A 72089-nucleotide genomic window follows, 5' to 3' on the forward strand; every position below is an offset into this window, starting at 1 on the left:
GTTTATCAAATAACGACCCAACAAGGATCTTGTTGCAAATATACACAATAGTTTATGAGAGCTAAACCCTAACTTTGCCCTATAAATATAGCTTCACTGTTGAGTCAATACTCGTCTTCCTGCTTTTCCGTCATCGCCGGCGGGTGAGTGCTGCTGCCATCGATCCGTGAGTCCTCTTCATCTCTTTACTTTTGTTTCTTGTCTAAATCCGATCTGTTAGTTTGAATCGATGTGTGAAGAAGCAAAGGCGATGATGCGGATGATTGTTAAGGGATTTCCTGAAGGGATAATCCAAAATCCCTCTATGATCGAAATGTATCTGATCTTGTCCGAACGTTGAATTGATGGACGCTGGGCACGTGGCGCTCTCCGAATCGGTGACGTGGATCTTTGACTGGCCGTATGCAGCTCCGGCGAACCTGCAAAAAAGTCGGGCCGAGAAGGGGTTCCCGACGATGACCCTCCGACGCTCAAGTCAGGCAAGAGGAAACTATGAAGTGGCTTCCGATATTAGAGATCGCGTGATTGCGTACCTCCGGCGAAGTCTGGGAGCTCTTATATAGAGCTGCGAAGAGGCTTATGCATACATACTGAGGCGAACACGTGTCCTTTTACCATACGGGCTTGTCAGAGGGGCTTGCCTGACACCATACTGCTACAGTCCGAGCACGTCTCTGATGGGACAGTAGAACCTTCCATCGTCGGATTCTGCGTATGGCCTGGTCGTCGAACATGCCTGTTGTCAGAAGATGTTCCCCAATGTCCCCTTGTCCTTGTCCTTGTCTCTTTTTCCCCGAGTCGAGCGTCCATCCACTCGGCAGACATCGGTCCGACCGGGCGTGGATATCGGTCCGACCGGCAAGCTTCCACTCCCTCGCGTGCTCAGCTGAGACTGTTCCTTCACATCATTGCTGCTTTACGCCTTGGCCGAGCGGGCTTCCCGCTCGGCTCGGCGACCCTGTTTACTATGAGCGTCGGAAACCCGACTCCCCGTCGGGTTGTCTTTGATTCTGTACTGACCCGTTCGACCAGTCGACCCACCCCTTTTCCGATCGGCCGGGCCTCGTGCTGACCCTTTTGACTTTTGACCTCCACGTGGCGTTGACTCCCCTCCAGAGGGGGTCCCCCGACCTTACCACCGGATCACTTGCCTCCCCTTCAAGTCTAGTCGAAGGAGGCGATTAGTCCGACTAACTGGACCGCCAGTCACGCCGAACAGCGTCTTTGTGAAACTATCTTTCGCTCGACCCCCACGGGGGTAGCTATGGCGTCAGTCAACGCCAACATTCCTCGGATCTCTTCGAAGTTTGCGCCAATCTCCATCATTAAGGCCGAGCACGCGCTCATTAAATGCGCTCCAGTAGCCGAATGCCACGTGGCGCGCTGTCGTCATCGTACGGCGGCGACGTCGCGGGCGACGAAACCGAGGCAATTTAAAATGGACGGCCCGATGCGTACTTCGGTTCCCGAGACCTGCATCGGACGGTTGAGGCCGCTCAGGCTCAACCCTATAAAGCCTTCTCCTTCTCCCCCTTCGCCGCATTCTTGCTCTCGCATGCCCAGAAGCTTTCTTCGTTGTTCTTGCTCCGGTGATCTTGTTGTTGCTTCTTCCGACGATCCCGTTTTCCTCGTCAATCTCTATTCTTCTCTTTAAGGTTCTTCTTCTTTTCTATCTTGGGTTCTTATGTTTTTTGCCGTGTTCTCGCTTTCTGGTCGCTATATTGCTTGTCATCTTCCTCCTTCTGTCATTTGCTTTTCCTCGCCTTTTGTGATTTCGTCCGTTCAGACAATGGCTAGTTCTTCTCAGCCACAAGACCCAGCCCTCGGCTCTTGGTATACTACCCTAGAGTCGCGCTTCGATCGGCGCGACGCCGATATTCTGATGGAAAATTTTGATATCCCCTCTGATTTTGACATTATCTTACCCTCCCCCTCCGCTCGGCCACACAAACCGCCGCGCGGAGCTTTCTGTGTTTTCCACGACCAGTTCGTAGCCGGTCTGCGATTTCCAATCCATCCCTTCATCGTAGAAGTTTATAATATTTTCGGCATTCCGCTCGGAAGCTTAGTCCCTAACACCTTCCGCCTTCTATGCGGCATTGTCGTCTTATTCAAAATCCACAACATTCCCCTCCGACCGGAGGTCTTCTACTATTTCTACTACCCTAAACAGTCCGAGCTGGGCACTTACATGTTCCAGGCTCGGCCCGGTTTAGCTTTCTTTAATAAACTGTCTTCTTCCAATAAGCATTGGAAAGAATATTATTTCTACCTCCGTCTGCCCGAATGGGCCTCCTTCCGAACCCAATGGCAGGTCGGACCGTCAATCTCCCCTGAGTTAAAAAGGTTCAAGACTCGACCGGAATATCTTCACGCTGCCAACATGCTAGCCGGTCTGAAGCTCAATATCAACAAGTTCTTACCAGAAGGGGTGATGTACATATTTGGCCTCAGTCCGATCAGGACTCCCCTCCCGAGCGGCTTCGGTAAGAATTTTACTTGTACATTCACCTTGATTGCTAACTGATTTCCTCCTTTTTCCTTTGCAGCAGACATTGTCATGGAGTCCGTGATGGCCGGTATTCTGAAGAGGAAGGCGGCGGCGCTTGAGGCCGCAACTGCCAAGGAAATGGAGGTTTTGGCATTGAGCCGGTCGGCTCACGTGAAGGAGAGAGTGATACGAATGCGGGGGAGTCGGCCGCTCAGGCTTCTCTCCCGGAGCTGGCTAGCGCAACTGCTAGTCGAGAGCCTTCCGTCCGGGAGGAAGGCTCTGCTCAGGAGGAAGAGCGCCCTCTCCGACAAAAGAGGCTCCGCACGGAGACACCACTCCGCTCGGCTACTTCCGCAGTCCATCCGTCCGAGCGAACCACCGCCGATTCTCGTGGCAAAGCCCCAAAGGTGGAGGCGATCTTGTCCGATCGGACCCCATCCCAACTGGACGCGTCCGCGGACCCCCTCGAGGCTGTTCTGATCAGCGCCCTTCCGCCCGCTCCCCGCTGAGTCGAACGTTCGGCCATTTTGTCCCAGTTTTCTGCGCCGGCCTCCGACCCTTCTCCAGCTTCCGCTCAGACTACTCCCGGTCAGCGTCGTACCATCAAGGTCTCTTTGCATCTCCCCACCGAAGAATTGATGCCAGAGTCCGATAGGCCAACCGCGCCCGAGCACATGATCACAATGAAGGGGCCCCTAGCCGAGATGTGGGCCGATGCTCGGGCACGTGTCGCGCTGATTCCGCTCAGTAATCTGGCCAATAGCCACATGCAGCAGGCCACTGGGGTATGTGTGTTTTCTTCCGAAGTTTTTTATGCATTCTTTCCAATCGGCCATTAACAATTCTTGCTTATGTCAGAGATGGGTGGAGGAGATCGCCGTATGCAACCATCTGGCCATGGTGGACGAAGAATTAAAGAGGCTGAAGGCTCCGGGCGGCCCGTCCGGCTCCCAAGGTCCATCATATGTCGAGCTGCGAAAAAAGCTCAAGAAGACCCAAGACCTGTTGGCGGCTGAGCAAAGGAAGACGACCGATCAGGCCCATACTTTGGCCGAGCTCAATCGACAGGTCAAGACACTCGATCAAAAAATAAGCCTAGCCACCACTCGGAAAAACACGGCTATCGCCGATCTGGAGAAGAAGAATGTCGAGGCGCGGGGCTTGGAGCAACGGGTCAAAGAGCTGATGGATCAGCTGGACGGCGAGAAGGTGAGCCGCTCGGCCGAGGCGACTAAACATAAGGACGAGCTGAAGAAATTACATGAAGCTCTTGAAGCTTCACAAGCTACCTTCAAAGAATACCAGGAAGCAAAGCCCGGCCGAGTCGCAGCCCTAAGGCAGAAGCACATCCGCTCGACCGAGTTTTTAGAAAAAGTGTGCGAGCAGATGTATACCGCCTTTAAGCTTGCCATCACCGCCACAACAGGCTATCTAAAGTCCAAGGGTCAGCTGCCCGACTCCTCCAGCATCCCGGCCCAAGACCATGCGGCGCTCCTTAGCACCATCCCTAAGGACCTTTACGATTTTCTGGAGTAAAGATTTTATGTAATTCGATCATTCGGCCAAAAACTATCCTTTTTGTAATTCGGCCGCTTGGCTTTGCTTCCTCCAATTTCAATGAAATATTTATCTCTGTGCAAATTCATTTTTACTTTGCATGCTTGTGGGTGATTGGTCGGGGCCTATGACACACAACTCGGCCAACTAGGCCTCCCGAGCGGGCGTAGGTGGCATACGACTTGTCACTACTTTCCCTTGCCGCTTATCTTCAAGCGTCTTTCGTTCCGGCCGGAAGGTTTATAGTCGTCGGTACGACTCTCGATTTTTAACGTCGGAGCTCGACGGTCTTCCGGACGGAGGGTTTATAGTCGCCGGTACGACTCTCGATTTTTAATGTCGGAGCTCGACGGTCTTCCGGCCGGAGGGTTTATAGTCGCCGGTTCGATTCTCGATTTTTAACGTCGGAGCTCAACGGTCTTCCGGCCGGAGGGTTTATAGTCGCCGGTACGACTCGATTTTTAACGTTGGAGCTCGACGGTCTTCCGGCCGGAGGGTTTATAGTCGCCGGTTCAACTCTCGATTTTTAACGTCGGAGCTCGACGGTCTTCCGGCCGGAGGGTTTATAGTCGCCGGTACAACTCTCAATTTTTAACATCGGAGCTCGACGGTCTTCCGGCCGAAGGGTTTATAGTCGCCGGTTCGACTCTCGATATTTAACGTCGAAGCTCGACGGTCTTCCGGCCGGAGGGTTTATAGTCACCGGTACGACTCTCGATATTTAACGTCGGAGCTCGACGGTCTTCCGGCCGGAGTGTTTATAGTCGCCGGTACGACTCTCGATTTTTAACGTCGGAACTCGACGGTCTTCCGGTCGGAGGGTTTATAGTCGCCGGTACGATTCTCGATATTTAACGTAGGAGCTCGACGGTCTTCCGGCCGGAGTGTTTATAGTCGCCGGTACGACTCTCGATTTCTAACGTCGGAGCTCGACGGTCTTCCGGCCGGAGAGTTTATAGTCGCCGGTACGACTCTCGATATTTAACGTCGGAGCTCGACGGTCTTCCGGCTGGAGGGTTTATAGTCGCCAGTACGACTCTCGATTTTTAACGTCGGAGCTCGACAGTCTTCCGCCCGGAGGGTTTATAGTCCCCGGTACGACTCTCGATTTTTAACGTCGGAGCTCGATGGTCCTCTGGCCGGAGGGTTTATATTCGCCGGTACGACTCTCGAGATTTAACGTCGGAGCTCGATGGTCTTCCGGCCGGAGGGTTTATAGTCGCCGGTACAACTCTCGATATTTAACGTCGGAGCTCGACGATCTTCCGGTTCGGCTGACGATGCCTTATACTTGCACTAATTTTTCGATTTTTTACTCCTGCATTTCAAGTACACAGCCGAACGGAAAGCATACAGAATACATTACATCGGCGCACCTGTCAACCCGCCCGATAAGGTTGGAGGTGGTTCGCGCTCCATGGTCGATCCAGTTGTCGTCCGTCTTCATCCTCCAGATAATAGGCACCCGAGCGGAGCTTTTCGATGACTTTGAAGGGGCTTGCCCAAGGAGCCTCCAGCTTGCCAACGTCCCCGACCGGCTTTACTTTCTTCCACACTAGGTCGCCGACCTGGAACGCTCTAGGGATCACGCACCGGTTGTAGTTCTGCTTCATTCTCTGCCGGTACGCCATCAGCCGGACGGACACCTTGGCTCGCTCTTCGTCAATCAAGTCCAATTCCAGCTGCCTCCGCTCGGCGTTGTCATCATCATAGTTCTGGATCCGGACAGACTCTATACCGACTTCAACTGGGATAACTGCTTCGCCACCGTACACCAAATGGAATGGCGTGACGCCCGCTCCCTCCTTTGGGGTCGTGCGGATAGCCCATAGGACGCCCGGCAGCTCGTCCACCCAGCTTCCTCCCATATGGTCGAGCCGAGTCCGAAGAATGCGAAGAATCTCCCGGTTGGCTACTTTGGCTTGACCATTGCTCTGGGGATACGCCACGGAAGTAAAATGCTGTTCGATGCCGTAACTTTTGCACCATTCTTCGAGCTGCTTCCCGGCGAACTGTCGTCCGTTATCAGATACGAGCCGGCGAGGAATGCCGAACCGACAGATTATATGCTGCCAGATAAACCTTTTGACCATCTGCTCGGTGATCTTGGCAGTGGCTTGGCCTCCACCCATTTGGAAAAGTAGTCGACCGCCACTAGAAGAAACTTCCGCTGACCGGTCGCCATAGGGAACGGACCCACGATATCCATTCCCCACTGATCGAACGGACAGGAGACTATAGATGCCTTCATCTCCTCCGTCGGTCGGTGGGAGACGTTGTGGTACTTCTGGCAGGAGAGGCACGTCGCGATGGTCCGAGCGACGTCTGCTTGCAGGGTTGGCCAGAAATATCCGGCCAGCAGGATCTTCCTGGCCAGCGATCGTCCGCCCGGATGTCCTCCGCACGATCCTTGGTGCACTTCCTGGAGGATGTACTCCGCGTCTTCCGAGCTCACACACTTCAAAAGTGGACGGGAGAAAGCCTTCTTGTAGAGTTGGTCTCCCACGAGTGTGAACCGACCGGCTCTTCTTCTCAATAGCTGGGCTTCCTCTTGATCGGAAGGTGTAGCACCCGAGCGGAGAAACTCCATGATGGCTGTCCTCCAATCGTTCGAGAATGCGAGGCCTTCCATCTGGTCGATGTGCGCCACCAAGGATACTTGCTCAATTGGCTGTTGGATGACGACCGGTGATATTGAACTTGCGAGCTTGGCTAACTCATCTGCCGCCTGGTTCTCCGCTCGGGGTATCTTCTGGATAATAACTTCTCTGAAGTGGGTCTTGAGCTTTTTGAAGGCCTCAGCGTAGAGCTTGAGCCGAGCGTTGTTAATCTCAAAAGTGCCCGAGAGCTATTGGGCGGTCAGCTGAGAATCTGAATGGATTGTTACCCGACCGACTCCTACATGCCGGGTTGCCTGCAAGCCAACTATGAGGGCCTCATATTCTGCTTCATTATTGGTGGCTTTGTAGTCCAGTCGAACGGACAAGTGCATCCGTTCTTCTTGGGGAGAAAGTAATAGCACACCAATCCCGCTCCCGAGCCGAGTAGACGATCCATCCACGAATATTTTTCACATAGCTTCGGGTTCGGGATTTTGCACTTCGGTAACAAAATCTGCTAAGGACTGCGCCTTTATCGCCGAACGGGTTGATACTGAATGTCAAATTCACTTAACTCCGTTGTTCATTTGATGAGCCGTCCGGACGCTTCTGGGTTCAGCAGCACTCTTCCCAATGGGCTATTTGTCCGGACGATGATTGTATGTGCTAAGAAATAAGGACGAAGTCTCCGAGCGGCGAGGACCAAAGCAAAAGCCAGCTTCTCGAGTCCAGTGTAGCGAGATTCAGCGTCTTTTAGAATATGGCTCAAGAAGTACACGGGTTGTTCTTCACTGCCCGTCCTCACTAATGCCGAGCCTACTGCCCGCTCGGCTGAAGATAAATAAATACACAGCGGCTCACCTACAGCTGGCTTGGCTAGCACGGGCAAGGAATTCAGGTATGCCTTCAGCTCCTCAAACGCCCGATCGCATTCCTCGTCCCAAAGAAATTTAGTAGCTTTCCGCAGGATCTTGAAAAAAGGGAGGCTCCGGTCGGGAGTCTTGAAGATGAATCTTGACAACGTAGTTATCCGGTCGGTCAGGCGCTGTACTTCCCTCAGATTTCTTGGGGGCGGCATATCTTGCAACGCTTTTACCTTGCTGGGATTTGCCTCTATGCCCCGCTCGGTCACTATATAGCCCAAGAAACGCCCGCCTTTTGCTCCAAACAGACATTTCTGAGGGTTTAGCTTGACTCCATACTTCCTTAGCGTTCAGAAGGTCTCCTCCATGTCTGTAAAAAGATCAGTCGCTCGGACGGACTTGATGAGAATATCATCCACGTACACTTCTAAATTGCGTCTGATCTGCTCTTTGAATACTTTATTCATCAAGCGCTGGTAAGTTGCTCCTGCGTTCTTCAATCCGAACAGCATTACATTGTAGCAGTAAGTGCCATCGACTGTGACGAAACTAACCTTTTCTTGATCTTCTCGGGCGAGCGGCACCTGATGATAGCCCTGATAGACGTCTAACATGCATATTAACTCGCACCCGGCTGTGGAGTCCACCAGTTGATCAATCCGGGGTAGAGGGTAGAAATCCTTTGGGCATGCTTTGTTGAGATCCCGGAAATCGATGCAAACCCTCCACTTGTTGCCCGGCTTTGAGACTAGCACCACGTTCGCCAGCCAGATCGGAAACTGCACTTCGCATATGTGGCCGGCCTCCAGGAGCTTCTTGACCTCCGCTCGGATGATGGTATTTTGTTCGGTGCTAAAGTCCCTCTTCCTTTGCTTCACCGGCCAAGCGTCCAGTCGGACGTGAAGCTCATGCTGTGCTATACTTGGCGAAATTCCAAGTAGCTCATGCGTCGACCAAACGAAGACGTCGTAGTTTCTCTGGAGACATTTGATCACCTCCTTTTTCTGGCCTGCCTCCAGATCGGCCGCAATGAATGTGGTGGCCTCCGATCGGGTCGGGTGGATCTGCACCTCCTCTTTTTCTTCATAAACCAAAGAGGATGGTTTTTTGGTTATGGCGTTCACCTCGATCCGTGGCGTCTTCCGAGCGGAATTAGATTCCGCTCGGACCATTTCGACGTAGCATCGCCGAGCCGCTAGCTGGTCTCCTCGTACTTCTCCAACTTTTTCTTCAACCGGGAACTTAATTTTCTGATAGAAGGTGGAGACGGCCGCTCGGAACTCACTGAGCGCCGGTCGCCCCAGGATAACATTGTATGTTGAGGGAGAGTCGACCACGACGAAATTGGCAGTCCGCGTCCTTCTGAGCGGCTCTTCTCCCAATGAAATAGCCAGTCAGACTTGTCCGACCGGTAGAATTTCATTGCCCGTAAACCCGTAGAGGGGGGTTGTCATGGGCAGCAACTCGGCTCGATCAATTTGCAGTTGGTCGAAGGCCTTTTTAAATATAATGTTGACCGAGCTACCTGTATCAATGAAAATGCGGTGAATAATATAATTAGCTATTACCGCTTTGATAATGAGGGCGGCGTCATGTGGCACTTCGACTCCCTCAAGGTCCCTGGGCCCGAAGCTGATTTCGGGCCCGCTCGCCCGTTCTTGACTGCAGCCGACCGCATGGATCTGGAGCTACCTTACACTCGCCTTCCTTGCTCTGTTGGAGTCTCCTCCGGTCGGTCCACCAGCGATGATATTGATTTCGCCTCGGGACGTGTTGCTCCTATTTTCTTCCTCCCGTGCGGACAGCCTAGGCCGCTCCTTAGACATCCGGGGATTGTCCTCGTGCCTCTGAGGATGATGCCGCTCGGGAGATTGTCGTTGTCGCCTGTCACCGATCGGCTTCAAAGTGTCGCTGTCGCCTATCGGATGATGGCGATCGACGATGGCTACTCCGAGGAGCGGGGTGGGCGATCAGGGGAAGGCTTCGGCAATCTCGTGTGTTATGCGTGTCGGTTCGGTGGAACGAACAAAACATAGGGGTCCATACCTTCTTCTTTGGTTTGGGTCGCTCGGCAGCTACCTCTTGGACGGCATGGGACCTCCCGTGGTGAGAGCGGATTGCCTCGGCACGCGGTCCTCTAGGCGGTTCCTGGCAAGTGACAGGCTTCCCTCGGCAGGGGCTAGCCGCTCAGAAGAAACTTCTTTTCTTCGGGCCGCCTGGGCTTCCTCCACATTAATGTACTCATTGGCCCGGTGCAACATATGATCATAGTCTCGGGGCGGCTTTCGAATAAGTGAACGGAAGAAATCACCATCCACGAGGCCTTGCGTGAATGCATTCATCATTGTTTCTGATGTGGCTGTTGGAATATCCATGGCCACCTGGTTGAATCGCTGGATGTAAGCTCGGAGCGACTCCCTGGGCTCTTGTTTGATGGCGAATAGACTGACACTAGTCTTCTGGTAACGCCGACTGCTTGCGAAATGGTGGAGAAAGGCCGTGCGGAACTCCTTGAAGCTGGTAATGGATCCGTCCGGCAGCCTCCAAAACCACCGTTGCGCCGATCCCGAGAGGGTGGTAAGGGATACCCGACACTTTACTCCATATGTGTATTGATGTAAGATAGCTGTGTTGTCGAACTTACCCAGATGGTCGTCCGGGTCAGTGGTTCCGTTGTATTCCCCGATCGCCGGGGGCACATAATGCTTTGGCAGAGGGTCCCGCAGGATGTCCTCTGAAAACTACCGGTTGATCCGCTCGGGGGAGGCGTCCGTTCGGGGAGCCTTGCCTTTTCTGTTGTCTCACCTGGGCGCCTCGTCGGATGAAGATCCTCGATCACGGTTAACTGTTGTAACTTCAGGAGACGTACAGAATAAGGCCCGATGAAATGGAACCGTGGCAGGCGGTGCTTCCGCTCGGCCACCTGACGCTGACGTCGCTTGTTGCTCCATCCGCTCGGCTTGCGTCTTCTGTTTCTGTTGCTCCACGAGCTTAGCTGCTCTTGCCTCAATGAGAGCGTCGAGCTCCTCCTGGGAGAGCATCACGGTGTGCGGTCGTCCAACTTCGTCCATCTCTTCCGCTCAGATGCAGGTGCGTTCCCACAGACGGCGTCAATTTGATCCTGTACGAACATTGAATCGATGGACCCTGGGCACGTGGCGCTCTCCGAATCGGTGACGTGGATCTCTGACTGGCCGTATGGAGCTCCGGCGAACCTGCAAAGAAGTTAGGCCGGGAAGGGGTTCCCGGCGACGACCCTCCGACGCTCAAGTCAGGCAAGAGGAAACTATGAAGTGGCTTCCGATATTAGAGATCGCGTGGTTGCGTACCTCCGGCGAAGTCTGGGAGCTCTTATATAGAGCTGCGAAGAGGCTTATGCATACATACCGAGACGAACACGTGTCCTTTTACCATACCTCAGTATAGGCTTGTCAGAAGGGCTTGCCTAACACCATACTGCTACAGTCCGAGCACGTCTCTGATGGGACAGCAGAACCTTCCATTGTCGGATTCTGCGTATGGCCCGGTCGTCGAACATGCCTGTTGTCAGAAGATGTTCCCCAATGCCCCCTTGTCCTTGTCCTTGTCTCTTTTTCCCCGAGCCAAGCGTCCATCGGCTCGGCAGACATCGGTCCGACCGGGCGTGGATATCGGTCCGACCGGCAAGCTTCCACTCCCTCACGTGCTCAGCTGAGACTGTTCTTTCACATCATTGCTGCTTTACGCCTTGGCCGAGCGGGCTTCCCGCTTGGCTCGGCGACCCTGTTTACTATGAGCGTCGGAAACCCGACTCCCCGTCGGATTGTCTTTGATTCTGTACTGACCCGTTCGGCCAGTCGACCCACCCCTTTTCCGATCGGCCGGGCCTCGTGCTGATCCTTTTGACTTTTGACCTTCACGTGACGTTGACTCCCCTCCAGAGGGGGTCCCCCGACCTTACCACCGGATCAGTATCAATGGATTCTTCTGAGCCTTCTCTGCTTCTCGCAATCTCATACATAAATCCTTCAGGCTTTTTTTTTGTGCCGATTTAGTCCGTTTTTATCTGAATTTAGTTGAATAAACTGTGATCTGGTGTGATTGTTACTCTTGATCTGGAATCCCCTTCTCGATTTCTACTTCAAATGGGAGGATTTGTATTATTTGATTGTGTTTATTGAACAATATAAATATCATTTCTCCTCAAATTTCAACAAGATGTTTTCTCTCTGTCTTTTCTACTTTACTTTAAGTCAACATAAGTTGATGATAAATAAGTTTTTATTTTCTTCCAAATAATAGAGGAAATGGATTGATAGGAGCTCCAAATGCACAAGAGCATCAAGTTATCATTCCTTTTAGAAGTTTTACACTATTTTTCAGTTCAAACATTTCTCTGCATGCTAGCAAATGAAAACATTACATGTTGATTTGATTACATTTACAAATTATAATATTAATCTACCAAATGATGAGATTTAATATTGTTATACATTATACTTTTGAATTTTCCAAACTATTCTAAAAGGTATGTACCTAACTAAGGCTATATATATATATATATATATATATATACACACACACACAGAAGGTGTATGTTGCGGTGCTATTTGTGCGGTTCTATGCGGCACAAACAATATATTGCATCCGAGCTGGCAAAAAAACCTGTTGATTTTACACATCAACAACAAAATCTTCCTCTCCACAAACCCTAACTTAAGCAGCGCCGACTCCTCTCCTCTCCTCATCGCGACCCTCTCCTCCCTCTCCAAATCCCCTCCTCTCCTCGTTGCGAAGCAGATCCGCCTCCCTCTCGCCCACTTTCTCTCGCAGCGAGACCCCTCCTCTCCTCGTCGCGAAGCAGAGTTGCTACCTTCTCGCCCACAAACAATCTCACAGCGAGACCCCTCCTCTACTCGTCGCGAAGCAGAGCCGCCTCCCTCTCCCATAAACACCCACTTTCTCTCCTCTCCTCGTCGTGTTCCTCTCCTCCTGTGAAGGAACGCGATCCTCTCCGTAGCGAGACCTCTCTATCGCCGAAGCTCGGGCGCGAGGGATTCTCTCGCAACTGATCTCCCTCGGCAACTAGTTTATCAGACGAAGCTAAGTTTCACGAAGATTTAAAAAAACTTAATTTGCATCACATGGTTGATCCAAATAACAATTGGCATGCCAACTTTGTATGCACATGTATAAACATCATGTTAGACTAACCATGTTCCTCTAACAGACATCAAAGGTAAAGTTCATATTCAAATTTGATAAATGCTTCATAACAAGCAAAAACACAAACAGTACAGTGTGTCATTTAGCATAACTCGGAGAAGGATTTTACAAGAGAGAAGGATGAAAAATACAACGAAAAACCTAACTCGGAAGATTTTACAAGAGGAACACGGATTTTACCCTGGTTCAGCGGAGAGGAATGGCCTAATGTCGAGGGAGATCAGCTGCGAGAGAATCCCTCGCGCCCGAGCTTCGGCGATAGAGGGGTCTCGCTGCGGAGAGGATTGCGTTCCTTCACAGGAGGAGAGGAACGCGACGAGGAGAGGAGAGAAAGTGGGTGTCCACGGGAGAGGGAGGAGGCTCTGCTTCGCGACGAGGAGAGGAGGGGTCTCACTGCGAGATTGTTTGTGGGCGAGAGGGCAGTGGCTCTGCTTTGCGACGAGGAGAGGAGGGGATTCGGAGAGGGAGGAGAGGGTCGCGATGAGGAGAGGAGAGGAGTCGGCGCTACTTAAATTAGAGCATCCATAATGGGGGATATTTGGAGAGATATTTCTCCAAATATCCCCCACTCCCAAATATCCCCTATTGTGGGGGATATTTGATGGGGTAATGGAAATCACCGAGCACTCATCAGTGCCCGGTGATTTCCCCTTGTGGGGCCCACAAAAAGTGGGCTGCCACTATTTTTTTTTGTTTTTTTAATTGTTGGTGGACCCACCTTAAATGTGGATCCGTGACTTCATTTTTTTTTTAAATTTAATTAAATTCAGACGATTAAAACATTAAAAACGAAGCGTACGTTGGAAAAATTAAACGTTCGAGGAATCAACGTTCGGAAAATTAAACGTTCGAAAAATTAAACATTGGGTAACGTTCAAAAAATTAAACGTTGGGTAACGTTCAATTTCTCCCTATATATACATCCTTTCTTTCATCTATTTTCATCATTTCCATACCCATTGCCTACCAAAAATTTAGAAAGATGGATAAAAATTCTGGTCATTATTTTAGGGATTTGTTCAGCTCTCCAAATATCGACGAAAATTCTAGTGAGGAAAGTTCTCGAGTCCGTCCTAATTTCTTCAATCCTCAATTTCCATTTCTCACTCAACATCCACCAAATTTCCAACCTTTTCCATACCCACCACCATATTACCATAATTTCCAAAGTTATCTAAATTCTTTGAGTGGCGACCCTCGAGCTCCGTTTTATACATATCCTCCAGAATATTGGCAGAGTAGTCAGTATTTCATGCAAGCCCCATCTCATGGAAATACTCAGCTTCAATCACCAGAGATTCAATCAAATGAATCGAGAAGAGCTAGTGTTGATGCAGTTGACAGTGATAAAGGTACACCTTATGCAGTTCCCGATTCACAATTTCCTCCATTCTCATCTGAAATAGGGTCCGACGATATTATTCTAAATCAAGCACCAGAGATGGGCAACGAATCAGATGAAGATCATAGCAAGCGAACAGTATGGACAGTAGCAGATGATAAGCTCCTTGCAGCGGCCTACACAATTATGAGTGAAGATTCAGTAGTTGGTAATGCCTAGAAGAGTGAGGTATTTTGGAAATGAGTTGTAGCATACTTCAATACCAATCGAGCTAAGGGAGCTAAAAAGAGAACTGCGGAGAAAGCAAAATCACATTGGGCTTCATTGAAAAAGATCGTAAATAGATACAATGAAATCTACAATAAATGATATAATGATCGACCAAGCGGATGGAGTGACGAGGATTTGATGGTGTGAGCTCATGAAGAATACAAGAGTACTTTTAAAACTACTTTTCAATATAAGCATGTGTGGAGAATCATGAAAGATAGTCTTATGTATGCTCCTCAATCCTCAGATTGACGGACTACAAAAAAACAAGAACATCATAATCATCAGGTGCACATACTGACTCTTCTAATCCTAACACAACTGCTGATATAGATGATAGAAAAATCCGATCTCATCCAATGGGACAGAAGGCAGCAAAGAGGAAAGGCAAAGAAAGAGTAGGTCTACTTGATGAATTGAATCAGACTATGCAACAATCAATGGCACATTTGGAAGAGTATAATAACAATAAAAAAGTTAATCAACTCATCCAAGCACATCAACTCCTCGTAATGGACACACAAGGCATGACTGATGAACAACTTCAAAATCATCTAGCGATATGTGAACAACTGAAGAAAAAAATGAATATGTAGTGAATTTCTATGGTTTATTTTATCTGCTTAATGTTTAGTTTATTAATTGTAGTTTATCGTTATGTATTTTATTAATTAAATATGGTGTGTATCTTTGTATTTTAATTTTAAATTTATAAAATGTTTATATTTGTATGAACTTAAATTTATATTTCTATTATATTTTTATTAAAATTAAATGTAAGTTAATTAAATGGTCGTGGGTCCTATAAATATTTGGTTGATGGTGAGATATTTAATTGTAGAATTAAGGATATTTGAGAGTGAATATTTGATGAGCGGGACCCATAAATATTTGGATGGTGGGATATTTCATTGTAAAAGTTGATATATTTGAATAGTGAGATATTTGAAAGTTAATGTGGAAGTGGGGTCCATAAATACTTGGGAGAAATATCCCAAGCTATTGTGGATGCTCTTAGGGTTTGTGGAGAGGAAGATTTTGCTGCTGATGTGTAAAATCAGCAGGTTTTTTTGCCAGCTCGAATGCAGCGAATTGTTTGTACCGCACAAAACCGTACAAATAGCATCACAGCATACACCTTCTGTGTGTATATATATATATATATATATATATATATATATAGTTGAATTTTGAAATATATTTTACACATGATTTTTCCAGTTTTTACACATTGATTCTGTTTGTTTTTTTTTTTTGTTTGAATTTAGTTTAATAAACTCTGATCCAGTGAATAAAATTTGATACTGTTATTTAAATGTGTGTGTTGAACACGATTTGCATTGGGCTTAGTATGCTCTCGTGCTGGGCAACTGAGCACTACCATTGGCATGTTGGGCCTGGCCCCAATACTTAAAATAAAATATTTTAAAAATATTTTTTGGAAAAAAATATCTAAAACTTCATATACAAAATTGTAAATATATAACATTGTTTTATAAAAATACTTTTATTAATTTTTATTTTGTTTTTAGATTTTTTTTTATTAGATTGAGGGTTGCTTGATTGGTAATTTCTAACTGCAACAGCGGTTTCATTCTATCAAATGCTATGCATGATAGTTAACAACATCAGGATTGTAATTTTTTTCCCATGAAATCTTTGTGATTGCTTTAGAAAAACTGCATTGCAAATTGTAAGCTTTTCTGTTCTGGTGTTGGAGAACAATACGACCCCACTTGATAGCTATCACAGAGTAAAAAATTGTAGTTTTGAGTGTAATTAAGAATACCTCATTTTATAAACATGAGTTAAAATAGTTTACTATCATTATACACAAATGCAAAGTCACTTGCAAAGTATGGTGGAAATGTTTTATCATCTTATACAAAATAAAGGAATATGACCCATATAGTGGTCCTCGAGATAGGTACATTGCTACTATATGATAAAATAATACAATTGTAGCACCACCATGAATCCATGATAATTTTGTTTTCTGCAATTAATTGTTCTCTTGATTTTATTGTGATTTTCAGTGCTCAATTATTACACTTCCTTTTCAGTTTGGCTCGTGCAAGGAACATTAACACAAGAAAACAAAATGATTGAAAAACTATCTTAAAAACAGTAGACATTTTTTAAATTTTCTTAACCATTTTTTTTTTTTTTTGTTGACAAGTATAAAATGATCTAATTCATTTTAATTATAAACGAGAGTAATATCATAAGGGACTATAGTTAAAGGAATCATGCTGGTAGGGCCGGTCTTGGAGGAGGGCGACACTAGGTGATGGCCCTGGGCCCATGATTTGAGAGGGTCTAATTTATTTTTTTTTAGTATTATGTATTATAGGCATGTAATTGGGACCTTGAATAGTTGGATCCAAATTCATATTTCAGAATCTTTTGATATTGTCTTTTACTTTTATCTTTTTAGGTATATAATTGGGGTCTTGAGTAATTGGACCTCAAATTTATTTTGGATTTTTTTTTTCCTCCCGGGCCTCCTATGTAGAAGGACCGGAGCTACTTGTAACATGACTAATAGAGTGATGCTCAGGGGATAGACACTATTAATAAAATCTAAATAGTTATATAAAAAATACAAATACATTTTGTCTGTCTCTCTATACATTTTAGATGATTGAAGTGGGTAAAAAAGCAAAAGAAGCCAATTAGCTTCATGTTCATGGCGCTTTGAGTGTTAAGTTCATTCCGGGCGGTTTAAAATAAGGATAACCCCTTATGGAACTATTTTCATTTCAAATTAAAATGCATTTTGTCCATATAATATGAATTAGGCCATTTTATATTTGTCAAAAAAAAAATGGTTAAGAAAACTAATGGAAAAATTATTTTAAAAATCATCATTTTGTGTGTGTGTTACCTTGAAAAGGAAGGATAATAATTGAGCACTGAAATAACATCAAAATGGATTGAATGGGAATTTTTGTAGAATATTAATAGCACAAAACAAAATCTAGATTGATGGGCCTAATGTCTCAATTAGATGAGCTCATGACCAAAGACGGGGCCTTGAGTAGGTGACAAAGGGTCATGATTGGAAGGAGGCTGCATGTTAACGAAGAAAATTTTAATGATCCAGAGGAGGAAAAGAATGTCTAATTTAAGATGAAAAAAAAATGTGTGGATCATGAAAAAGTCATCCTTTAATACTTCTTATCCTGTTTTAAGGTATAACATAGACGATGAACGTATAATATTTTTGACGTAATATTCAGGAGATGATTCTCAGGAATTGATGACTGGAGATAATATATATTTATATTTATCTCCCTTCATATTTATGAGATCGGTACTAGAGGAAAGTAACTGATTTTTTTAAATACTTTTATCCTATTTTTAACTAAGTAAACTCACCCACTTATTCCACATGCCAAGAAAAAACCTCAACGATTTCCTTAGCCTCTTCATTCCTAAACAAACTAAATAGGTCGTTTCCGGACCATCAAAAAATCAATTAATTACTCAAATTATCCACGTATTCCTCCTATTAATAATGGTTCCACTCGATTCATATGTCTCATTCCCAACCAAACAATGAAGGAAAGTTTCATCTATTCCTTCTTCGTCTTCCTCTTCCTCTGTCTCTTACACTGCATAACTTGTTACACGGTAAGGCAGGGAGATGCCGTGAACAAGTTCTACTTAAGCAACCGAGAAAGGAAGTTTCCTTCTTCATTAGCAAGTAGTCATGTTTCGAAATCCGATTTGAAGTCGATAGTCTACGACAATTATGGCTTGAAAGACGGAGACAAGGTCATTCGGCTACCCGGCCAGCCAAATAAGGTGAATTTCAATCAGTATGCAGGCTATGTCACGGTCCACAGAGCAACCGGTCGGGCTCTCTTTTACTACTTTGTTGAGGCTGACGAGAATAGCATGTCCAAGCCTCTTGTACTTTGGCTCAACGGAGGTAATAAATCGATCGACTCGTTTTCCAATTGAACAGGGATTGTTGTGATATGATGTGGTATGACATAGGGCCTGGGTGTTCGTCGTTGGGCTACGGGGCGATGGAGGAGCTCGGGCCATTTCGAGTCATGTCCGACGGAAAGACTCTGTACAGAAATCCTTATGCTTGGAACACAGGTATTCTCTTTGCACCTCGTAGTTGTAAAAATTATTGAGTTGTTCTTAACTCTCAAATATGAAGATCTTGAAGGGTGTTTATTTTATTATTAAAGGTATTTCAAGAAAAAATATATATATAGACTTTGTAGAGGGTGAAGAAAAAATTGCTCTATAATTTCCTATAATTTCGTGCATAGATGTTTCCGAACCGACAGGGCACTGGGGCGTCGAGCAAGTGATGTGCGTTGTGTGTTGCAGTGGCGAACGTTTTGTTCCTGGAGAGCCCCGCAGGCGTCGGCTTCTCCTACTCCAATACCACGTCGGACTACGCCAAGAGCGGCGACCAGCGGACGGCGATCGACTCGCTGGCCTTCCTCCTCAACTGGTTCGAGCGGTTCCCGGAGTACAAGGGGAGGGAGTTCTTCATCGCCGGAGAGAGCTACGCGGGCCACTACGTCCCCCAGCTTGCCCTCGCCATCCTCCATCACAACGATTCCAGCATCAACCTCAAAGGCATCGCGGTACATGAATCCCTAAATCCCTAAACCGATCGAAATATCTCATTTTGATTGTAAATTAGGTTGGAAAGGGTCGAAAGATGTCATTCTGATTGCTAACTGGTTTGGCAATTAGATTGGGAATGGGGTGATTAACTACGAGACGGACAGCAAGGGCATGTTTGACTACTTCTGGACGCACGCATTGATCGCCGACGAAACTATCCATGCGATCCACAAGTTCTGCAATTTCTCGCCGGAGGCCTTCCAGCAGCCGCTGGAATGCCAACGGGCGGTCGGCGAGGTGATCGGCGTCCTCGACGATCTGGATCTCTACAACATATACGCACCGCTGTGCTTCTCTTCGGGCGTGACGCCGACTCCAAAGCCTCCTTCGGTTTGCCTCCCTAAATTTTTACTCAATTTTCTGGTCTTTTCGAAGCCAAATTAGATCGATCGATCCAACAAGTTAACACAAGAATTTGAATTCATTGCAAATTAAAATAGGAAAAAATTATATTGAATTTAGGGGTAATCAAACCCAAACTAATACCTTCTACCATGTTAAATTAAGACTATTGTTGAATTACATCCCTCCTTAACCACAATGAGAAATTGAATAGCAACTTAACTTGCTACAACTCTCGCATGCAAAAACTTATGTGAAGAGAGGCCTATACATGCCACAAGATTGCGATATTAAATCCACACACAGACACACATAAACACATAGAAGAGATCTGCATGTCTCTTGTATCAAATTCTTTCAAAATTTAGTTTCTAGCATTCTATATTTTCAAAAACTTTATGTCGCCTGGAATATAGTTAATTGCATGATCAATCGAGCGGGATTGATTTCGACCATTCTAGATGCAACTGAGATTAGAAATTCCCCTAGATATTGTGGTGAAAACCAGGTGCAGGAGCTTAGGCTTGCACACTAGTCTTGTTTCCCTTGACTCCTTTTGGAACTCATTGGAAACTTAATCGCTACCATCACCAATTTTTCACTCAAATCGTATCATTTGCGATAAAATGAGATAGGGTTTATAGACAGGCAATAGGAAAAACCATGGACCTAATCTGCTTGATTTCAGGTTTTCAAAATACAAACTTTGGCTGATTACATATATTACTGAAATGTTGCACTTAAATTCTGATGCAGATCGAGAATTTCGATCCTTGTACTCCCAATTATGTGGAGGCATACCTTAACAGTCCAGAGGTGCAAAAAGCTCTACATGCCAATGTGACAAAACTCAACTACACGTGGTCTGCTTGCAGGTATATACATTTCATATGCACCTAAGAAATTTCCTTTCTTTAAACAAATAATGAAAATTTCGCTCAGCTATCAACATTGTGTCTGGATGCAGCGAAGTGATACCTAATTGGTCAGATTCGCCTTTCACAATGTTGCCAATCATCAAAGAATTGCTATCTAACAAGTTAAGAATTTTGAAGTACAGGTAAAAAAATTAGTCTTATCATTAAATTCATTAAATGTATCAACCCATGAGATGAGCTGAAAGGACAAAATTTAGATGAAATCCCCCTTCACCATGACTCAGTGAAGGGTTTCTTCATCTTACTTCAGTCTATAGAATTTCACAGTATCAGTTTTATATACTTGAAGGCACACTAGTTTAATTGGTGCACTAATTTGTATGACTTGTATAAGTATAGATGCATCAATTTTATTGATAGAAATAGGTGCACTAGTTTAGTATAGACTATCACTTCAATTTATACATTGTATATTATTATTAGTTTTGTATTTCTTATATATCAAGTGTACAAGTATGATAACCTACTTTAAGAGTTCTGCATAATAAAAAATATGGTTCATCACATCACAAGTGAAGGGTTTTCGCTCTGAGTTGTGTCCCATAATTAGCTTAGGTTGGGCTTACTTTTTCATATGCATGGATGCAACTATGCAGTGGCGACGTCGATGGAAATGTTCCTGTTACTTCCACAAGATACTCCCTGAACGAGCTTGGACTTGCTGTGAAGTCTCCGTGGAGAGCTTGGATGCTTAACAATGAGGTCGATAACTTAATATTGTATATTTTTTAGTTAATTAACTTAGATATTTTGGTATTTATAAAATTTATGCCCTAATAAGAACATAATATTGAATGATTTGATAATGACGATGATATTAGCTGTGAGGATGTTTTTTGTGAATATGTAGGTTGGGGGATATACCTTGGTGTATGAACACAACTTGACATTTGCCACTGTGAGAGGTGCCGGACATGAAGTTCCAAGTTATCAACCAGCTCGAGCTTTGTTAATGATCAAAAGTTTTCTTCAAGGAGTGCCGCTCCCTGCCGCTTAAAAAAAAAAACATGACTGTAATTTAAAAATCTCAACAAAATTGCTCTATGGGTGTGGTGAAATAAGATGATGACGGAAATTTGAAGCTTTGATCTTTCATCTAGCAACACAAAGGAGGCAAGTTCTTAGTTGATGAACACACAGTTGACAGACGGGATCTTCTGGTCTCGTCTGTCCTGGTCCGTCTTTGGACTAGGGGTAGTGATTGAAGGGATTCAATGGTCCTCATTTGTTTAGCAGGTGGGGATCAATGAATCTCTCCAATCAATGCAGTGGACCAAGTTTTGATCCACTAAAAGCGGATCAAAGGATCCCTGCTCTACAGTTGAGGGCTAATCAGGAACGGCAAACAAGGGTATCGTGAAGTATTCGGTGAACATTTCACCATGCATGGAACCCTCACACGAATACCGCACCATCCAAAAACCTCACATGAACACTTCGTATGTGTGGAACCAATGGCGGAGCTAGCCCGGGTGATCTACCCGGGTTGATTCTAGGTTGTGAGCAATGGTCGCCAACTTTGACATCGTCGCCCCGGGCTAATTCCTCTTTTTCTCATGTTTTCCATTTATTTTCCACTGTAAATTTGAGATTCGACATCGTCGACCTCCGAGCTACAGTCCGGGTAAATCATAACCTGGCTCCGTCCTTGTGTGGAATCCGCCCTTGTGTGGAACACTCCTACAATATATCTGCACCAACATCACAAAACACTTGATCCTCGACAATATTGCTGAAAAAAAAAATACATACTTTCACATGTCCAGCGGAAAGAATCATTTTGGAAGAAACTATAAGTAACATTCCATTAGGAACACATTCTCAAAACACTGTTATCTTAATATGGTACATTTGTCTAACAAAAGATACATCTTAATTTTATTTTAAAAATTAATATATATTTTTAATCAAAATAAAAATCACAATTTGGAAAATCATTTATCATCGGAAGTGACTATTTAAAAGGAAATTGAACGGAGAATAGTTTATCAGAAAATGACACAATAAGGATCTTTTTGCAAATATACACATTAATTTATCAAAGTTAAACCCTACGTTTACCAAGATCGGCTCACGGCATAGACCTATGTCTAAAGGCCCTATTATATTGGGGCCCACCAGATTTCATATATATATATATATATATATATATATGAAGTTGCATATTAAATATTTAAAATTATGACTAAAATAAATTTAATATTTATTTTTATTAGTAATTTTAATTTTTTTACTAGCTAAATTATATTTAATTAGTAATTTTAATTTTTTTTAGATTTAATCAATTTTTTTAAATTTTTAATAGATTAAAGTCTACATCATTTTCATTTTTTAACTTTTGTTAAATTTAATTGATAATTTTAATTTCTTACCATTAAAATTAGATTTGGTTAATAATTTATTTTTATTTTTTTTATTAAAATTTAATTAGTAATTTTTCTGGTAAAAATTTAATTTACTAACCAAAATTAAGTTTTGTTAATAAATTAAAAATATTTATGAGTTATATTTGAATGATATTTTTTATAAAAATTTAATATTACATTATTATTTTTTTCTAATTTTTTTTTTCTATCTACTCTTTCCTTATATTTTTTAAAAATTTTATTTTTCTTTCAATTTTTTTAATAATTCACCGTTGATATTTATTAATTAACTATTTTTGGTTAAATAAATTTTCTTAATAATTTATCAAAATTAAAATTAATAAAAAGATAATTTAGTTTACGAAGCCCCTCCAATACAAGATTTCAAGGAGTCTATTTTAGATAATGATTATATTTGGTACTTGAACCTATTTATCTAAGTTATATACAATAATTTTATTGTTATGTCAAGACTTTCTTTCCTCAAAGTTAAAATTGATTGATATTTTTTTAAAATAACAATTAAAATACATATTAATAATATTATAATACTTTATTACTCGTTTCCAAATTAGTTATTATAAATATTTTTTATTTTTTAAATTTTACTAGTAAAGAAGTGAAGTTTAATGCAAGATAAAGTTATTGATAAGTGGCATAGTTTGTCATTACTTCCAATTGTATAAATTATTATTGACAATATATATAATTGTTCTTTTAAATTTTACTAATAAAATTAAATGTCACCCCCGGGGCATGGTTGAGTTAGCTAATGCACAATGTGCAAGGGGTTGAATCTCGGAAAATCGAAAAAAATATTCTTCTCGTAGTAATCAACTACAACTTCCTGATTTACCTCCTTATAGATGATCGTAATATTAGCCGTGTTAAGCTATTAGGGTGACAACTTCTACTTTTTATTATAACTAATAAAATTAAACATCTCTAATAATATTTATTTTAAAAAATATTAAGATTTTTTTTTTTTACCTGGCGCATGAAGAAGAAGGATTGAGACGGCCCTGCGCTGTCTTATAAATACAGCTTCACTGCTGAGTCAACACTCGTTTTCCTGGTTTTCCGTTATTGTCGGCGGTTCGTGCCGCTGCCATCGATCCGTGAGTCCTATGCATCTGTTGACTTTGTTCTTGTCTAATTCTGATCTATTAGTTTGAATCGATGTGTGAAGAAGCAAAGGAGATTATGCAGATGATGGTTAAGGGATTTCTGGAAAAGATGATCCAAATTCCCTCTATTATCGAAATGTACTAATGGATTCACTACCAGAAAAAATCATAATTAGCTAATAAATTAGCGACAAATTATAATTCTGTCTCCATCACTAAAATAACGATCAAATATTATTTGGTCATTAATTAGAGATGAAGTTATAATTTCATCACTAATTCATGATAGAATTAATAATCAATTACTAATTTAACGATGAAATTATAATTCCGTAACAATATTAATGATTATTAATAAAAAAAATCACATTTAATCTATTTAGCTTAACGACGGAAATTTAATTTCATCGTTAATTTAGCAAAGGAAATTAATTTTGTTGCTAATAAAGCGGCAGAAATTAAAACTGTCACTATTTTAATGACAAATATTTAATTAGATCGCTAATTTATCAAATTTAAGATTTCCAACTCAATTTCCTCCTTTTCTCACCTATCTCTCTCCAAACACTGACCTCGTCCTCTCTTCCACGCAGTCTCCTCTCAGTCACGTTGTCTTCTCTCTGGCAAGCACGTAATCCCCCCCCCCCCAAAAAAAAAAAAAAAAAAAAAAATTGGTTGCAAGGTCAAGCACGACCTTGACCAGGGCAACCGTAAGCAAGCTCGCAACCTCAACCTTGGCCAACCTCAGCTTGGCTGGCCACGAGCTTGACTGACTATGACCAAGCTTTCGGCCTCAACGTTGGCCAACCTCAGCTTGGCTTGCCTCAACTTGATTGACCGTGAGCTTAGCTGGCCACGAGCTTGGCTGACTATGACCAAGCTTTCGGCCTCAACGTTGGCCAACCTCAGCTTGGCTTGCCTCAACTTGGTCAACCATAAGCTTAGCTGGCCACGAGCTTGGCCGATCATGAGCTCAGTCACGGCCTTAGTTGCCCTGGCTACGAGCTTGGCTAGTCGCGAGCTCAGCCACAACCTTAGCTAGCCCTAGCCACAAGCTTGGTCAGACAAGAGCTTGGTATTTGTCAGACGAATATGAAACTCTGGAAATGATTGTTATTTGTGCACACTTATATTTGATTATTGACTTCATAATGTTGTTTGAGTAGACATTCTCAATTTGGTGTTGTTTATGTAGGGTTTGACATTTTCTTTGGAGACAATCTAGCTGCCTTGACCACCTAATTTAGGTATATCATAATGGTTATTTATTGATGGTTATTTAATGATTTAATTAAGTTTAAATTTAAACTATTTACTATATGCATGCTTAGTTTATATGTTTAATAATGGTGTAAATTTATTTCATATTAAGTTACAATGTATATGAATAAAGTTTGGCTGTATAAGAGGTTAAAAAATAAATTTATCATTAATGAATATTTTGATAGATTTGAAGAGCTTATGAACTTTGATAAGCATCATCCAAACTATATGAATGGTAGCAAGTTACATTGTTCGTGTAATTATTACAAATATAGAAATATAACTTTCTACGATGAGAATACATTGAAAGTACATCTAGGTAGAAATGATTTTGTTTCAAATTACTACAACTAGTACTGTCAGGGAGAGTCTTATTTGTTTGGGTCAATTGAACCTTCTATTCCTTTGTATCTGGTCATATTACTCGAGAAAATAATCATCTAATGATAATGCAATACAATCAATGATTTACGATGCAATGAATGTGGTTGATCATTTGAATATAGATGAAATACCAATACCTAAAGTTTAGAAACTATATGACATGCTAAAGGCTAGTGAAAGAGAAGTTTGAGAAGATATTCCTTCTAGTTATTCTCAACTATCAGTTACTGTAAGACTATTGAACATAAAGTCATAATATCATTTCTCATAACGATGTTACGATAACATTTGTCAATTGATGTCAGAGTTACTGTTTGCTGATAACATAATGACGATAACTTCTATAATACAAAGAAATTGGTTAGAAATTTATATTTGTCCATGAAAAAATTTAATTGTTATATAAATAACTTTATGATCTTTTGGAATAAAGATAGTGAACCTATTAAATGTAAAATGTGTAATCATCCTTATTATAAGTAACGTAATCACATATCATGGAAGAATAAGAAGAATTTACCATGGAAAGTTACATATTACTTCTCGTTAACAATCAGACTTCAATACTTATATGCATCTACCACAACAACAAGCCATATGAAGTGACATCAAGAGCATGTACACGACTGATCCTGTCCGGAAACGGAAAGGCGGCTAGCTAGGGATGTGGCTACTGCGTTGATCGTGTTTTGCTCTACAAAACAAGCAACGTCAGTGCCGAGCCAGGGAAGGGGTCCTCGGCGTTAGTCCTCCGACGCTCAAGTCAGTCACCAAAACTGTAAAAGAAAGTGGAGCAACAGTAGCACTAGCGCAAACAGTGAATAACGCGTCCCTTTGTCGGTGCATGGAACCCCTTTATATAGAGTCCTGGTGGACGACGTGCACGCTCCTCGAGACATAGACACATTCTCCAATGTGTCCTATGAAAGGACCTACCAGAAAAGTGTAGGATCAGAAATTCATTATAGGGGGGTGAATAACGATCGTCAAAAAACTCGATTTAAACTTTAAGTTATGCAGCGGAAAATAGAAGCAAAAGAAAGCAATGCTAACACAAGTTGGTTTTACTTAGTTTGGATCCTTCGATGACTCCTGCTTCAAGGCTCGCACTCATCGAGTGTTTCCGTTGGACAATTCACTAATAGTTCGAAATGGTTACAGATTTCAAGTACAAGAACTATAAAATAGTGTTACCGACAACAAAAGAAAGGAATCTTGATCTCCGATTGTCGGAGGAGCTTCATAGCGTCACAAGAACTTTTTCGGAGCACTGAGCAAAAAAGAAATTCGTAGCAGTTGTTATTTTCAAGCTCCTGGTCGAAAGCCTTTAAATAGGTCCATTCCGGACGCCTGGACCATGTGGCTCGACCAATCGACGCTCTCTACATCAGCTTTTGAATCATTTTTCGGGTTCGGACGCTCGGACTGCCTAGGTACCCTCAGCCCGCCCGGGGCGAGCCTAATTCGAGCACCCGACCAGCTCCGGGCGCCCAGGCCCTTTTTCTTCCTTGAGACCAAGGTCTTGTTAAAGTCTCAGCTTAGGTTTCCCAAATGGACCAAAGATGGATTGATGCATACAGTTCCCCCAACGAGGAACACGTCCTTACTGGATCTCTCCTCCAGTTGCTTACCTTCACTTACCAACTGTAGTCACTTGACTTGTCTCTGACCCACCAGGTCTTTTTGCCAGTTGTGAGATCCGCAGACCCAACTGGACTTCAGTCGGATATTGGGCCCCACAGACCTATATGGACTTCCCACTAGCTATCGGGTTCTGCGGACCTAGCTGGATTTCAGCCTGGTGTCAAGTCCTTCAGATCAGTCAACTTCTGCACACTTGGTAGAAAGATTAGACAACAAAACACTTTAACTTTAGACCTCTTGTCATTCATCAAAATATGAGTTAGATCATTAGTACAAATTGCACTAACCATCTCCCCCTTTTGATGCAATAATAACTTGGATTAAAGTTAGAAAAAAACAATATTGAGACAAATAAACAAGTGATTAAATTTATTTTACGTGATTAATTTTGTTTACTATTTTTCTACATTAATCCTTACCCTTCCCCTTTGGTATTCATAAAAGAAAATTAATATAAAGAAAATGTAAACATGCAAATAATATTAGACAAATAATGTTAGATCCTATGCCAATATATTATTGTAAGTAAAGTTATGAAAACTTCATAAACTTTTAAGGAAAAAAGATTTCCAAGTAAGATTTTCAAATCAATACAAGAAAATTTCTATGTAATATTTTCAAAAGAATTTTTAAGAGTATTTTTAAGGAATAAAATTTTGCAAAAAAAATATTTTTCTAAGGAAACTATTTAAGTTTAAAAAAATTTTCAACTTAAATTTATCAAAAATTTCTTAAGTAAGACTTTCAAAATTATTGTAGAAAATTTTGCTAAAGGAAATTATAAGTATTTTTAGGAAAGTACTTGCAAAGTAATTTAAAAGACTTTTTAAATTTTATAAGTATTTTTTTTCAAAAATATTGAATGAAAATTTTCAAAGATGTCAAAAGAAATAACTTTTCATATTATTTCTCTAAAATATTTTTCAGAATATTTTCAAGAAAACTTTCAAATAGGTTTTAAATAATTTTTAAAATAAATTTCACAATTTTTGAGTAAATTTTTATAAAAATTTCTAATGAATCTTTAAGAAAAAGATAAATATTTGTAAAGTTATAAAAAAATATTTCTAAAATTAATTTTAAGGTATTTTTTTAAGAAACATTTTTAAAGTATTTTTAAAGAGATAACATTTTAAGATTAATTTTTAAAGTAATAAAGAAAAAAGAAAAAATTTCAAAATAAGAAAGATTTCGAAAGAAAAGAAATTAAATTGTTTTTAAATTATTTAAACAAATCCTTCCTTCAACCGGATATTTGTATTGAATAATTAAAAGAAAAGTTTAATAAATATTTAAAAGAATTTTAGGTTAGAAATATTTTCAAAATACTTTTAAGAGTACAAATTTAAAATAATTTTTCAAGTTTTAAAGGTATGTTATTCAAGGTAAAATAATTTCAGAACAAATTAATTTTTTTTATATAAGTATTTGAATTCTTTCTTCTCTTTAAGTTAACACTTCCCCTTAAGTTAGCACTTCCTCTTAAATTGTACTAGAGTTTGAACATGTTAAATTATGCAATACTTTTTCAAGGCCCTTGCTCCCCTTGAATCTAGCACCTTCTGGTTATTTTTGTTAGCAATGAGGATTTCTACCTTAGTGCCTAAGGAATTTACTGCTCGTGATACTAATATTCATCACATATATTATTTACACATTATTATGATTGTTTACATAAGTTTAATTAATTATTAATTAATTATTGTAAAAATAATTAACCTTAGGTGTATTAAGTTTAAGTTTCAAGTTAAATGAAATAATTTATTGAAAAATGATATGCTCAAGGAAAAAAACTCAAGGAAAAGCTCAAGGATAGACACATAAAGTGATGGGTCCCACAAAAAGTGAAATGGTGGGTCATGACTTTATGTGTCTATCCTTGAGCTTTTCCTTGAGTTTTTTTTCCTTGAGCATATCATTGCTCTAATTTATTACTAGTTCAATAATAGTTAATCACTATCAATGATTTATTGATTAACTTTTACTTGACTCAATTCAATAATTTAATATTTATTTGATTAAAATAACTTACATTTCATATTAACTGATTTAGTTAATTTTATATTCTGATTAGGTTTAACTTAAAAAAATTATTGATTTAAAGTTGAGTTAGGATTAACTAAGTTCAAAGTTAGTATTAATCTTGAGTTAAATTTATTAAAGTTATTAAGCAAAATTAAGAAAAGTTAAGTTCAATTTGAGTCAATTTTAATTAAGACAAATTATGATTTAATTAAAATAAAATTAAGAATTTGATTAACATTGAAATTAAAGTTGATTAAGTTAAATAAAGCTTAGTTTTAAATAATTTTTTAATGAAAAGTCAAATTTGATTTAAAGTGAATTAGAGAAAAGTTATTTTTAATTAAGAACTAATCAGGTTAATTTAAATCATTAGTCAAATTATGTCACGCCCAGGTAGTCTTTGTCAAATGAAATTTCGATAACATCTTCCTTGTACGAGTGAAAATCTGAAACTTTCTATAATGCCTTCAAGGTCACATATACATCGGCCAACACGGTCGGAATAATAACAATAAAAATAAAAGTACAATAAGCAAGCATCTACACAATTTAATAGTAACAACTAAACTAAAGCAAATATAAGAAAATCATCGCAAAATTTCCTACTCAACTGTACCCATAAAATACAAATTCGATACCCTACTCAACTACACCCATAAAACATAAATCCGATATCCTACTCAACTACACCCATAAAACACAAAACTGCAGCATACATTCAACTAAAAACTCATCGACACATAACAAAACGTATAAGATCCAAATGCTAAAAGCTACAAGTCTGGAAACATAGTCTAAATAACATAGATAATACATAAACCAAAATATGCGAACTCGTCGCGACACGCACTGGTGGGGGACTAGCGACTGGAACCTCCTGAACATGCTCAACATGAAAATAGTAATAACGGGATGTGAGTCCAACACTCAATAGATACCTAGTTGACATGCATAGTAAATAATAATCAGTAGTAATAAATATGCGTACAGTCTCCTGGATATTATATGGAAAATGCAAAACTGTAAAACAAAGTAATATCTATACTAACCAGGACTTGGGAATAGGAATAACAAAACCGTCAGACCCAGAGTGTCGTAAATCCTGTATGCATGTCAAACAATGCATCTATCCAATATGCAGCATATAAAGTGCAGCAAACACAAGTAATAAATGTGTATCATGTATGCATGTCAAACAATGCATCCACAAAAAATGCAGCATATAAAGTGCAGCAACCACAAGCAATAAATGCATATGATGTCATAACATGTCCTGGTCACCCCTGACGCCAGTCAACCATCTCACACGCGATGGTGAGACCGAGTGGGTAGAGCTGTGACAACCGTGCACTCTGTCATCACTGCTCTTGATGAGTAACCGAGTGGACGGGATGCTGTCGGAGTACATCTATCCTCCTACCCCAAATCATAAGTGGGGGAGTAAATGCTCTCATCTCCCTGAGCCAATCCAGAGGAAGGATCCCTGCCGGCTACCACGCTGCGTTACACTACCCATGAGCGGACCAACGGAGCCAAACAGAGCAACCTGCTGCACACAACCTGCCTGAATAAAAATCACTAACTCATGAGTGGTTGTGTGTGCAGACCCATGTAACTGGCGATGTGCTCAACAATAATGGAGCCGACTATCGCACAGCATGTAATCATGTGAGATGGTGCATGACACTAAGTATAGAAATATCCTGATCCTATCTACCTCCATAAAAACATGTACCATATACGTGGATCAAATAATATGATCTAGGTACACATGTCACGTATGATATCTAACCAGTCTGATATATCATAAAGCATGACATGTCACTACCTCCATAACATAAATAATAAATAGGACATGAATGCTAAACAAATAACAAACAAAACATGCTCGGAAAACAAATAGTGACATGTCGATGCAGATATAAACATATTTAGTACTACTTATTAAAATCTACTAAACATATCAACAAGACATTATCTAAAAGATAAGTCAAGATATCCACCTCCAATATAGATCGAGCTAATCAACCTCTATATCGAAGTGCTTGTCCTGAATCCAAATCCTGTAATAAATCGTACGATTTAGCTAAGTTCTATTATAACAAAATAGCTAAACAAAAATCCTATTCCTAAAGCAATAACTAATTGATTAGCTAATCCCTCTTGTTAACATCATAAATCGGATCTAACCTGAACTTAGATTAGATCCCACGTTTTAACCTCAATTACCTCCCTCTGGATCAATTATCCCATACATACAACATTAATTCGTATTAAGCTAAATAAGAGTGCAATTTCCAACCCTTACCCTAGTACAACGCTGTCCTTGTGGACACACGGCTAGGAGATGCAACTGCTGGACAATGCTAGTTAGAAGATATTGCTGCCACAAATCTGTTGCCGACACTGCAAAGAAGCTATTCCTCTCTATGTCAAACATCTCCAAATCAAACCTACTGGCCAGAAGTAACAACCTACTGCCCAACTCAATTTTGGTTGTCCGTATGCAAATTCTTAATCCGGATCTAGGTTTAGAGCATACCTCAAATTCGGCCGCTGGAATCCCTAGATCGGCAACAGATAGATCGTGCGTATGTGGTGGGCTGATGGATGTCCGACCCGAGCGCTACCAGACACAAATAGTGACGAGCCATCGTTGATGAAATGTCAATTGGTAGGCGGTGGCTAGGGCACCGGCGACAGACCGACTTGGATGCTCGGCTTCGGTCCTCGACTCGAAGAGAGCAAATCGGTAGCGCTCGGCGTCCAGCAGCTGACGTTGGCAGTGGCGGTCCAAACCGAGAGAGGAGTGGGTGTCTGTGAGTGTCGACGCCGTCGTGTGGAGAAGGCAACGAGGAATTAGGGCACGACAGTTGATGTCGGCGCGCAGATCAGAAGAGGGGAAAAATCGGGGCAGAGGCAAGGAGAACGGTGGAGATGGGGAGGACTCGAAGCTTCTGCCGGCAATTTTGTGCGTGAGGGGAGAAGAGGAAGCGTCGTCGGTTTGAGGGAGGCGATCGGTTGGCGCCGCGCAGAGGAGAGGAGGAGGAAGGGATCGGGAAGAGAGGGGGTTCGCGTGAGAAACGGAGGAAAAGAAAAAGAAAAGAAAATGGAAAGGAAAAATAAAACTTTTTCTCGTTCAATGGGGTAATCTAAACAGACTTTTCAGGTCGTCATACGGTCTCCGAAAAATTCTCAGAAAATTTTTAAAAATTCCAAAAAAAATCCTTATGGTAATTCGTCCTTTTTTGGTATTTTATAATTTTTGTATTTCTTATATCAAGTGTACAAGTACAGATAGTAAGTGAAGGATTTTCCCTCGAGTTGAATCCCATAATAAGCTTAGTTGGGCTTACTCTTTCATATGCAGTGGCGACATCGATGTAAGAATTCCTGTTAGTTCTACAAGCTTAGTAGGGCTTGCTGTGAAATCTTCATGGATATCTTGGATGCTTGACACTGAGGCAGATAACTTTTTTTTTTAGTTAATTAGTTTAGATAATTTGAGATTTATAAAATCTAATAAGTACATCCACCTTCATCCTTGATCCACGGCGATAGGATTTCCTTCGATGATGGAAAGAACCTTCCGTGGAACATGTTGAGTAACTAAACATGGTATGGCGGTTTGGCAATGATGATGATATGAATTATGATAATGATTTTTTATGAATATGTAAGTTGGGGGGATACATCATGGAATATGAACAACCCGGGTTGGCCCTGATTTTTGGGAGCCCTTGGTGAAAAAGAAAAGGAACCTCATAGGATTTTTTTTTTTTTTACTAAGGTAAAAAATTTAATAGAAAGCTTAAAAATTAATATATTTCATTTAACATATGATAAACTTCATAAAAAATACATATATCAAGATTCTTTAAAAAGTTTAACACTGTATAAAAATATATTTCTCAAATTTCTTAAAAAAGTGCTATACCTACAAATATAAAAAAAAATAAATATGAAATAATCATTGAAAAAATTTAGATCTTCTAGTATTTTGAAAAGCAAAATCAACAAAAAGATATTCAAAATCAAATTTTTCTAACACCTCATTTTCGATGCATAAAATTATCAAATTATTTATATTCAAATCATTATTATCATTTTATCTTAATTCTTCCTGCTCATTTATTGCATGATTATGATCATCATTTTCTCTCAATTGTTCTCACTCATTGATTGCATGATCATTTAATTTTCTCGATTACTCGATTGTTGTTCATTTGTTGCATGATTATTTAATTGTTCTTGACTTTTTTTTCTTGTAATTCATCAGCTGAGTCTTCAATTGAAGAGCTAGCTTTAAAAAACAAACTAACAACAAAGTTAGTAATGAAACAAAGACAAACAGTGAAAATAATAGTGAAAGAATAATAAATCTTAATTTGCACTTGAAGCAATCGATATAATCTATTCTATGATGATTAAAATTAGGATGATTTATTATTTTTTCAAATCTGAAAGAAAAATCATAAAATATTAAACTCTAATACAATATTAAAAATTAATATTGAATATTGAAAATAAGAAAAAAAATATAGATAAGTAAGTAAGTAAGTAACTTATATTGTAAATTTATATATTGATGAAACTAAAACTTCAATTGGAGAATAGATTTTTGATTTAATTAGAAAAGATTCGAAGGAGAAGAAGGGAGGAAATTAGCGTTCATGATTCAAACTTTCCTTTTCAGAGTCTTCTGACTCCTATAAACAAATTTATGAAGAAAGAGTTGTATAAATAATAAATTCTTTGGTAAATAAGATCGTTTGCATTTTTGTTTGTCTTTCTTTTCTTTTTTTTAAAGACTTTTTCTTAAATTTTAATGGTAAATATTTTTTTAGCCTTTATTAAAACAATCCAATCATATATATATTTTTGGACCTTTATTAAAATAATCTAATAAAATATTTTTTTGTTATTATTAAAATAATATATATATATATATATATATATATATTATATACATGCCAAATTTAGGATTTCTAAAAATCGAGGGTCTAAATCATTGCTCTCGGTATCATACCTCAAGGCCGATTCTATGAACAACACCATAAAATCAAACACTGGAAAGAAGTTTGAATTATTAAAAAAATCAAACACTTGAATTATTAAAATCTAGACACTTGAAAAGATTTACTTTCCGGATTAGTTTTACCATAAAATCTAGACACTTGAAAAGATTTACTTCCCGGATTAGTTTTACCATAAAATCTAGACACTTGAATTATTAAAAAAAATAATAAAAATTTAATTTATCCTTTTTAAGCATCAACTTTAGCTTTAACTATAAAGATCTTTCAAGACTGTAATTTAAAAATTTATAGGTAATTTTTTTTTTTTTTATCTTGCAACAGTTAGAGTTTAGAAAAAGGGGTGTGAAGGATATCAAACTATTTAAATATAATTTTCATTTTATCCACTCTGATTTTTTTTATCTTGTTGATTATTATTGAATATATTTTTTCTTTATAACGTACCGTGTGGAAAAGGGCAAAACTCACATAATTAATTAACTATCGTCCGACTTATCTATATATCGGAATTCTTCCCGAAACTGGTACGAGCATATAACGCCCGCAGCAGCCGCTACAAAAGGCCTCGCTTTGCCGGTCGCGTTGCTAGGTTTTCTTTTCTGCTCTCCTTTCTTCTACGGTCCTACGGCGCCTAGGGTTCCTCCTTTCATCTTCCTGACATGGGGCGATATCGCAGCCGCAGCAGAAGCTACAGCCCTCGGCGGTACAGCCGGAGTCCTCCTCGCCGGAAGCACTACGACGACCCTCGCGACCGGTACCATGGGGGCGGCGGCGGCGGCGGAAGAGGAGGAGGAAGGGACTACCGCTCCGCCCCCTCTGGCCTGCTCATTCGCAACATCTCTCTCGACGCAAGGTCCTTTCTTCGTCTTCGTTCTTCTTCATCTCCCTCTGGCCTCCTCTTGATAACTCCGCTTTCTTTTGATAGTCTCTCGTAATTTTTCTTCCACGTTCTTAAAATTCATATTTGGTTAAGTATGTGTCGTACAAATTAATGTATTGATATGAATATGATTGACAACTGAAATGAACATACTCTATTTTCTTGCAAAACTGTATTTTTATCGTCTCAACTTGTGATTTCATATTGTATATTCATGGAATTCTCATTCTACATCATGGCATTCTGCATTTAACTGCATTGTTAGAAAAGTATGATCTACATTCCACTCTTGTCAGCCAATGTTTCTTCCGAATTTTAAGGTACTACTTGTGAAATTTTAACATCCACTTCTCTCTCTGTTTGCATGATATCTAACCGAGTAGGAATGATTAATTGAATTGTGTAACAGCTATTTCTCAATCCCATGCATGAGAAATTGATATGCAGGATCCAAATGGTTAAAGAAACGAGCTTAAAATTGTACAGTCGACTGTATGATACTGAATGAATATGTGGGTGTTTATCCAGAATGACAATCATAGTTGACTTCCACAAATATTTTACAATTGTTTTGGTCATATGGTTCTTTATCGGTAATAGATGAGATGCAAATGCAAATCAAGTCAACTAACTCTGGTATTATAACTGATATAGCACTAAATCAACAGTTGAATCTAATATTTCAACTGTTACACTGCTGGATTTCTATTACTTGTGTTTGAGATCCTTAATCTTTGTTGGTTGCTCAATGAAATGGTAGACATTCTATACTAGTTTCTTATATTTGTGTCTAATAATGCCAAAAATCATGCAATTTGTTCTGATTTTTGTGCCATATTAGTGACTACATGTTCAAGAAAAAAGCGGATGTGTTCTAAAAAAAATTGGTTTGCAAAATTGATAAAAACATGCCATAATTACTATATTTGCAAGAAGAATTCTTTGATAATATTGTGTATCTTTTTTGTATGTTTAGATAATAATATTTATGATTTGAAATAGGAATTTACTAGGTTCTAGATCAAATAGTTGAACAACTAAAGGCATATGGGATAAGAATGATTGTGTGGATGTGAGAATGAAGTATGCCATGTGAATTGCCTTTGGTGATGCATGTCACTTCATCCCCTGGTCCAAAGAAAAATATTTGAAAGATGTAATTGACGTTTGACAAAATGAAACATTTAAGCTCTGAAGTTGATGCTTCGTTGTTCACATACCTGAACTTTAGAATCTTGTTTGCTCTCCTCGCAATGGCATATTAGGATACCTATTTTTGTTTGCGCCATGAATTGAATAACATGTTCTTCATCAAATAATATACATTTTAAGACACTCTCTTAGTCATACATTCATATATATTTATATGTTGTTAACTATAAATTATCTGTATTCATTGAGTTGTAGTTGTATATTTGTGATTGTAAACACTTTTCTTTTAAAACTATCGTCTAACTCATCTGATTACCAAGGCTGTAAGTCTCTCTTTGGCAAAAGCAAACCCAGCATTAAACTGTCTCTAAAATCTGTTATGTAGATTGGAAATTTATTAGTTCATAACTTTCTCTGAAGAATGGGCTGTTTTTGTTGCCCCAAGATCTAGGCAAATGCATCAATCAGAATTGATTAGATGCTGCTCTACTTTTCCTCTCTGTTTAGTTTTTTCATGTATTGGCAGATAGTTTTTTCTCTCCATATGCTCTTCAATATATGTTCAACAAACATGAATTAAATAATAAAATGTCTTTCTGCCATTTGTAGGCCTGAAGATCTACGTATACCGTTCGAGCGTTTTGGTCCAGTGAAGGATGTCTATCTTCCGAAGAACTACTATACAGGGTACTTCCTTTTTCTGACTGCAGTGAACTTATTGTTCCTATTCTCATTAACAAGCATTAAGATCTAGCAGCTTGACCTATGCACCATTACAAATTACTCTTTCCTTGTCGGGTTCCTCTTTTTGAGCAAGAGCCGGGAAAGTAAAGAAGCAAATTTCAGTTCATCTCAAGAGCATAATTTGAACTTTAAATACTCTTTCCCACTTTGAAATTGATAAAAACAAGAAAAGCAAATGGTAAAGGTTAGAAGATACTATTACAAAAGAGAAATAAAAGGATAAGCCAGAATGGTTGTCTTCTCACTCACCTCACCTGGTGGATAGGGATTCTTTTCCATGCGGTTGAAGGCTACTCTTTTTGTCCTATTGTTGTGGATAATTGTCATCCTATATAGTTAAAAGGATATTCTAGGACCACAAACAAACAACTTTATGTTGACTATAAAGAGAAAGCAGATTTGGTCCTCTTTTGGGTTGTCCTTTACTGCAGTAATGTACTCTGATCTTGTTATTCTGTTATTGTAGCGAGCCACGAGGTTTTGGATTCGTCAAATTCCGCTATGCAGAAGATGCTGCAGTAGCTAAGCAGCATATGAATCGTCAGATTATTGGCGGCCGTGAAATTTCAATTGTCTATGCTGAAGAAAATAGGAAAACCCCTCAAGAAATGCGCAAGATGACACGCATTAGGTGTGCTCATTTATGCTTTCTGCTACTATCACTTTTCATACCTTTTGGTTAATTTTAGTTGCCTCAATTATTTGCATAATAATGAAATTATACTTCTGCAGTGAAAGACATGTGGGAGGACGACACCGGCGGTCTCTGTCCAGATCTCCCAGACAACGACATCGCTGTTAGTATTCTGTAGTATCATTGCATGGTATTCATAAGTCATCCAGTTTCTATGTCTGCTTAAATATACTTATAATGGATCTTTGTCTGTGGCAGCATATTCACATTCTCCCACTCCCAGGCACGATTCAAGGTTTGTCACAAGACATTTATTTTATTAATTGTTTCCATAGACATAGGAGGATGTGTTGTTAACCTTAATTTGTATCCTAGTAAATAATAATACTAACATGGTAATACACCCTATAATATTCTATTTGAAGATCATGGTTTTGCATATTGATTTTCCAAATTTTTTGTAGTTGGATGGAAATTCCTTCAACCACAGAGTAGAGTTTTAAATTGATTTGTAACATAAATCATTTGTTCATGATTGTAAATAAATAACATCATTGTATACATGACTCATACTATCTCTCATAGACTGGATGGTTTCATTTTAACCCTTCTTTCAAGACCCAATAGACCTTAAAACGTTTCTCTAAATATCTACAGAGTTTGCTAGCCCAGGGATTGGTTACATCCATTGAGGCCTCAATCATCCAAACTGCAATATTACAATTTGAGATTTTTAGTGGCTTCATTGACTTAAGTTCAGCAGCCTCCTGTATTCCTCTAAGAGGCTCATAGCTCACCAATAGTCTATTTTACAAAAATAGAACCAGTCATAATAGCACAATTAATAATTGGATTTAGTGTTAAATATTTAGTCAATTAAAAAATTAGATTTGGGTTTCTTTTTTATCCAACTTGGATAAAGGTGTAACCATTCGAAAATTGGCCAATCTCGTACAAATGTCTTGCTTTTTTGGATGAACTTCTGTTGATTTTTATAGCCTTTTCCATGTTCATGCAGATTGTAAAAGTGAAACGAGTATGTAAAGAACCAAAGCTTTAGTAAAAAAAAGTAAAGAGGAAGTGACAGTAAAGTTGTTCACATATTGATCACCTAATTTGAAAGCTATGAGGAAGTTTCAGTTAGTCTTCATCTTCAACAGCTGTAGATCACTGATTACATGGCTTGGTAGAGATACAAGTCCATTTTAACTTTCTGTTACCTCAATAGAAAAAACTTTCCATTCATATTTTGCTTTCTTAATTGTCTGTTTGATTGTTTTATACTATCCAGTTAGAAAAAGAAATTAGAGCTTACAAAGTCAAAAGAGAGATTCATGAAAAGAGCTCAAAGCGAAAATACCATGATCTCCTGTGAAGAGAGCATGATCTTCTTGATGGTTGTCATGCATGTGATGAAAGTAAGATAATTTTGGCCTAAGAAAGTTGACGCAAAGAGCTGTCGATGCTGTTCAATAATCAAGTACACCAATAAGAGAATAAAACACGCTTGGATCAAACTTCCATATATATTCAGGAGTTGTGATATGTTCCAGGTAAAGATTAATTCTTCCAACATATCAAGTTGGAGATGATGCTTAAGAACCTGTGGGGCAGATAATGTATAATGTTCGTCACAGAGAGTATCAGATAGTTGTTCTTTTACTTTCTGATAGCATTTGCAAATTTTTGACCTCATATCCAATGCCACTCCCCCTTCAGATTAGTAAATACTCTCTCACATAGCATACCACGCTTCTGAATAATTATTCATATATGGTCATATGCAGGGACAATGGAAGGGGTGGCCGTGATTACTACTCTCCGCCGAGATCAGTTTCTCCATCTCCTCTGAATGGTAGGGATTATGGGTCACCTGATGATAGGGATCGCAGGTCTAAGAGGTCTGAACATCAATCTCCAGGTCCTGAGGTTAATGAACAGAGCCCGTCAAGGTCACGATCCTACAGGTCAGTCTCAGTTCTATCATGTTTATTTTTATGTGCTCATCAATCTCACTAGTGACAAACATTGCAGTCCCAAGTGAGTGCTGACTGGCAACATTTTTAAATGAGTCCAGAATAGGAAAACCAGCCTCTCTGAACACACTTGCCTCCAATTTTCTGGTATTCCTTCAAATCTATTAGCAATATAAACTTAGTTTGGCGAAGGTTCTAGATGTAACTTTGTACTTGGTGTATGGAGCCTCTGTTCTGGTGGGTCTGAAGTAGATGTTTTTGTGGCCTCTGCTCTAGTGGGTTTTCTTGACTCCCTGTAGTAGATGTTTTTTGAGACCTTTTTGTTCAGAGTCGTGAACAGACTCGTTAACACAATTATGTTGCTGATTTGTGTGTGATTTCTGTTTTTCTTTACATTCTGTCTTTTCTGAGTCATGGTTATGCATTTTAATGATAGTTTTACATATTTTTTTTTCTATTTGCCGCGGAAACAGCTGGAAGGAAGATATCTTGTAATGCTTTTGAGTGATTTTACTCAAATTCTTGGTACAATTTCTGTATTTTCTACAAAAAAAAAACATTTGCATTGCTACCTCAGATTGAAAAAAGAAATAACATTAGAATCTCAATCAATTCGGTCCGTTTACTAAATTCTAAAAAATGAGAAAAGTTGGCTTGCTAGATTCAACTGAATCTATTAGACAAATGTTTGAATGCAACTGATTTTTCTAGATTCGTCTAGAAATGGCCCAAAGCATCTAGAGCTCAAGTACATGTCTAGTAAAATTGAATAACATTGAGGTGTGGTAGCTGCTTCTATTCACTGCGCCTACTCGATCATTGACCTTTATCGTTGGGTAAAACTGGTGTGCTGTTTCGATTGATGTGTTTTCTGCATCTTTGAAATATGCCATCATATAACAGATCAAACTGTACCCCTGCTCGGTCCCGATTCACAATGAAAAAGATGTGATCGGCTTCGAGCATCCTGTAATACCTGCAACGATTTGAAGAATGATTGTGTTAATTTGGGTAATGCGAGTAGAAAGATTGTGAACTAAGCTGAATTCTATGATCACTCTGATGAATCTCATCGGCAACACTAATTGTTTTGGTCACACTAATCCTGCCCGTTCGATGGAACGTATAGATAGCATTACAGCATACATAAAGCTTTTCAAATTGCATTTATGCTAGGGTTGAATACAAAAATGAAAGATGATGATGAAGTGCAGGAGAACAAACCATATTCCTGGTTGTAGAGGATGGCATTTTGAGTCGTCTGCAACAAATTTGTTCGGGTGTTCAATAGGCATGCGAGGATGAGTCATGGATATCGTATTTATAGCTCCATCATTGTCTTCCCAATCTTCATCCCTGCTCCAGTAATCCAATGAATCACAAATTAGTTTCAGTCCGTAAATCTCATCTGTAGTCTGAACTATACATGAACCAATCTACATATTGCTTGTCTGACTCACCGGTAGCCTTTGTAAGGTAGAAGAGCATTGCGAGGGAATTGGTATTGGCACATCTGCGAGGGAATTGGTATTGGCACATCTGCAAGACTCGAAGAAATAACATCGGGTGGATACCCAAAACACTGGAGGGAATTGTGAACCCAAACACCCTTCTTGTTCTTTTAGTCGCATAGCTGAAGTAGAACGTGTTGGGGAAGGTTTGAAGTCGTGAATTAAGCTGGATAGAGCCTTGAATTGTGAGGTCGGGTAGGATCCAATCGCCTGAAGCGAAAGGCCCAGTGTTTCCTAAAAGCAGATCAACAAGACCTGAGATGCCGGTATTCCTCCATCCCATACGAAAATGATCGAATCCAAAGTTGTAGTAGTTCTTAAGCCATGAAATTTCCAGCCAATCATAGATGATAATACCCAGGCGACAAATCTGGAGCAATGATATGGGTCTCATAGACCTCCCATCCTCTGCCCTGGTAAACAAGATCAATCAAAGGCTTCTGCCAAGAACTCAAAGCAAGTACATTATTACTTCTTAAAGAACGAACAAGTCACTCACTGCATTCCATCGAAGTAGGCTCTAGTCGTTCCATTCAGTGCGCCGGATAAAGAAGTGAGACTCAAAACCCAGTCCTCGGAAGTGTCATAGCCACTGAATGCCTGTTGCAGCACAAAAAATGTGTGATTCACAAACCTTGCGAAGAAAAAATGAGAGCAAGAAATAGAAATAATACATCAATGGAGAAAGTAAAAACACCTTGTCAGCAAGCATCTGCTGCATGACCCTAACGACCTGAACACCTGCTGAATGGCCAACAAAATGGAGAGGATGGTGTTCATCCCATGAAGGATAGTGCCCTGCAATCCAAACAAATGGAGTAAGCCTAACATCTTCTGTTGGACCATCCAGTTTATAGGATTAACAGATTTTTCTATGGTTGGTGAAGGAATAAGTGGGAATTAGGATTCTATTATTTCAACAATTTCAGACTAAGAAATCCAATCAAATCTATCATTTGTGTTTGAGAATTCTCAAGGATTCTACCAAAGAGCTCTATGATCAAATATATCCATAATTCAAATATAGAAAACCAAACATTAATTATCATTTTATGATATCCAAATGCAAGAACTCTTAAGGAATTCCTTTCCAATAGGAATTGGATCCAAACACGAATCAAAAGATACTTTAATGTCAACTAGAACAGTTTAAGCTTCATGCATCTCCAATTACGTTGATAACATACCTTCCATTTGATTTCAGTTTTTAGTGTACCTTGTTCATAAATCTTCCCAAGTTGTGAATGTCCATAGATCCTGCTATGCTCCTCCCCGTAGTCAACTTGCCCTCCCTTCAAGTAGTAGAACAGTTCCCTTGCCCTGTGTTCGAAGATATCACAAATAGAGGGAAAAAAATCATTTTTTTCTTATGTTTTCTCCGAAAAGAAGGGAAGAAATGGAATCAATTGATTTGAGAAGAAGTACCTGTCATGGATGCTGGTTAGGGATCCCAAATCCGGGACCAGAACACGCTCATCCTTCTTCTCCGCCCCGGCGAAGTAGGACAAGCCGCCAAGCCGCTGCATCCCAAACAAAAGCCTGATTTAGCACGACATTAATCGCCGAAGAGGCAACAGCACCGTCGCCAAGCGAGACAGCACAGCGCGCAGTGTATACCCCTTTTCCGAATCCAAAGATACCGTGCACCAACACGATCGGAGGCGGCGAGCCCTCGAGCACCACCGGAGGCTGCGTCTTTCCTTCCGTAACCCTCTTCCCGGCGCCGAGGTTGAAGACATTGGGCCGAAAGCAGTCGGTTACCGCCTGGGAAATGTCTGAAGCCAGCGCGGAGCTGAAGATGTACAGCCCGAAAAGCAGGTGCACCGCCGCGCTGACGAAGAGCTCCGTCAACCCCAGGATCCCGATCGACAGCCTCGCCATTTCTGCTCCCGAAAAGAACCAAAGAAAAAAAAATGCGCTTTTTCTGTTGGTTCTTCTGCCGCCTCTTCCTCTTCCTCTTCCTCTTCTAGATTCAAAATTCAAATGGTGAATGATGAAGAACAAGAAGAGGAAGAGAGGATAAATGGAAGAAGGCTCGAAAGACCACCTCCTCCAGCCTTATCTTCTTCCGATTACACTTTTCCTGCCATTTATAGTACAAGTCTTGAATCAACCACTCAGTCCTCTTTCTCCCTTTCCCTATTTTTTTAAAAGAAAATTTTCAAAATGCCAACTTTTGCATTAAATTCAGTAATCATAGAATTCTAGAAGTTCCAGCTCATCATCCATCAAAATATATTTGCATTTATTTATTATACTATGATTATTTTAATGAACTCTTATCACGACAGAGCAAATGAAAAATGTTTTTCGATTCACCTTGATTGAAAAGGCATTCATGGCGAGGAGACCTCAATAATATATTCGTGTTCAAATTCAGAGAACAAATCCCTTCCATGTTTTCCCAAGAAATTTCTTGTTGTTTCTCAGTTCCCAATGGATCTTTCTGCCGTGTGTCTGGATAGTTGGGGATAGGGTTCTTGATAATTCATAGGGATAAACTAAGCTGCCATTTCTCTCTATGAAATTTCTTGTTGCCTTATCATTCCAATGGATTCTTGTTGCTGCAAGTGGAATATAGATAATAATTATGTAATGTTTTTTTTTAAAAAAAAATGATTTGTGCTTTATACAATAATTAATTGGATGGGGACAAGCAATCTTATCCTCACAGCTAATAATCCAACACAGTTTGATTTGGTTCCTATATTCTTGGTCATGCAATATGCAATACAGACGGGAAAACAAGAACAGGCAATACATCTGATGATCAGAAACTTACATTATAGATAAACTAAAATTCAAAGAAATTCAAAACATAGTGATACGGTGGTGATGATGAAGGGTCCATCCAGCTGTCATTGTGGAGATCAAAAGAGATTAAAGTTAAGATGATCAACGTTTAAAAGTCATCTGTCGATTGGACGAGCAAAGACCTGATTTGCCCGAGCTGAGATCACCTTTGACTCGGCCATGAGCCGAGCACCCGATGCTCAAATAAGAGGACACAGAGAACCGGGCCGAGCGGCTCTTCCGCTCGGCCTAGCAGCAGATTTGACATCAGCTGAGCACATAGATAGTGGACTTCCGACCGAGCGGCTATCCCGCTCAGCTCAGCAACAGACAACACTTGAATAGTGGACTTCCGGTCGAGCGGTCATCCCACTCGGTCCAACAGCATAGCATTCGGACAGTGAATTTCCAGCCGAGTGGTCATCCCGCCCAACCCGACAACAGAGCACGTGGACAGTGGAAGTCCGACCGAGCTGCTATCCCTCTCGGCCCACTAACGGACATAACACACTATCTTTCGACATCCTTTTGGGAGCTAATGCCGCCGACATGCGGTGTGCGGCAGAAGCTTCCGCTGTCACTTCAGAGATATGCTCGATTTGTTAAAGTACTATATGAGAGACACTTTATTGATACGTCTTTTCAAGGGAAGTTTTGAAATGCGTGCCCGTCTTGGGAAGCGGGCACGAGCACTACATGAGCTCTATATAAAGGGGGGCCCAAGCATCGGCGAAAGTATGCGTTACATGCGATATTTAATGTTGCGCTACAGTTCTCGTTGCTTCTTCTTCTTGTTTCGTCGAAAACTGACTTGAGCATCGGAGGGCCTTCGTTGGGACCCCTTCCCTGGCTTAGCACTCACGTTAGCTGTGTTGTAGGTCAGAACGAGATCCAGAGGAGAACAGTAGGAGCGTCACATCCCCAACATCCTTCTGTCCGACTTTTAGATAGGATCATATAGTTTGCCAACCCTAATACCAGCCAAATAGTTATTTCGTTTTCAATTATGAGAAATTCAAAAAAAAAATTTGCATAAAATAATGGAATGAAGCATGTGCGAATAGTAATTTGAGAACCTTATCTTGTTTGATCCAGCTGCCTGGAGAAAGCAGGGCCTCCACTCCATTCTGTAGGTGGCAGAGATTATTGAATTGATGCCTGCACATGTTTGGGTGGCAAGGTTAACTCAACCAGTTATGACATTATTTTAATGGGTTCTTAAAGTATCCCTACAGCAAGGAGGATTGACCATGTAAATCTGACTTGGTTAATTGATATGATCACGCCCCAACAAATCAATACAACTATTTCATTACTCCAAGTGTCTGAATAATTCATGAGAAGTTATAATTTAGACCTGGTCCAGTTTGCTAGTTTTTTTTCTTTTAATTTGATTCACTGTTTTTTCTTTGCATAACATTTGCTTTTGTTTGATGTTGGTTAACAACACAACACACTCATCCTGTTTTATCTGGACTTGAGACTATCCATAATGAGCACATGACCAAAAGGTCACAGAAATAAGGATGCTAAGATAAATAAGTAATATATAAGGATAAATATGATAAAAAAAAATAAAAATATTAAAAAAAAATACATAATTATGCTTATTGAAAGAAAATTATGAGAGATGTGTTTAAGATGTGATGGACATACAATTAGACGTCTAATAAATATTCTACTTAGTCTATGTGAGATAATAATAAATACATATATATTACTAAAGAAAAATGAATATTAAAAAAATTAATATTAATAATAAAATAAAATAAAATATATTTAAATATAGATGTAATAACAAATATATATATATATATATATATATTACTAAAGAAAAATGAATATTAAAAAAATTAATATTAATAATAAAATAAAATATATTTAAATATAGATGATAATATAATAGATTGATCTAAATGATACAGAAAAGAGGTGATGAGATAAAGACTGAGTATGAGTTGCATGCAATGAAAGAAAAAGAAAAGCAAGACATCTCCATGCATTACTTCATTGTCTCCATTTTTAATGCTACCAACTCTATTGGTCTGAGTTTCTAATCAGAGCAAGAGATGTTCAACCATGAGCATTTTGAGAAGTAAGCAACAATTCAAGAATTATCATTCCTTTTTAATCTTACTACTTTTCAAGCATAAAGAATTGGTGAAGTACCATCTAAAAATGGCAAGCAGATCTGATACGGCAATAAACGGGGTTCACTCGGCAGAGGTCAATTGTCGAGATGAAGATCAAAGTCAAGATGATCAGCACCAAAGTATCAAAAGACTCGTCTATCCGAGAGGAGGTCGATTACAACGGTTGGTCCAGGCAATTAGTGTTCGATCGATAAGAGACTACAACGTCTTGTCAGGCAATCAGTGTTCGAGCGAGTCATTCGTCTAACTCGAATAATACGGTAAGATCGCTAGACGCTCAGTGCGGGACGACAAGATGCTGAGGAGATCGAAGAGCTTGTTCGATCGGGAGGGATAAGACAAGCTACTACACTCAGTCACCGCAAGGAAGAGCAGCTGAGGCTGACAAAGTGAAGGAGTCTCGGCCGAGCGGCTACACCGCTCGGCCAAGCAGCGAGACCATTATTATATCTCTCGATATCTCTTTGGGATGATCAATAAGCGGATCGTACGGCGTAAGCTTCTACTGTCTTATCAGGGATATGCATGCCTTGTTAAGGTATGGTGTCAGAGACACTTTCCTGACAGATCTTTTCATAGGACACATTGGAGAATGTGCTTATACCTTGAGGAACGTGCACGCCGTCCACCAAGGCTCTATATAAAGGGGGGCCAAGCATTGGTGGAGGTACGCGTTATTCACTGTTTGCGCTTGCGTTACTGTTGCTCCGCTTTCCTCTACACTTCAGTGATTGACTTGAGCGTCGGAGGGTCAATGTCGAGGACTCCTTCCCGGGCTTGGCACTGACGTTGCTTGTTTTGTAGAGCAGGACACGGTCTACATCCAGTCGACGTAGTAGTCGCATCCCCAGCTTTTCCACCCTCCCATTTTCAGACAGGATCATTTTGGTGTCGTTTGTGAGAACGTAACCTGCATCCGAAATGAGAAGATGGAGGACGTTGGATGACTCACCATGGTGACGCTGACAAAGGAGGAGCTCGATATGCTTATACAAGCCCGAGCGGTAAGGATAGTGGAGCAACAACAACCGCCAGCCGAGCGCCAAGCGCATGAGCCCGCGACATCAGCAGCAGGGCATCAAACTAGATATGGAGATCGAGTGGATCATGTATCCATTCGAGGACAGAACAAGAAGTCAATCGACACATATGGGGAGGCACCCAATGTGTCGATCGACTTTCATCGAGCACTGTTCCGCACTCCATCAGAGGAATGAGGTTGAGGGACAAGGACCGGGAGTCTTCCTCGGATGACGCACCCGGTCAGGACGCGCAGAAAGGGAAGGCACCAAGAGACGATGATTCGCCCGAGCGGATCAATCAACAATTCTCATAGGGGATTTTGGATGACCCTCTGCCTATGCACCACACTCTGCTGGCGATCGGAGAATACAACGGAACTACCGATCCGGATAACCACTTAGCTAAGTTTGACAACGCGACCACACTTCAGCAGTACACTAACGGGGTGAAGTGTCAGGTCTGCCTCACCACCCTATCCGGATCAGCATAACGTTGTTGAAGAGATTGCCGAACGGATCAATCCACAGCTTCAAGGACTTCCGAGCGGCGTTTTTATACCACTTTGCCAGTAGTCGCCGCCACCAGAAGACAAGCGACAATCTTTTCTCCTTGAAACAAGGGCCTAGGGAGGCACTGAGGGCTTACATCCAGCGCTTCAATCAGGTGGCTATCGATATTCCCTCGATCTCTGCAGAAGTATTGGTGAACGCCTTCGCCCAAGGCCTCACCGAAGGGGAATTCTTCTGGTCAATCATCTGGAAGCCACCGAGGGATTTCGACCACCTGCTCAGGAGGGCCACGGAATACATAAACGTGGAGAAAGCCTAAGCAGCTAGAAGAAAGGAGGCGCCTGTCAAGCCCATAGCAACGCCCGAGCAACGACCATCGAGTAGCCATCAACCCTCAAAGGGGCCCCGATCGGGAGGAGCACAGCAACACCAGGAGTCGAGGACACATGTCGTGCAGCATGTGACAGCTGCAAAAGGCAAGGCATAGACGCCACTATTCTACTCCTTCCATCAATCGGCGACGCACAATACGCGCGATTGTTATGATCTGACTCTGATTGCAAGCCGGCTGGCTCCACGAGGATATCGTCATCGGTCACCATCACCCGATCAGCATCATAGACGTCGATCAACAAGCCAAAAGGAGGGAGAGAGAGGGGTGTTTGAGCGGCACCATCATTAGCCCCAATGAAGGAACAACACAAATCTCACCCGAGCTTCTACTGAGTGAAATAGACCCTTGGCTCGGGAGGAAGAAAACAGGAGCAACGCCACTCGGGGAGAAATTGGAATGATCGCCGGTGGGCCGACCAGTGATGATTCCAACCTAGGGAGGAAATCACATACTCGGGGACTGAATATCCACGTTGTTGGTGTTGGTTGCTACTCGGAAAGCCTATAGGTTCCACTGTACAAAAATTTTGTACAAAGGTCTGAACATTTTCCTAGCTACCATGTGTTCTTTTAAATTAAATTTTGGATCGCCTGCGGAACTTAACACGTTTGATCCAAAACTTAATCTATTTGTTCTTTTAGGTTTTGACTTGGATCTCCTGCGGAACTTAACACGTTCGACCCAAGTCTCCTTAAGTTATTAATTCCATTAAATATTAATTTCCATAAAAGGTTCCCAGTACTGACGTGGCGAGGCACATGGCCTTCTTGGATATGGGAGCAACCACCACCGACTAGACAAAACCTTTAATAGAAAGCTAATATTTAATTTCCTAAAATAACTTTAGGTTAACCAAAGAGAACAATCAAATCACAAGGAAAAGAAAGAAACAAAAGAACACAACTTCGAAAAACCATATTCGAAATTCTAGAACGTAAGCCTCTTGTATTTGGTATTATTTCCATAAATAACTAGCATGATGCGGAAATAGAAATTACTAGTTATACCTTGTAGAAAAACCTCTTGATCTTCTACCGTATTCCTCTTCTAACCTCGGACGTTGTGTGGGCAACGATCTACCGAGATGAAAAACCACCAACCACCAAGCTCCAAGAGATGCTAGCTTTCTCTCCTCTTCTTCTTCTTCTCCAAGTAGTATCCGGCCACCACAAGAATTCCAAGAGAGATGAAGTATTCGGCCACCACAAGAGGAAGAGAGGGAGAGGGTAATGGCCGGCCACAACACCAAGGAGAAAGGGAGAGAAAACAATAGAGGTTGTGTCTTGTGAAGGCACCCTCACCCCTTCTTTTATATTCCTTGGCCTAGGCAAATTAGGAAATTTAATTACAATAAAATTTCCTTAATTTCCTTGACATGATTTATTTGAGAAAAATAAAATAAAATTTCCCAAATAAACTCTAATGGCCGGCCACATCAAGAGGAAGCAATTTGGACAAGTTTTAATCAATAATTAAAACTTTCCTTATTTGTTTCCGGAAATTTTAAAAAATAAAATTTCTCTTTAAAAATCTCTTCATGGTTAATAAAAGGAAATATCTATAATTTTAATTTTATTAACATGTGAATAATTTTAAAGAGAAAATAAAAATCTCTCCAATCTATAAATAAGGAAAGAGATCTAATCTCTTTCTTTAATCTTTTGTAAATCTTTTACAAGAGAGATATTTTAATTTTAATTCTCTTTAAATTATATCTTCCACATAATAATAAAATCTAAAATTAAATTTCTTTTTTATTTAATTATGGCCGGCCCTACTAGCTTGGGTTCAAGCTAGGGCCGGCCAGCTAGCTTGGCCGGCCCCCTTTAGGTGGGTATAGAAGGTGGGTATATGTGGGTATAGTACTCTATAAATAAGAGGCTACGATAGGGACCGAGAGGAGGAATTGGTTTTGGTCTTCCGATAAAATTAAGCATCCTGTTCGCCCCCAACACACAACTTAATTTTATCAATGATAATTCATTCCACTAGAGAACTATCATTGAACTACCGCACCAATCCCAAATTACATTTTGGGCTCCTTCTTATTATGAGTGTGTTAGTCTCCGTGTTTAAGATATCGAATGTCCACTAATTAAGTGAGTTAATGACAACTCATTTAATTAATATCTAAGTCCAAGAGTAGTACCACTCAACCTTATTATCATGTCGGACTAAGTCCACTGCAGGGTTTAACATGACAATCTTTATGAGCTCCTCTTGAGGACATTATCAACCTAGTATCACTAGGACACAGTTTCCTTCTATAATCAACAACACACACTATGAGTGATACCATTTCCCAATTTATCGGGTTTATTGATTCATCGAACTAAATCTCACCCATTGATAAATTAAAGAAATAAATATCAAACATATGTGCTTGTTATTATATTAGGATTAAGAGCACACACTTCCATAATAACTGAGGTCTTTGTTCCTTTATAAAGTCAGTATAAAAGGAACGACCTCAAATGGTCCTACTCAATACACTCTGAGTGTACTAGTGTAATTATATAGTCAAGATAAACTAATACCTAATTACACTACGACTTTCTAATGGTTTGTTCCTTTCCATTCTGGTCGTGAGCTACTGTTTATAATTTATAAGGTACTGATAACATCATCTTCTGTATGTGACACCACATACTATGTTATCTACAATATAAATTAAATGAACAACTACAAACAAATGTAGATAATTAGACCAAATGTGATTCTTTATTCATAATGAATGTTTACAAAGCTTAGGCTTTCAGTATACACTCCAACAGTTGGGTGCAGAAAGGAGAAGGCCCCAAGACCTAAGATCATCTTTGCCTCCCGAGACTTAGAGAGAGTGGAGATCCCTGACGACGTCACCCTGATCATCGAAGCAGTAATCGCTAATTATACTATTCACCAAACCTTTGTTGATACAGGAAGTTCGGTGAATATTATATTCAAGAAGGCGTTCGACCAACTGTAAATCGATCGAAGCGAGTTGCAGCCAATGACGACCCCACTCTACGGCTTCACAGGAAACGAAGTATTGCCGATCGACCAGGCACAATTGGCCATTTCGCTCAGAGAGGAGTCGCTCAAGAGGACCAGGACCACGAACTTCATTGTGGTAGACGTATCGTCCGCCTACAACGTCATACTAGGTCGACCGACTCTCAATGAGTTATGAGAGGTGGTGTCCACCTTCTACCAGAAAATTAAATTTCCGGTGGACAAGGAGGTGGGCGAAGTCAAAAGCGACCAGTTGGCCGCTCAACGATGCTACATCGAGATAGTCAAGTTCGAAGCAAGGGCCGCTCGAAAAAACCCGCGCTTGGAGGTGAATGCTATTAGGGAGGAACCTCCTTCACTGGTCTATGAAGAAAACGAGGAGGTTCAGATCCACCCTAGTCGATCGGAGGCAACTACTTTTATCGTTGCCGACCTGGAACGCGAAAAGAAGACAGAGTTGGTCGCTTACCTTAGGAGAAACCATGATGTGTTCGCTTGGTCGACGCACGAGCTCCCGGGCATCTCAGCGAGCATGGCTTAACACGAGCTTCATGTCTGACCGGACACTCAGCCTGTGAAGCAGAAGAAGAGGGATTTTAGCGCGGAGCAAAACTAGATTATCCGGGCAGAGATAAAACAATTACGGGTGGCCGCCCACATCCGTGAAGTTCAATTCCTGAGTTGGTTGGCCAATGTCGTGCTGGTCTCCAAGCCAGGCAACAAGTGGCGAGTCTGCATTGACTTCCGTGATCTGAATAAGGCATGTCCGAAGGATTTCTATCCGCTGCTTAGGATAGATCATATGGTGGATTCCACGGCAGACTATGAGCTGATCTGCATGCTTGACGCGTACCAAGGATACCACCAAGTGTTGCTCAATCGAGAAGATCAAGAGAATGTCAGCTTCATAACGGTCGATAAAACCTATTGCTATAATGTCATGCCGTTCAGATTGAAGAATGTCGGTGCTACCTTCCAGAGGCTAATGAACAAAGTGTTCTAACGGTAGACCAGCCGCAACATGGAGGTATATGTCGATGACATATTAATAAAATCCTTCTGAGTTGTTGACCTTTATGCAAACATCGAGGAAATTGCCGAACCTTGAGGGCCTACGGAATAAAGTTGAACCCAAACAAGTGCTTGTTCGACGCAAAGAGTGGTCGCTTCCTCGGATACATCGTCACTGAACTGGGCATCGAGGTGAATCTAAGCAAGATGAAGGTGCTACAGGACATGCCCGCCTCGTAATTTGAAGGAGGTCCAACGGCTGACCGAGCAGATCACTGCGCTCTCAAGGTTCATCTCCAAGTCAACTGACAGGAGTCATCTGTTCTCCAAGGTGTTGCGCCGAGCGACAAAATTTCAATGGGACGCAGAGTGCGACAAGGCGCTAGAGGAGCTCAAGGAGTACCTTAACTCTTTGCCTATACTGGCCAAGTCGAGCACTGGCCAGCCGCTCTAGATCGAATTGTTGTCCACCGAGTATGCAGTTGGCTCAGCATTGGTAAGGCAGAATGGTTAAGAGCAACAATCTGTGTATTTTCTAAGCCATATATTAAAAGATGCAGAGTTCCGCTACACCTGTCTTGAAAAGTTGACATACGCACTAGTGCTCGCCGCTCAAAGACTCCATCCTTACTTTCTTTCGCATCATCATCGTGATGATCAACAACGCCTTGGGAAGGATCCTTCTCAATCTAGAAGTGTCCGGGCGGCTAATCAAATGGACAACCGAGCTGAGCGAATTCGACATACAATATCAATCCCAACGGCGATCAAGGCCCAGACCTTAGCTGATTTTGTTACCGAGGTCCATAATGCCGAGCAGACACAACGTGGAAGATATATGTAGATGGCTCATCCACTCGCAAGGCAGTGGGATCGGCATTCTTCTGATTTCATCGCGGGAGGACAGGATGTAGCTGTCCATTCGACTGGATTATCGGGCGACGAATAATGAAACTAAATATGAAGCCTTGATAGTCGGCTTACAAGTAGCTTGACATGTCGGAGCTACAAAAGTCCTCATCCACTCGGACTCTCAGTTGGTTGCTCAGCAGTTATTAGGGACGTTCGAAATAAGCAGCTCCCGACACAGGTTACATGTAGAAGCTTTTGAGAAGTTGAAAGTCGATTTTCAAGAGGTGGTGATCCAAAAGATTCCCCAGTCGGAAAATCAGACCGCGGATGAATTGGCTAAGTTAGCCAGTTTATTGTCGCCGATCATGATAGAGCAGCCGATCGAGCAAGTCTCATTAGTGGCTCACATCGACAGGATGGAAGGAATAGCTTTCCCGAGCGATTGGAGGACATCACTGATAGAGTTCTTCCGATCGGGCATCACACCTACTGATCAGGGGGAAGCCCATTTATTGAATAAGAGGGTCGGACGGTTCACCCTGATCAGGGATCAGCTGTATAAAAGAGCCTTCTCTATGCCCTGCTCAAGTCTGTTGGACTCGAGGATGCAGAATACATCCTTCAAGAAGTGCACCAAGGTTCCTGCGGAGGTCATCTGGGTAGCCGATCGCTAGCCCAAAAGATCCTCTTCGCTGGATATTTCTAACCCACACTTTAAGATGATGCCGCTCGAACAGTAGCCACCTGTCTATCGTGCCAAAAATATCACAACATCCCGCACCACCAACCGAGAAGATGAAGGCATCCACAGTGTCTTGCCCGTTCGACCGATGGGGCATGAACATCATTAGACCGTTTCAATGGTGACCGGTCAGCGAAGATTCCTACTTGTCATGCTGGATTATTTTTCAAAATGAGTGGAGCCCGAGCCGCTAGCAAAGATAACCGAATAGATGGTCATTAAGTTTATCTTGCAGAACATCTTATGCCGATTCGGTATCCGTTGCCGGCTCATCTCGAACAACGGGAAACAGTTTTCTGGACGGAGGCTCAGGGAGTGGTGCGAAGGCTATGACATTCAACATGCCTTCACCTCAGTAGCCTACCCCCAGAGCAACGACCAGAGGGAAGTCACCAACCGAGAGATCCTCAAATATTTACGAGCTCGGGTCGACCACGCAGAAGGTAGCTGGGTCGATGAACTCCCAGTGTCCTGTGGGCTCTTCGCACGACTCCAAAAGAGGCGACCGGTGTCACACCATTCTAGATAGTGTATGGTGGCGAAGTGGTGGTCCCCGTATTGGTCGGAGTAGAATCCGATCGGGTGCAATTCTATGACAAGGCGAATGCCGAGCGGAGACTCATGGAGCTCAATTTGTTGGATGAAGCTTGGGATAAGGCCACCGTCCGACTCACAGCGTACAGGCAATGAATGAAGCAAAACTACAACCAGAGGGTGATCCCGAGGTCCTTCTAGGTCGGTGATCTAGTGTGGAAAAGAATAAAGTCGGTCGACAATATCACCAAGCTCGAAGCCCCCTGGGTGGGACCTTACAAGGTCGTACAGAAGCTCCGCTCAGGAGCCTACTACCTGTAGGACGAAAACGGAAGACAGCTCGAACGATCTTAGAGCGCGAACCATCTCCAACCCTATAGGGCTGGGTGAGAGGTGTGTGAATAAATCTAGATGTACTTGTATAAGTATATGTCTTGTGGATGCAAGAAGAGAATGAATAAAAATCTTATGTATTTCAGACTCTTGTGCCGATCAGCCAAGTTAAAAGTCGAGCGGTGATTTTAAACCCAAGTTTTCGCCAACAGTCGAGCGGTGACTTTAAACCAAACTCTTTGTCAACAGTCGAGCGGCGACTTTAAACTCCTATCTTTATTAACAGTCGAGCGACGACTTTAAACCCCTGTCTTTGTCAACAGTCGAGCGCGCGACTTTAAACCCCTATCTATGTCAACAATCGAGTGACAACTTTGAACCCCTGTCTTCGTCAACAGTCGAGAGACGACTTTAAACCCCGGTCTTTATCAACGGTTGAGCGGTAACTTTAAACCCAAGCCTTCATCAATAGTCGAGCAACGAATTTAAACCCAAGTCTCCGTCAACAGTCGAGCGGCGACTTTGAACCCAAGTCTACGCCTTCAACAACCGAGCAACTGCTATAAACCTAAGTCTACAACGAATAACAGTTGATCGACCTCTCTAAAACCAAGTCTACGACAAATGAAGAGAATCGACGAATATATAAGCTGAGAATAAGGCTAACCAGGAAATGTGCTACTCCAAGAAGCAGTTTTCACTAAAATAAGGTCGTTCGACAGCGTTGAAGTGATCGCTCGGACATCCTAGCGACTGGTTACATCGACAATCGGGAGGACATGGAACCACAGTTAGAATATTTTCGCAAAATGGTAAGTGGTTCGTAGTCCTACTCGAGCCGAGCAACGATGCATGCATGAACAAGTGCGACAACCAACAAATCAAAGAAATGATGAACGACGATGTATGATGAAATACAGAATCAAATAAAAAAAGATACGTCGAACGGGCAATTATGCTTTAAGACTTAGACAATTTTTACAAGTTTGCAAGGGGAAGTACAAAAGGAGGCGAGCTTTGCAATGGGCGTGTTCACTCAAGGTAGTCCAACACATCATCGGGCAGCGACTCGGTCAGCTTGTTCTGACTGATGACCTTGTTGGTCAATGCGGTTGGGATATAACCGCCACCCTTCAGCTAATCGAGCGTCCCATCAATGATGAGATTAAAGAATCGAAGCGCCCGGTCCATGAGTCGATCGTTGAAAGGGTCTGAACGAAAGTAATCCCACTTCAGAATCTCAAATCGGCTAGACTCAGCGCCTTGATACTTTCTAAGGTCATTCGGGAGGCCTCCAGCTTAGCCTTTAAAGTAGCCAGCTCGGTATCCTTAGCGGTGAGTTGTACTTGCACCACTGCTTGCTTAGCTGATCGGCTATCCCGCTTGACATTCAGAGCTATCTGCGCCTCCTTCAGGTTTTGATCTAGGATTTGAGCCTCTTTCTTCTTGATCTCTAGGTCCTCAATGGTACGAAGCTTCTTGGTATTGGCCGGAAGGATCTTCACCTCAAAGGAGATGGTCTGCTTATTGAGCCTCGCCAGTTGCGAAGCCTGCTAGGCGCTCTTGCCCCTCTCTGCTTCCAATACCTCAACACTCTTTTGCAGATCGACGTATAGTTGGGATGCCTCAGTGGTCAGCTGCTCTAAATGCACCTCAGAAGCCGTTGACTGGCCACTCAGAGCGCGCAGTTGCTAGACTTCATGTTCCAAAAAGGCAAGCTTTTAGCACATGGTCAGACTCTCGATCCAGTACTGTAGCAACAGGGAAATTGTAAGGGCCGAACAAATAAAAAGAAATAAGTACAAAGGCAACGTACATACCTCAGCGGATATCAGAGTATGGTTGTTCACGAGCTCTCCTGGAGAGATGACCGTCACACGGGCCCGGGCATCGACCCATATTGTGCAAGCGACCCTTGAATTCATATCTGGTGCTCGGTGGTGCAGGACACAATGTCGTCTTGACTACGCCACTCCTCGATCGACAAATGGATAATTGTCGTTATTTGTCTCTGGCCGCTCAGAGCATAGGATTTCGAGGTAGCTCTGCCATAGACTGGGGCATTGGGGCCGGTCGAATGCGAAACACTTGGGCTGCCGGTAAGGAATGGGGTTGCATAAAGTCGACCGATGGTGTACATATTGTCCCCAGCGGCAACCCAGACAACGACGGTGTCTGGTCGGATGACAGTGAGGTGTGGAGCACTGCGCCTCCTTGCTCGAGGAGAGCGGGCGTGGATGTCTCACCTCGCTCGGAAGATGGTCGTGAACCAACTTGTGCTGGAGTCTGCAGAGCGGAAGTGGCAGAGCGAGAGGACGCTTCCACGCGACGCCTCTTGTGACGTTGCAAGGGTTAACCGGAAGTGGCCGACTCAGAAGCCACCATGATCGGCAACATCGAGGGTCGTTCAGGAGGAAGGTCCGCTGAAGCGGCCGCTACCCCACTAGCCGCAATCTGACTTCTTCCACCCTCGCTGGCCGGCGCTTCCACTCCTTTGGTATCACCAAGCAGATCTTCGTGGGAGCCGACCGGGTATAGGCTGCGACTCTCTAGTTCGGCTATCGCTGTGGTGTTGATCTCGACGTCTGCAAGCCTGCTCATGGCGGCCAAGCGTGCCCTCAACATGATGCGGGCTGTTAAAAAGAAGGCAAAATCAGTTAGATTCAAAGATAAATAAAAGAAAGGGCATGCCTAGGCTGGAAGGAAACCGCGTGCAGATCGGGCTCAAGCCAAACACGTAAAGGACGCCCTCCAACAGCAACAGGTGAATATGATATTTCTGACCGGCCAAACTGAAAGTTGTCTGAAGAAAGTCCGATCAGCTTCTATACTTCCCGAGTGATGGGGGATTCATCACTTCCATCTGCCAGCTAGTCGGAAGTCTGGCCGCTCAGGAAAACAAAGAAAGAAGTAGTGTTCCCTCCAATGTTTATTGGAGGGTGACATTTTATTAAAAAAGACCGAGCCCACTCGGGCTTGAAACAAAAAGGTACCCCGTCTTGGACAATTTGTGGTAATAAAAATAATGGAAGAGCCAAGAAATCAAGGGAATGTCATGCAGGAGGAACAAAACTACGACCCTGCACAACAATATAAAAGAGTTCGGCACCAGCTGATTAAGGGAAATATGAAAATATTTACAAATAGCAAAAAAAAAAAGAAAAAAGGATGAATGGGGAATCGAAGATCGACGGTAAACTGATCCTTAAAAGAACACAAAAAATCTACTGGTGGTTCATGTGACTGGTCGTACGCAGATGGAATGATAACTTGGTAATCAGATGGGAAGTGATAGGCAGATTTCAGATTTTTAATGTCGTCCCCGTTGAACCTGGACTCGGTGGAAGTATACCAGAGCCCAGAGATGGGGACGGGGGGTTGCGAAGAACTGCCCATTGAAATCAAAGGATTCGAGAAAGAGTAACGAATAGATTCAGATAAAGAAAAAGTGAAGAAGCTTACAAAAAACGATTGCTGGAGAAGAAGAAGAGATGAAGCATCGCAGAGAATGTTGGTTAGTCCTAGGAAAACGTACCGATTCCACTGTACAAAATTTTTTTGTACAAGTGTCGAACCTTTCATTAAATAACCTATTGTATTCTTTAGAATTTAATTTAGGAATCGCAGATGGAACTTAACATCATTGATTCCAAATTTAACTTATCTGTTCTTAATGGTTTAGATTTGAATCGCAAGCGGAACTTAACACTATTGATTCAAATCCACCTATATTATTAATTCCATTAAATATTAATTTTCAAAATTAGCTTCCAGGACTGCATGGCGAGGCACATGACCTTCTTGGATATGGGAGCAACCACCACCGCCTAGACAAAGCCTTTTAAGGAAAGCTAATATTTAATTTCCTTAAATAACTCTAGGTTAACCAAAAAGAACAATCAAATCACAAATTCAAAAAATAAAACAAAAGAAACACAAATTCGAAACAAATCTGAAAACTCTAGAATCATATGTCTCTTGTGTTTGGTATTTCCAAAAATAACTATACAAAGAAAACTAGTATGATGCGAAAAATAATTACTAGTTATACCTTTCTTTGTAAGCAAAATAACCTCTTGATTTTCTACCGTATTCCTCTTCTTATCCCGGGAGTTGTGTGGGCAACGATCTACCGAGATGAGAATCCACCTAAGCCACCTTCTTCTCCAAGCAATATTCGGCAATCACAATAGCTCCATGAAAGGATGAGGTTCGGCCACCACCAAGCTCCATGGGATGCTTCCTTTCTCTCCTTCTTCTCCAAGCTAGAATCCGACCACCTTCAAGCTCCATGAGATGATGAGGTTTGGCCAATGAAGAAGAAAGAAAAGGAAGAAGAGAAGACTTCTATGGTCGGCCACACCAAGGAAGAGAGGGAGAGAAAAAGAATAGAATCGTTAGCCATGAAGGCACCTCTACCCTCCTCTTTTATAATCCTTGGTCTTGACAAATAAGGAAATTTAAATAATAACTTCCTTAATTCATTTGCCATGAAAAATAAAAATTAAAACAATTTCCTTTTCTCAATAATAATGGTCGGCCACCTTTTCTCCCAATCAAGGAAATTTTAATTCACACAAGAATTAAAATTTCCTAATTTGCTTCCGGAAATTTATAAAAAAATTCTCCAATATTTTTTCCCTTCATGGTGGTTTATAAAAAGAAATTTTTATAAATTAAAATCTTTCTTTTAAACATGTGGATAAAAAGAAAGTTATCTCTAAAAATTAAAATCTCTTTCAATCTACAAATAAGGAAAGATATCAAATCTTTTCTTAATCTTTTGTAGAAGCTTTATAAAAGAAATATTTAATTTTAAACTCTCTTGTAAATCATGAACATGGTTAAAAAAGGAAAGTTTTCTCAAAATTAAAATCTACCTTTCAATCAACAAATAAGGAAAGATTTCAAATTTTTTCTTAATCTTTTGTAGAAAGCTATAAAAGGAAAGATTTAAATTTCAAACTCTCTTTTAAAACCATGATATCCACATAAGAAATAATTTTAATAAAAATCTCTTTTTAATATGATGTGGCCGGCTACACCAAGCTTGGGTTCAAGCTAGGGTCGGCCACACCAACTCAACTCATCCTATTTACTTGGCCGGCCCAAGCTTAGGTTCCAAGCTTGCTTGGCCGGCCCCAATAGGATGGGTATAAAGGTGGGTTAAAAGTGGGTATGTGGTGGGTATAAATCTCTATATACAAGAGGCTACGATAGGGACCGAGAGGAGGAATTGGTTTTGGTTTCCTGATGAAATTAAGCTTCCCGTGTTCGCCCCGAACACACAACTTAATTTCATCAATAATAATTCATACCACTAAAGAATTATTATTGAACTACCGCACCAATCCCAAATTACATTTTGGGCTCCTTCTTATTATAAGTGTGTTAGTCTCCCTGTGTTTAAGATGTCGAATGTCCACTAATTAAATGATTTACTGACAACTCACTTAATTAATATCTTAGTCCGAGAGTAGTACCACTCAACTTTATCGTCATGTCGGACTAAGTCCACCTGCAGGGTTTAACATGGCAATCCTTATGAGCTCCTATTGGGTGCATTCTCAACCTAGATAACTAGGACACAGTTTCCCTCTATAATCAACAACATACACTATAAGTGATATCATTTCCCAACTTATCGGACTTATTGATTTTATCGAACTAAATCTCACCCATTGATAAATTAAAGAAATAAATATCAAATATGTGCTTGTTATTATATTAGGATTAAGAGCACACACTTCCATAATAACTGAGGTCTTTGTTCTTTTATAAAGTCAGTATAAAAAGAAACGGCCTCTAATGGTCCTACTCAATACACTCTAAGTGTACTAGTGTAATTATATAGTTAAGATAAACTAATATCTAATTACACTACGACCTTCCAATGGTTTGTTCCTTTCCATCTTGGTCATGATTAACTGTTTATAATTTATGAAGAACTGATAACATGATCTTCTGTGTGTGACACCACACACCATGTTATCTACAATATAAATTAATTGAACTACTACACTTAACATAAATGTAGACTTTTGACCAATTTGATTCTTTTATTTCTGAATAAATGTTTATACAAAAGCTAGTCTTTTAGTATACACTCTAACAGAGAAGGCTCGAAGATGAAAGAAGGGATGAAGACGACGGTGTCGCAAAGTGAGGCTTATAAACCTTGTGGTTGATCGCCCTGAGTCGTCTGATCTAGGGTTCGAAAAACCAGGAGAAGATCCAGCTATAGAATTTAAAAAGACACCTGTCACATCACCAGCGGATTGTAAAATACCGAAAAAAGGGTAGATAATAATAAGGGAATTTTTTTGAAATTTTTGGAATTTTTTCGGAAATTTTTCGGAGCTCGTATGGACGAGTTAACGTGGATAAAAATGGGGCCCGGGAAAGCCTGTTTAGGCTACCCCATTTTAATGAGGAAAAGTTTTCTTTTCCTTTTTATTTCTTTTTCTTCTTTTCTTTAATTGCTTTTCTCATTCCCCGTGCGCGTGGCCGATGCCGATCCCCGCCGAAGCCCTCTCGTGCCCTAACCGCTCAAGGCGGTTCTTCTCCTTCCCTTCTATTTCTCTTCTTCCTGCCCGAGCCCTTCTCTTCTCTTCTGGTGTCGATCAGTGTGTGTGTGCCCTAGCGTCGCGCTGATACCGGCCGCCTCCTCCTCTTCTCCGAGCCTGATCTTCCCCTCTCTTCCGAGCCGCGTCTAGCGCCGACCAAACTCCTCTGCCCTAGTTTGTATTCGGCGCCACTGTCGTCTCTCGACCCGAACCAGCGCTGTTGTCGCCTGTGCCCTAGTGCCGGCGGCCGAGTTCATCTGTGCCCTAGATCCGATCTGCCCATCTCCGGCTACTCAAGTCAGTGACTCCACCTGGGTTTTATTTTCAGCAACTTCATGGGCTGTGAGGCTACAAATGAGTGTTCGGGTGTGGCATTGATGTGGGTTTGATTTGTCTACTCAGTTTCGGTGATACTGTTCGTCATCTATTCGGAGCATCAGTTGTTATCACCAGCTGTACACCATCTCCGATTGTAGGACACTAGCGATCGCCTTGAAGGTTAGTGAGTATTGGCTTAAATTGTGTTGTTAAACAGATATGGAATCTAGGTAAGATGTAGGGTAACAGATCCTTGTTGTAGATGAGAAGTGTTAGCAAGAATTGTTAACTTGGATTCATGTGTAGGTTTTAATGTAATCGAGTAGTGGAATGATTAGGGTTTTACCCTAAATTAATTTAGAAGATTTTATTTAGCTATTCGTTTAAATTTGTAGCTAAATAAAAATGTACATTATATGGTTGACACAGGACTTTGACGCGAGACGAGTATCTCGATTATCGGATTGGACCTTTTCGATTGGAGGCGGGTACTTTGACTTTATGTCTTTTGATATGCATAGTAATGTCTTTAACAAATAGCAACGATTGCATTTTCTTATCTGCTTCCGTTGATCACTACCTGATCTGTTACATGCTTGCTTGTTTATTTGCTATGCACATCAAGTTAGTATTTACCTGATTATACATACTTATAGAGGTAGTGACACAACCATGTTATTTGTTATGTTCAAGACGTAGGGTTTTTGATACCTTATCTGATCTGTGTACTTTTGATTTGGTTCATTGTCCTATGGTACACATTTTATATTTATATATGGATATTGCTATGCTGTTCAGGATATTGTCATGTTAGTGTCATGCATCATCTCGCATGATTGCATGCTGTGCGATAGTCTGCTCCATTATTATCGAGCACATCGCAGTTACATATTTCTGTACACACCACCACTCATGGGTTAGTGGTATATCAGACAGGTGTGTGGCAGACATAGCCACTCACGGGTTAGTGGTTTTTATTCAGTCAGGGTGTGTGCAGCAGGTTGAACTCTGTTTGGCTCCGTTGGTCCGCTCATGGGTAGTGTGACGCAACATGGTAGCCGGCAGAGATTCCTCCCCGTCATCGTGTACTGGGAGATGAGAGCATTGAGCTCCCCCATTTATGATTTGGGGTAGGAGGATATGTGTACTCCGATAACATCCCGTCCACTCGGTCACTCATCAGAAGCAGTGATGGCAGAGTGCACGGTTGTGACAACCCTACCCACTCGATCTCACCATTGTGTGTGAGATGGCTGACTGGCGTCAGGGGTGACCATGACATTTGCATCATATGCATGATGCACTTATTGCTTTTGTTTGATGTATTTACTTGCTGCATTTATATGGATGTATATGATTGACATGCATACAACATTTATGACACTTTCGGTCTGACGACCCTATTATACTCATATCCTGGTCCTGGTTAGTACAGTTTTCTCCTGCTTGTTTCAGTTGTATTTATCCTTCTTGTATCAGGAGACTGTACGCATGATTAGTGCTGGTTGTTATTTTTTATATCATGCATATCAGTTGTTACCCGCTGAGTTGTTGAACTCACCCCCGTGGACACTATCTTTTCAGGTACCAGGTTGTTTATGGAGTCACTTGGAGTATCCTACTTGTCGGTCCCCACGTCACATAAGAAGATCTGTCTCCGTTTTTGTTTATTTGTATTTGGATATATGAATTTGTGTATTTAGCTTTGTGTTCCGGCTTTGTTCCTGGAGTGTTGTTTTGTTGTGTGGTGTAAGCCTAGCCGGCTAGCGGTCTTGTATTTTAGTTTGTATGTGTGTCCGTTGTATTTCCGCTGTGTTTGATTCTGGTACAGCCGAGTGGGCTGTTAGTTTTACATATAACTGCGTGGTGGTGTTTTTTTTGTATCAGCCGAGTAGACTGCATATAAACTGCGTGGTTGTGTGTTTATTCCAGCCGTCTGTGGCTGAGGTATATTGTGCATGTAGAAATGATTTAGTGGTATCAGAGCAGGTATACGATACTTGCTATGTGTTTTGGATTTTTGAGATTTATCTGATACCAATTTATTTGGTATCAGAGCTCGGTTTACGAGTCTTATTTCTTGTGTTTTGGATTTCGTGTATTAGTTTTCTCGATGTGACTTTTTCGAGTTTTGGGACCTGGCAGCGGCAGGACATCTCCAAGGTATAGGAGGTATGTTGGTATACCGTTATCCTACGTTTCTGTTAGTGTATGCATTGTTGACTGTGATAGTTATAATATATAATAGCACTTTGTATCTGGTATCTGTCTGATGTTGTAGCCCATATTACATGTGATAGGTTAGCCACTTATGATGATCGATCCCATTAGAGATCAAGGATTATAGTTTCTGATGATTTTTCATATCATACACCAGTAGTTTTAGCTTCTGTTACTACTAGTTGGTTAGCAGATTGAGACACATACCAGCCTCTGCTATTATTAGCTGGGTAGTGGATAGTATCTATATCTTCATGTTGACCTATCCAGTAGTATACCATTTTATCTTAGTAAATTTCATCAGTAAATATTGATTTACTCTTGTTAGATCAGTCAGTAGAAGACTGATTTACGTTTGTCGACTTGGGTAGTCGTAGATCAATATACCTTAGTGATTACGGAGGATTAACGTACATTTGTTAGATTTAGATAGTCGATCACTGATTCATTGTTTTGGTTGGTCCGATCAGTAGGGGATCGACTTACTCTATTTTATAGAAATGCTGATTTTTGGGTGATTCGTGCTTAGTTAGATATCTTGAGTATATTGGGTACATGACTTGTACTGACGTGGGGAAAGACTGAATTAGCGGTATACCATTATCGATTTAGTCAGTCTATAGAGGATCAATGTATCCTATTCCATGCGGACTTTTATTTTTGACTGTATGTACCTAGTTGGATAACATAGAAGGTAGCATAGGGAATGCCAGGTTGATTGGATTAAATATGCTGATTCTGTATATCTATGTGGTGTGTACATATGATTATTATGTATTGTAGGAGTGTTATGATGGACGGTCTAATTGCATGTAGTGGTGTATACTTTTCCAGTTATGATTGTTGTGAGTTTCTAGTAGATTATACTCGAGTGGTCTGAGTGGTTTATTGGAGGTATTTTGTCAATTAAATCTATATTGTGAAATGTGCACATGTGTTTGAGTATTTTATTGGAGGTATCTTATCGATTTAATCTAAGTTGTGATATGTGCAGATGTGTTCGGTGTAATATTCGAGGTATCTTGTTCATTATATTTGTTCTGTGTGTATACTCGTGTTGATTATGATTTGTTGGAAGTATTACGTTGATTATACTCTTGGCATAGATGTATATATGTCATGTGAGTGTTGTTCGAGGTGTATTGTCGATTATACCTATGTTGATATATGCACACGGGTTCGGTATGCATTGTTGGAGGTATCACGACGATTTATACCTATGTTGTGAGTATGTTTGGTGTGTACTAATTGGAGGATTATATCGATCATACATATGTTGTGTGTGCACGTGTGCCAGGTGTATGGTTGGTAGCATCATGATGATTCTATCTATGTTGATTGTAGAATGTTGAGTGTCTACATTATGTTATTGGTTGTATTACCCTGTCAATTAATTCTTCTATTAGTGGGTGACCAACCCACTAGGATGATGATAGAGTTGACTATAGATTTGATTTGCTTACTGGGTTGTTATACCCTAGGCTACCCACAGTGATCTGTGGTAGAGAGATCTCATGCAGTTTCTAGCTGGATAGTTAGGTGCCTTGGGCACTTATGTATTGGTTGTGGTAGAGCGTTGCTGCCACACATGTTATGGATTGTTTGTGGTGGAGCGTTGTTTTCACATATTACGAATTGCTTGTAGCGGAGCATTGCTTCCATATTTATTGCAGATACATATTACAGATTATTTGTAGTGGAGTGTTACTCCCACATATTGAGGATTTCTTGTGGTAGAGCGTTGCTCCCACCTATGTGGTATTTTTTATGATGGAGCGTTGCTCTCACACGGGAGGATCTATTACTTGGTGTTTATTATCGAGGATCTTATGGTTGAGGATGTCTGATTTACGGACATTATAAGTTCTTGGTTCTATCATTTAGGCTAATAGTGCCCTAGATGTTATCACGGACTCGATGATTTGGGTATCCCTAGGATATTGGATCAGAATTCGTTATCATTATTAACGACGTGGTGTTTTATTCCTGATCTGAGGTGTATCACGTACACCATCTTCGCATAGTTCTAGAGATGTTTCGACGGAAACGTCTATATGTGAAGATCAGTAGTGCGTATTTTGGTTGTCTTCTGTGAGATGTTTGAGACACACGGTCACTAGTAGGAGTATATCGTGGTTCCACAGGAGATAGAGGTTGTTACTGTTGGGAGTAGACGGAGTCTATAGAGGAGGCTCGCAACTTCCTTTCTTTGGCTCGATATTTCCGGAGATACGTTGAGGGTTTCTCTTGGATTGTTATGCCACTTACACGCCTGACCAGGAAAGGCGTGAAGTTCACGTGGTCCGAGGATTATGAGACTAGTTTTCAGGAGCTGAAGCGGAGATTAGTGTCGACTCCAGTTTTGGTTTTACCTTCTGGAGAGGACAGATTCGTGCTCTATACCGATTCGTCTCTTCAGGGTTTGGGCGTTGTTCTGATGCAGCACGGCAGGGTAGTCTCCTATGCTTCTCGACAGTTGAAGGAGCATGAGAAGAACTATCCAGTTCATGACCTGGAGCTAGCCGCCATCATCTATGCTTGGAAGATTTGGCGACATCATTTTTTTTGGTATTACATTTGAGATTCTCACTGATCATAAGAGTCTCAAATATATTTTCACCCAGAAGAAACTTGATCTCTGACAGAGGAGATGGATGGAATTCTTGAAGGATTACGATGATACCATTAGCTACCACTTTGGGAAAGCAGGAAGTCCAGAGGGACTTTGGCATGTCACCGAGTTGTGGTCACGGACTTGATTCAGGGTTTCTCCGAGTCAGGCCTTCAGGAGCAGGGACAGACAGAGCAGGGTATTCTTGTTACCATGGTTGCTCAGTTGTCGATCAGGACGAGAATCCGAGATGCCTATGCCGGTGATCAACATTTACAGTCCATTGGCAGCCAGATAGCTTCCGGGTAGCAGACTGAGTTTCCCCGAGATGAAGCAGGTATTATATACTTCTGAGGCAGTTTATGAGTATCTCAGTCTCACCCGGTCTTGTCGGAGCTACTTCAGGAGGCTCATCGCTCTTGATTAGCGATCCACTCCGGTGGTACCCGTATGTACCGAGATTTGAGGCGTTCTTATTGGTAGAACGACATGAAGAAAGACATCGCTAAATTCGTAGCTAGATGTCTTGTCTGTCAGCAGGTGAAGGCTGAGCACTAGAGACCTGTCGGATTTCTACAGAGGATTCCTATTCCTGGGTGGAAATGAGAACATATTACCATGGACTTTGTGGTGGGTTTGTCTAGGACACGACGATGTCATGACATGATTTGGGTAATCGTTGATCGATTAATCAAATCCGCGCACTTCTTAGCGATCCGGAGAACTGATTCCCTGGATCGATTGGCAGATCTGTATTGCCGGGAGATCATCAGATTACATGGTGTCCCGTTGACTATTATTTCGGATAGAGACCCCCGGTTCACGTCTCGATTCTAACAGAGTTTGCAGTAGACTTTGGGCACTCAGCTCCATTTCAGTACAGCTTTCCATCCGCAGACAGATGGACAGTCAGAGTGGACCATACAGACTCTAGAGGACTTGCTGAGATCTTGTGTATTGGATTTTTGGGAGGCAGTTGGGAGGACCATTTGCCATTGGTAGAGTTCGCCGACAACAACAGTTTTCATTCGGTTATCCAGATGGCACCGGTTGAAGCGTTATATGGTAGGTTTTGTCGGCCACCCACCCTCTGGGATGAGGTTGGGGAGGCCCAGTTGTTGGGACCTCATAGAGCTCAGTAGGAGGCAGAGTTAGTCTGTACTATCAGACGGAGGATGTCAGAGGCGCAGGACCGCCAGAAGTGTTATGCAGATCGCAGACATCTAGAGTTCTCTAATGGTGACCATGTTTTCAACGAGTCTCACCCACGAAAGGGGTGAAGAGATTTGGCCTCAGAGGTAAGCTAGCTCCGCGGTACATTGGCCCTTTCTAGATCCTGGAGAGGATTGGGGCAGTAGCTTACCAGCTGGCACTACCACCGTCCCTGGCAAGCGTGCACGATGTATTCCACGTATCTATGCTGAGGAGATATGTACCCGACCCCACGCATGTGCTGACAGATATCTCAGTTCCAGTTCAGCCTGACGTCACTTATGAGGAGATTCCGGTACGGATTTTGGATCAGAAAGAGCGTCAGTTGTGGAACAAGACTATCCGGCTGGTTAAAGTCGGATGGCAGCATCATACAGACGAGGAGGCTACTTGGGAGCTCGAGGATACTATCCGAGCTCGATACCCCCATCTTTTCACTTGAGGTATGTGATTTAATTTACCGTTCAACATTTATACTCTTTACCTGTTGTTAGTATTTGCTGATTGTAGATAACAAAATTTGGGGACCAAATTTTTATTAGTGGGGGAGAATGTAAAATACTGGAAAAAGGGTAGATAATAATAAGGGAATTTTTTCGAAATTTTTAGAAATTTTTCGGAAATTTTTCGGAGCTCGTATGAACGAGTTAACAGGGATAAAAACGGGGCCCTGGAAATCCTGTTTAGGCTACTCCATTTTAACGAGGAAAAGTTTTCTTTTCCTTTTTATTTCTTTTTCTTCTTTTCTTTAATTGCTTTTCTCCTTCCCCGTGCGCGTGGCTGACGCCGATCCCCGCCGAAGCCCTCTCGTGCCCTAACCGCTCAAGGCGGTTCTTCTCCTTCCCTTCTATTTCTCTTCTTCCTGCCCGAGCCCTTCTCTTCTCTTCTGGAGTCGATTAGTGTGTGTGTGCCCTAGCGTCGCGTCGATACCGACCGCCTCCTCCTCTTCTCTGAGCCTGATCTTCCCCTCTCTTCCGAGCCGCGCCACCCGATCCCTTCTCCTCCTGTGTCGCTGACGTTTTCTCCTTGTCGGCACTTGAGCGCCGCCCTTTCCCTCTTCGGATCTGCGCCGACGCCGATCCACTTCCGCTGACCACCGGTCCGATTTAGCGCCGGCCAAACTCCTCTGCCCTAGTTTGTATTCGGCGCCACTGCCGTCTCTCGACCCGAACCAGCGCTGTTGTCGCCTGTGCCCTAGCGCCGGCGACCGAGTTCATCTGTGCCCTAGATCCGATCTGCCCATCTCCGGCTACTCAGGTCAGTGACTCCACCTGGGTTTTATTTTCAGCAACTTCATGGGCCGTGAGGCTACAAATGAGTGTTCGGGTGTGGTATTGATGTGTGTTTGATTTGTCTACTCAGTTTCGGTGATACTGTTCGCCATCTATTCGGAGCATCAGTTGTTATCACCGGCTGTACATTGTAGGACACTAGCGATCGCCTTGAAGGTTGTGAGTATTAGCTTAAATTGTGTTGTTAAACAGATATGGAATCTAGGTAAGATGTAGGGTAACAGATCCTTATTGTGGATGAGAAGTGTTAGCAAGAATTGTTAACTTGGATTCATGTATAGGTTTTAATGTAATCAAGTAGTGGAATGATTAGGGTTTTACCCTAAATTAACTTAGAAGATTTTATTTAGCTATTCGTTTAAATTTGTAGCTAAATAAAAATGTACATTATATGGTTGACACAGGACTTTGACGCGAGACAAGTATCTCGATTATCGGATTGGACCTTTTCGATTGGAGGCGGGTACTTTGACTTTATGTCTTTTGATATGCATAGTAATGTCTTTAACAAATAGCAACGATTGTGTTTTCTTATCTGCTTCCGTTGATCACTACCTGATCTATTACATGCTTGCTTGTTTATTTGCTATGCACATCATGTTAGTATTTACCTGATTATACATACTTATAGAGGTAGTGACACAACCATATTATTTGTTATGTTCAGGACCTAGGGTTTTTGATACCTTATCTGATCTGTGTACCTTTGATTTGGTTCATTGTCCTATGATACACATTTTATATTTATATATGGATATTGCTATGCTGTTCAGGATATTGTCATGTTAGTGTCATGCATCATCTCGCATGATTGCATGCTGCGCGATAGTCTGTTCCATTATTGTCGAGCACATCGCAGTTACATATTTCTGTACACACCACCACTCATGGGTTAGTGGTATATCAGACAGGTGTGTGGCAGTTCTGCTGTTTGGCTCCGTTGGTCTGTGACTCAGCGTGGTAGCCGACAGACGGTTCTGCTCTGTTTAGCTCCGCTGGTTTAGTGTAGCAGCGTGGTAGCCGACAGGCGGTTGGACCCTGTTTGACTCTGTTGGTCCGCTCATTGGTAGTGTGACGCAGCGTGGTAGCCGGCAGATATTCCTCCCCGTCATCGTGTACCGGGAGATGAGAGCATTGAACTCCCCCATTTATAATTTGGGGTAGGAGGATAGGTGTACTCCGACAGCATCCCGTCCACTCGGTCACTCATCAGGAGCAATGATTGTAGAGTGCACGGTTGTCACAGCCCTACCCACTCGGTCTCACCATTGTGTGTGAGATGGCTGACTGGCGTCAGGGGTGACCATGACATTTGCATCATATGCATGATGCACTTATTGCTTGTGTTTGTTGCATTTACTTGCTGCATTTATATGGATGCATATGATTGACATGCATACAGGATTTATGACACTTTTGGTCTGACGACCCTATTGTACTCATACCCTGGTCTTGGTTTGTACAGTTTTCTCCTGCTTGTTTCAGTTGTATTTATCCTTCTTGTATCAGGAGACTGTACGCATGATTAGTGCTGGTTGTTATTTTCTTTATTATGCATATCAGTTGTTACCCGCTGAGTTGTTGAACTCACCCCGTGGACACTATCTTTTCAGGTACCAGGTTGTTTATGGAGTCGCTTGGAGTATCCTACCTGCCGGTCCCCACGTCACATCAGAAGATCTGTCTCCGTTTTTGTTTATTTGTATTTTGATATATGAATTTGTGTATTTAGCTTTGTGTTCTGGCTTTGTTCCTGAAGTGTCGTTTTGTTGTGTGGTGTAAGCCTAGCCGGCTAGCAGTCTTGTATTTTAGTTTGTATGTGTGTCCGTTGTATTTCCGCTGTGTTTGATTCTGGTACAGCCGAGTGGGCTGTTAGTTTTACATATAACTGCGTGGTGGTGTTTTTTTTTATTGCATCAGCCGAGTAGACTGCATATAAACTGCGTGGTTGTGTGTTTATTCCAGCCATCTGTGGCTGAGGTATATTGTGCATGTAGAAATGATTCAGATTGTCAGCCTTACAGGGGAGGTGCTGCCGAAATTTCTTCGGACAGGGACTCCCCCGGGGCGTGACACGGATATCTACCTGTCACGTCAAACGTGCGGCGACAAAAAGTGGGACGTGTGACGTTCAGCTACCGGAAGGCATTAATGAGGCTTAATTAAAAGGTATTGCCGCGTGCTCAGCCATAATGATTAAAGATTTGTATGGTTTTCAAGAAATTTGGATGATGTCAGCTACTATGAAAGGGCGCTCATTCATGAGAGTGCATGGAAAGGAGAAATTTCGCTAAGTGTTGTCACCCATCATCCCGATCAGCACAGAGAGTGCGTTCTTACACAGTCGAGCGACCGATGCACCATCTACCTTAGGCGGTATGATCCGAGTTACAACTACAAATCCAACCAACGAAATAAAGCCGAACGACATAGACATTTGTTCCGATTAGAAACTTGGAGCATAGATGGTCTGATCGAACGTGGAAGCCACCGAAGACTCTATTGGCCCTGTCAGTCAGACTTGTAACCTTCTTTGACTAGATTTGAAGGGGAGGCTTGTGATGCAGTGATAAAGAAGGGGTCCGCCCGGCACGAGTCAATTGTCAAGGTGGAGGTCAAAGTCAAGGTGGTCAACACCAGGGTGTTAAAAGTCTTTCCTACAGTGTCCAAGCGGAGGTTGACTACAACGGTCGGTTGGGACAATCAGTGTCTGATCAACAAGAGACTACAACGCCCGGTCGGGCAATCAGTGTCCGAGCGAGCCATCCGTTTAGCTCGGATAAAATGGTTAGATCACCAGACGCTTAGTGTGGGACGACAGGACATTGAGGAGACTAAAGAGCTTGTCCGGTCAGGATAGACAAGACAAGATACTACACCCAGTCATCATAAGGAAGAGTAGTTGAGGCCGACAGAGGTCGAGCGGCTACCCCGCTCGACCAAGCAGCAGGAGCATTGTTATATCACTCAATATCCTTTTGAGAGATAGTGTCATTGACACAAGACATGGTTAACAGGCGGATCGTACGATGGAAGCTTCTACTGTCTTGTCAGGGATATACATGTCTTGTTAAGGTTGTTAGAGTGTATACTAAAAGCCTAGCTTTTTGTAAACATTTATTTTGAAATAAAAAATCACATTGGTCAAATGTCTACATTTATATGCTAAGTGTAGTTATTCAATTAATTTATATTGTAGATAACATGGTGTGTGGTGTCACACACAGAAGATCATGTTATCAATTCCTTATAAATGATAAAAAGTAGATTACGACTAAGATGGAAAGGAACAAACCATTGGAATAGTCGTAGTGTAATTTGGTATTAGTTTATCTTGACTATAAAATTACACTAGTACACTCTGAGTGTATTGAGCAGGACCATTTGAGGTAGTTTCTTTTTATACTGACTATATAAAAGAATAATACCTCTGTTATTATGGAAGTGTGTACTCTTAATCATGATACAATAACAAGCACATATACTTAATATTTATTTCTTTAATTTATCAAAGGGTGCG

General features: G+C 41.5%; 2 protein-coding genes and 1 pseudogene across 2 annotated transcripts; 2 read left to right on the top strand and 1 right to left on the bottom strand.

Annotated features, from left to right (window-relative positions):
- Positions 1-17864: 17864 nt before the first annotated feature.
- LOC121972964 (serine carboxypeptidase II-3-like) lies at positions 17865-21353 on the top strand. The gene is made up of 8 exons (XM_042524574.1): positions 17865-18265; positions 18334-18441; positions 18682-18944; positions 19057-19317; positions 20086-20204; positions 20297-20389; positions 20864-20969; positions 21118-21353. Exons 1-8 carry the CDS (start codon positions 17890-17892, stop codon positions 21262-21264), a joined length of 1473 nt encoding a protein of 490 aa, XP_042380508.1. The 5' UTR covers positions 17865-17889; the 3' UTR covers positions 21265-21353.
- A 13332-nt stretch (positions 21354-34685) lies between these two features.
- On the top strand, positions 34686-39894 carry LOC121972984 (serine/arginine-rich SC35-like splicing factor SCL28). Its single transcript, XM_042524591.1, has 7 exons — positions 34686-34968; positions 36757-36834; positions 37358-37522; positions 37624-37688; positions 37784-37820; positions 39313-39492; positions 39560-39894. Exons 1-7 carry the CDS (start codon positions 34775-34777, stop codon positions 39567-39569), a joined length of 729 nt encoding a protein of 242 aa, XP_042380525.1. The 5' UTR covers positions 34686-34774; the 3' UTR covers positions 39570-39894.
- Positions 39895-40079: 185 nt separating this feature from the next.
- Positions 40080-43552, bottom strand: LOC121972973 (annotated as a pseudogene).
- Between the last annotated feature and the right edge of the window lie 28537 nt (positions 43553-72089).

Source organism: Zingiber officinale, chromosome 1B, assembly GCF_018446385.1.
Source record: "Zingiber officinale cultivar Zhangliang chromosome 1B, Zo_v1.1, whole genome shotgun sequence".
NCBI classification, from domain to species: domain Eukaryota; kingdom Viridiplantae; phylum Streptophyta; class Magnoliopsida; order Zingiberales; family Zingiberaceae; genus Zingiber; species Zingiber officinale.

What these genes read in the sequence shown, in the direction of transcription:
- LOC121972964 (XM_042524574.1), top strand. Translation starts at nt 17,890, where the DNA reads ATGAAGGAAAGTTTCATCTATTCCTTCTTCGTCTTCCTCTTCCTCTGT. An exon ending in TGTACTTTGGCTCAACGGAG is followed by an intron (nt 18,266 to 18,333) that starts GTAATAAATCGA and finishes GGTATGACATAG; the next exon opens with GGCCTGGGTGTTCGTCGTTG. An exon ending in TTAAGAATTTTGAAGTACAG is followed by an intron (nt 20,390 to 20,863) that starts GTAAAAAAATTA and finishes GCAACTATGCAG; the next exon opens with TGGCGACGTCGATGGAAATG.
- LOC121972984 (XM_042524591.1), top strand. Translation starts at nt 34,775, where the DNA reads ATGGGGCGATATCGCAGCCGCAGCAGAAGCTACAGCCCTCGGCGGTAC. An exon ending in AACATCTCTCTCGACGCAAG is followed by an intron (nt 34,969 to 36,756) that starts GTCCTTTCTTCG and finishes TGCCATTTGTAG; the next exon opens with GCCTGAAGATCTACGTATAC. An exon ending in TCCCAGACAACGACATCGCT is followed by an intron (nt 37,689 to 37,783) that starts GTTAGTATTCTG and finishes TGTCTGTGGCAG; the next exon opens with CATATTCACATTCTCCCACT.